Below are 70,075 nucleotides of genomic sequence, written 5' to 3'. Positions count from 1 at the left end.
CTCTCTTCCTTTCTGTGAAAAATCAATAAAAATATATTTTAAAAAGAAAGAAAGAAAGAAAGAAAGAAAGAAAGAAAGAAAGAAAGAAAGAAAGATAGAAAGAAAGAAAGAATGGATGGACGCGTTCCTAGGAAGAATTTTTTCCCAGAAAATACCAGTGAGCATGCAAATGTGTGGCTGGGCAGAGGTGCCCGGAATTGGTTTCCCGATTCCCTCCCAGAGAGCAGCGCTGTAAGGGATGACTGGATAGGACTAGAGATTAAAGGGAGGGGAAGCCCTGGAGTTCAGGAAATGCCCAGGCACAGGGTGAGCCCTGGGGAATTCGGGTGCCGCCTGGGGGCCTGAACACTGTGGAGGAGGGGAGGACGTGGGTACAGTCCCAGGACTGCAGTCCTCGGGGTGCCATCTGCCAACCTCCTGTGGGAGAGTCCATATCTTTTTTTTTTTTTTAATATATATTTTTATTGATTTCAGAGAGGAAGGGAGAAGGAAAGAGAAGCAGAAACATCAATGATAAGAGAGAACCATTGACTGGCTGCCTCCTGCACACACACACCCTCACCCTCTCCTCCAACCTGGGCATGTGCTCCTGGCCAGAATTGAACCTGGGACCCCCGAGTCCACAAGCTGACACTCCATCCACTGAGCCAAACCGGCTAGGGCGAGGCCATGTCTTAAGGCAGGTTCTTCTCAGTCCCAGAAAAGGGGGAAAAACAAGCTTCCTTTCCCATGCTCTCCTACTGAGTCAGCATCTCCTCCCTTTCCCAGGACAGCAAGTGGCAGCACCATTGGACTACCCACCCCCTCCCCGCAAAGTTCACTGGGCAGCTCTGCCCCACCCTGTCACAGGCAGATGTCCCCCAGACCTTTCTCTGTGCATATGGACACACACAGGTGAGCATTCTACACAGACACCGGACCGCTCTCCGCAGGATTCTGTGGCCCATCTTCCCCATTTAAACACGCTGGAGGACTCTCGCCGCCAATTCACGTGGATTGCTATAATCTTTCGTAAACAATCTCATTGCATTTGGTCATATGGCAATCCAGGCAGAATATCATAGTCTAAACTCAAGGAACAATGTTGCCTCCAACGTTTTGCTGTTCCCAACAGCACTACGATGAACAATTCCTCTGCTACCAGAGATTCCACCAACCGCCGTGCCTTCTTGTCATGGCTCTCACTTAAGAAGGGACCAGTCAAGAGGGTGTTACCTTAGAGCGGACCCCAATAGGAGGCGGACATCGGGGGAGGTGTCTATCAGAGCGTGCCACTATCCGGGACTCCCAATCCTAATTATATTACTGAAAATATTAATTAGGATGAAGCTATATCTTTATAAGTCTTAAAGCCCTGAATGGGGTGGTTCAGTTGGTTGAGCATTGCCCCAGGCACTGAAGGGCCACAGGTTCGATTCCCCGTTAGGGCACGGGCTGGAGGTAGCTGATCAATGTTTCTCTCTCACATCAATATTTTCTCTCTCTCTCTCTCTTTCTATCTCTCTCTCTCTCTCTCTCTCTCTCTCTCTCTCTCTCTCTCTCTCTCTCTCTCTAAAAAAAACAAAAAACAAACAAACAAAAAAAACCCGGGACCGGTTTGGCTCAGCTGGAGAAGCCCGGCTTCAGGCTGCCCTCCGGGCAGTGTGGGGCAGTGGGTGAGTCACTGGGCCAGGGTTCCGGCGCCAGCATCACTCACTGGGAATGAGAGTGAGTCTCAGACCCCACAGAGTAACTGCCCCGGCCGACGCCGGCCTCCCACCTCCCGTTCTGGGGCGTGGAGCCACCCGGCATCACTTCCTGTAATGCCAAAGGAAATCCCCCGATAAGCGGACACCCTCTGGCCCCGCAGGAGGCACTCCCCCAGCCCACAGAGATAGCGGAGGAAGCTCTGTGAATCACAGCTCCGCACACCCCCGGAGCTGCCAGAAGTCCTCTCCGCTCAGGGCGGCCGCTGCCTCCACCAGACACCGCGCTTCCTAGAAGATCGTCATTCCTCTGGGTGTTTATTCTAGGGGTGGAAGGCTGTTTCCCAGAAACTCTCCCAGCACGAAAGGTAGTTTTCCAGTAAATCTCATGAGATGTCTGCTGAGAGTGGGAGAGTGCTCTTGATTGCAGGCTTTCTATTTCACTTTAATGTGCCAGAGAAAACGGAAGGAACCAGGCTCTTGTGCTCAGTGACAGAAGCCGGCACTAGGTGACTCCAGTCCTGTTTTAGCCATGACCCCGTCAGTGTCTTGGCTGGGACGTGAGGAGGACAGGGGGCTGTGTGCTAAGTGGTCGTTTACAGTCTTGGTTTTTGTCTCTTCTGTGGACCAATTGTACCTTTAGTTCCTTATGTTTTTTAATGACTTTGAAAATATGTTTTTATTGATTTTTTTAAAATATATTTTTTATTGACTTTTCACAGAGAGGAAGAGAGAGGGATAGAGAGCTAAAAACATCGATGAGAGAGAATCATCGATCAGCTGCCTCTTGCACACCCCCTTCTGGGGATGTGCCCACAACCAAGGTACATGCCCTTGACCAGAATCGAACCCAGGACCTTTAAGTCCGCAGGCCGATGCTCTATCCACTGAGCCAAACCGGTCCCAGCTTTTTTTTTTTTTTTTTTTTTTTTTTGAGAGAGAGAGAGAGATATTGATGTGAGAGAGAAACATCGATCAGCTACCTCCAGCCCGTGCCCTAATGGGGAATCGAACCTGTGGCCCTTCAGTGCATGGGGCAATGCTCAACCAATTGAGCCACCCGAGTCAGGGCTTTAAGACTTATAAAAATATAGCTTCATCCTAATTAATATTTTCAGTAATATAATTAGGTTTGGGAGTCCCGAACAGTGACACACTCTGATAGATACCTCCCCCGCTGTAGCCCTGATGTCCGCCTCCTATTGGGGTCCGCTCTAAGGGTAGCAGAGGCTGCATGCACTCAGACAGGAAGGCAGTGTGTCTTTGCACTTCTGTGCGTTGAATGTGCCACAGAGCCAGAAGATGGGGGTTGGGAGGAACGGAGACGCTGCTGGTGAGAGTCAGAGCAGCTCGTTGGAAAACGCACAAACTTTGGTACAAGTCTTAGTGACATTTGTAAAAAGGACATCGTGACAGCCCCTTTATGTAGGGGAGCAGAGATTAAAATGACATAAATGCAAAGCACCTGGCTGAGGGAAGGCATCCATATACCCAATGGCGGCCAGTGGGACCTTCGGAGCCCGGCCTCGGGGACATTGAGACCTGGCGTGAGTGAGATCCGGGGCCAAGACTGAGCCTCTAGGGATCCTCCCTGCTGCTGGACACTGGGGACACGATGTCTGTCCACAGGCCGCTGACAGTGTTGGAGAGTGGGAATTTTTGAGCATGCTTCCAGAGAGGCCGTGGACTCTGAGTTGTCAGGGCTGACATCAGGCCAGGCCTTGAGATAGAGTCTCATGGCCCCTTCCCAGTGCAGAGTAGGCCTTCTTTCACAGATCACTGTCAGCTTTCTGAAGACCAGGATGACCCTGTGAACAACATGGTCGTTAATGGCATGACCCTGACGTTGCTTGGGAAAAACTGTTTTGTCTGGGGTTACTTGTTCTGCAAAAACAGGATGTGGTTAAGGGGCTTAAAAGTGGACCTACACAAAAGGGTCGCGGCTGCTCTCTGGTCTCCCTGTGTGGAGAAGGGCAGAGCAGTCGCCCGGCTAGTTGCTCGCCCGGCCGGCTAATAAAGGCTCTTTGCTTTTGCGTCGGACTCAGCTCCCTGGTGGTCCTTGGGGATCTTGAAATCTGGGCATAACAACGGGAGCAAACAGGACTGGGAAAGCACACAGTAGGCCCCCACCGATGCAACTCTGCTCTGAGCTGCTGCCAGAATGAGCAGGTGTCTGCGTTAGTGAGGCGGCTTCTTCCCTCCTTGTCTTCCGGCCCCGAGTGCCAGGGAGCTGTGGCAAGGGCACAAAATGAGCATTCTAGATTCAGGACCACACTGCTGGGGTGCCAGGCATTGGGAGGCTCCCCCAATCTGTTGTGAGTTTCACTGCAGTGATGTGTATTCCCTTTGAAGCAGGAGGTGGGAGCATCAAGGAACACTGGGGAAACCCACCAGAGGTCTCAGGCGCCCCCTCACCAGCCTCCGTTACCTCTTGCTCCTCCGTGCTGGTCCTGTGACCTCCTTAAGGCACACCACGTGGTGTGAGGTCTGCCCCCGCCTTCCCGCCTCCCCGGCTGGCCATCCGGGGCGGAGCTGGACCGGCGAGGGGATGGGAGGGCTGCCCACCAGCTGGGCCACCGCAGCGCTCACGGAAGATGCGCTGGGATGTGGTGCTGAGAAAACAACTCCGCTTCCTGCGGAGACTTCAGAAGCCCACGCCCTGTCTACCGCCGCACATGTTTGCAGCTGAAGGAGAAGCTGTTGGAAACAGGAGTGTTTCCCTGATGTCACCGGGATGAGGTCGACTGTGTTGTCCCAGAGACACCAGGGAGTTGGCTCAGGAAGGGCTGGGTGGGAAGTGATGCAACTGCGGACAAAGGCTCTGGGCTCTTCGCCAAGCGAGGTCAGGTGGGGACCCCAGGCTCCCGTTGGCTGAACTTTCACCTGCACTGTGAGGGCAATAGAAGGTTCTGGTCCTGGGAGTAGATGGTGTGGAGAGTCAGAGGCTCTGAGAAAGGGAAGGACGGGGCAGGAAGAGAGGCGGGAGGCCCTCTGACATCTCCCTTCCTCCTCTTATCTTGCCCTCTCCACCCAAGGAGACAATCTTTGTCCTATTGACGCCTCTTGGTGCTTGCCATGTCCTGATCTTATTCACCAAAGGAACCAGCGCTCTCTGGAGAAGCGGCCGGTTTCTGATTGGAGCAGGAAGCGTCCTCCATGAGCCTCGGGGTTGTGTCAAAAAGCAGGGGACCCATCAGAACGGGCCCAGCAGCCGCCCAGAGAGCCTTACTGGCTCAACATGGGACATGTTTGGCATCATAAAGAATAAAGACTGCGCCAAAACCAGTTTGGCTCAGTGGATAGAGCATTGGACTGAAAGGTTCCAAGTTCGATTCCGGTCAAGGACATGTACATTGGTTGTGAGCACATCCCCGGTAGGGGGTGTGCAGGAGGCAGCTGATTGATGTTTCTCTCTCATCGATGTTTCTAACTCTCTATCCCTCTCCCTTCCTCTCTGTAAAAAATTAATAATGATAATAATATATATATATATATATATATATATATATATATATATATATATTTTTAAAGAATAAAGACTTCAAGATTTGCATTGAGCTGAAACCGGTTTGGCTCAGTGGTAGAGCGTCGGTCTGCAGACTGAAAGGTCCCGGGTTCGATTCTGGTCAAGGGCATGTACATTGGTTGTGGGCACATCCCCGGTAGGGGGTGTGCAAGAGGCAGCTGGTCAATGTTTCTCTCTCATTGACATTTCTACTGTAGCTCTCTATCTCTCTCCCTTCCTCCTCTCTGTAAAATATCAATAAAATATATTTTTTTAAAAAAGATTTGCATTGAAAGGTAGCAAATTGGAAACTATACAGTCACAACAATAGAAAGAACCCTTCTCAGTCACCATTAGAAGTCGTTTGGGTATCAACTCATTTCTCTGAACTTGGATAGAAAGAGGAAGCCCTGGTGCCTCTTTCCCCATGTGGTCTACATTGCAGAGTAGCCAAAGAGCTGAGGAGGACAAGCTCATCTTCACGTAAGATTTCTCCCTCATCAATGCAGAGGAATAATAGAATTAGAAAACCAACATTCGCAGCCCTAATAAAATAAGGGGTTTAGACATGATCACCAGGGAATGCTAAAACTACCCGGTGAAAGGTTGACAGGGAATTTGAAAAATAGGAAATCTATAGCAATACGTCCAAAGTATCCTTCACAAAGAAACCATTTAAAACGGAACCTAAACAACCTACTTACGTGTCACCACCTGGCCTCCGTGTGGCCCGAGACCACGTGAGGTGGAGCTACTCTGAACTGAGACGTGCTTAAAGTTCACAACGCACACCCACTTCTGAAGAGGTAGTGGACCAGAGAGTACAAAACAGCTCATGTCTATCGCTGATGCTATGACAGATGTCCCAGTTGCTCATTTATAGCTTTTTATATTAGTAACATTTTGAACTAGTAATAGTTTGGCTGTTTCCTTTTAAATGAATAATTTGATATATTATTAAAACTCATTTTTACCTACCTCTTTGAACTTTGTAAATGTGTCAGGCCCTCTGACATTAAGTGCACCTGTGGCTTGCGTGCTACTTCCATGGCACATGGTTGCTCTAAATCGTGCCTAACAGTTTACACAAAATACCAGAAACTAACCACACAAAGAGGACACGCTCGGCCAAGAATGTCTGGGAATTCTACCAGGTAAATGGCTTACTCTCTTCAACAAATAAATGGTATTAGAACAAATAAGGAGGAAAGATAGTTTAGATTAAAAAAAAAATCATGTGATGTGTGAGCCTGGCTTACTTCCTGGAAAACCAGCAGTTATAATAAGGCGCCGGGCATTTTTAAAACAGCTGACTGTGGGGACTGAGTGTTAGATCATAGGAAGGGTTTAGTGTGTATCTTGTTGAGGTAACACTGGCAGTACGGTTGTATCTTTTAAAATGTGCTTACCTGGGAAGGAAACCTGACTTGGGGGATGAACACACAGCACAATATACAGATGATGGGATACAAAATTGCACCCCTGAAACCTATATAATTTTATTAACCAATGTCACCCCAAATAAATTCAATCAAAAAGGAGGAAACGTGTAAATAAAATGTGGGTGAAATCATATTTTTTCTGGTATTTGCTTTAAGAATGCCCAGAGTAAAAAAAAAAAAAAAAAAAGGTGGGAGACAGATGAAACCAGATGGACAAAATATTGATTATTGTTGAGATTAGGTGATGAGGATGTGGGAGGTCATTACATTCTTCTCTTTGTTTTTCATATGTTGAAAAGTTCTAGAATTTAATTATTAGATAATATTTATAACATATCTCTAAATAATAGACAATACTATATTTAACAATATAGCTATCAATAGGGCATATGTTATATAATAAGAAGTTGTAATGCGGGGAGAGATTCACATATATGCATAGCCCATGGACATGGACACTAGTGCAGTGAAGGCCTGGGAGGGGTGGTTGTGGGGTGGAGGAGAAAAAATGGGGAATATTTGCAATATTTTCAACAATGAAGATAATTTTTTAAAACATTTGTAGCCCTAGCCAGTTTGGCTCAGTGGGTAGAGCGTTGGCCTGTGGACTGAAGGGTCCCATTTGATTCTGGTCAGGGCAGGTACCTAAGCTGCAGGCTCATTCCCTGGCCCTGAGTCAGGGTGTGAGTGGGAGGCAATCTGTTGATGTGTCTCTGTCAGCCTCTCCTCCTCCCTTCCACCCTCTCCAAAAACCAATGGGAAAATATCCTCGGGGGAGGATTAACAACAACCATAAAAGATGGTAATGATTTTTAACGCCTTAGAAACTGTTCTTACTCTCAGCGCCTGGGAAGGGCAGCACACGGTTGGTTTGTCCGGTGAGAGTGCAGGAAACCTGAGGAGACAAAGCCCCAGGGGACGGGAGGGACGTCTGATGAGACAACCACCCACACCTGTGGGTAGCAGCATCCGGGGGTTTTTGGAGAGGAGCACAGGTGGGCCAGGGCCACAGCTCAAAGGCCCGGATGCCTAAGGAGGGAGGCAGGGAGGGCAAGCAGGGCCTGGAACCGTCTAAAGTAGGGGTGTCGAACTCAATCAGAGAAGGGGCCAAAATCTAAAATCCAGCCTAAATCGCGGGCCGAATGGTTTACTGAACAGTCATAAACTGTCATTGTGATGGAAACGCAGCGGAGTGCAGTGATGACAGCGCGGTGCGGGCCACATTGCAAGGCCTGGCGGGACGGATTTGGCCCGCGGGCCTTGTGTTTGACACATGTGGTCTAAAGCAGCAGTCGCCAACCTTTTGGACCTCACGGACCACCTGTCATCTACGGGCCACCAGTTGGCGACCGCTGGTCTAAAGGAGGCCTGGGACAGAGTCTGCCTGGCCAGCCGGCTCAGCATCAGGTCAGGACTCACAGGTAGGTCCCTGGCCCAGGTTCTGGCCTGTGACTGGTCTATAGGAGGCACCAGGCCCTAAGTTCATTGGAGGGGTGACCAATCACAATTCCAATTGGCCATCTTCAGTGAGCTGAGGCGGTCAGGGATCCGCTATCCGTGGCCGCGGGCCGCACTGTGGGAAACCAGCACCCAGTGGGAGAAGCAGCGTCTGGAAGACGGTGGTGCTGGTTTCAGGGGCTGTGGTACTTCCTGGTCCACATCGTCTCCACCGACTACACGGGACTTTCTTTTGGGGATTAAGAAGACAGTATAGACGCGTGTGCCCTAGATGGTTCTTGTTTTAGGATCCCTTCCAACCCTCTAACCCTCTTCCTCTCTCCATACCTTTAATCCGGGTATGGTTGAGCCATTCCGTCTCTGTAGAGAAACTGTTCATTGTTGCAAATCAGCTCTCAGAGGACATACCTAGTTCCCCTCCAAGTTCTCTTAGCCTTCTGGCTAAGGTCAAGGGTAGCCTTGGCTTCTTAAAAATGCATTCCCTGCAAGCAGGCTGTGGAATACAGGCTAATCCCGTAGACAAGGTCTATTGGACACGCCCACTGGGCTTGTGTTTCTGACCTGGCAGCTCCCAGGGCCGCAGGGGTGGGGAGCTGGAAACGGTAAGCTCACCCACGGTGCCTACTCACATCCCGTAAGGCTAACACGTCTTCTCCGGCAACTCTCTGCCCCAGGCCCCATCCACACAGCGGTCCTCTGCCATGGGTCTTCCTGGAAGGATGGCGTTAATGACTAATACTGCTTACTGGGTTACCCTTCGAGGGACATTTTGTTTTGTGGTGTGTGTGTGTGTGTGTGTGTGTTTTAATTTATTGATTTTTTTTTTTACAGAGAGGAAGAGAGAGGGATAGAAAGTTAGAAACATCGATGAGAGACAATCATCTATCAGCTGCCTCTTGCACACCCCCTACTGAGGATGTGCCCGCAACCAAGGTACATGCCCTTGACCGGAATCGAACTTGGGACCTTTCAGTCCACAGGCCGACGCTCTATCCACTGAGCCAAACCGGTTTCAGCCTGTGGTGTGTGTTTTTTAATACGCTTTTATTGATTTCAGAGAGGGAGACAAAGAGAAACATCAGGGATGAGAGAATTATTGATGAGCTGCCTCCTACATGCCCCCCACTGGGCATGTGCCCTGGGCATTACAGTGAGGAAATGACTACAGAGCAGCCGTACAGGGCCGTCCACACCAACCCGGGCATGTGCCCTGACTGGGAATCGAACGGTGACCTCCTGGTTCGTAGGTGGACGCTCAGCCACTGAGCCCCTCAGCCGGGCGGAGGGCCATTTGCTCTCGAGCTCAGCATAAAGCCTGACTTGGCCCAACAGAACAACCCTCTGATGATGCAAGGCAGACTCCCCAAGTGTTTGGCTCTCAGTAGGCGCCCGATAACTATTTGCAAAGTGAGTAATGGAGGGAATTTCAGGCCCTGTAGTGATTGCAAGGGGCATCCATCAGCCCGGGGACTTTCCTGGGACCATTCCAATCACCCCCCGAAGGCGGTTTTCCGTCACTCAGAAGGCCGGCCCTTAGGAAGGACACCAGGCCAGCGTTCCTGTGAGGGCTGAGACTGACTCTGGTCTGGGTTTCAGAAGCTTTCCTCTCCCACAGTTGTCTTAGGTCCTTTTAAACAGTAGTTCTCAACCTGTCCACCCACAGCTGTAGAGCCTAAGACCATCAGAAAACACAGATATTTACATTACGATTCATTAACAGTAGCAACATTATTAAGTAGCAATGAAAATAATTTTATGGTTGGGGGTCACCCCAACATGAGGAGCTGTATTAAAGGGTCGCAGCATTAGGAAGGTTGAGAACCACGGCTTTACAGCATTGCCTCCGAGGCGGGGTGCCCAGTGGGAGTGATAGAACGCTCACCACTTAAGCCATTTAGGCTTTGGCCGCCCAGGCCTGAGGAAAACGCCCTTGGGACTGATGCTGAAGTGCCTGCGGAGAAGTTAAATGGCTTAATAGATCCTGGCAGCGCAGAAAGGGCTAATGGCTCCACGGTAATTGGGTGCAGAGGGTGATGGATCTCTGCAGAGGTGCTCAGATGTTCCCGGCCAGCTCTCCCCGGCTTCAAAGCAGCCATCAGTCGACCCCCACAACCTGATGCTGATTGTGAACGAGGTATGGATGCTGGATGTTTGCATTGGCCTTCAGCGAACATTTATTGAGTACCTACTATTAATATGTGCCCAGCGTTAGAGACAGATGGCACTCCTAGCCCTGTCCCCAGGAACCTCTCTTCCGGAAGGCGGAGGAGGATGAGAACCAGGAGACCGCCACCTTGCTGGAAGCAGGTCCAGGAAGGGGCAGAGAGGAGGAAATATGGCTTCTCAATCACTGCTGCCGGCAGCTGAGCATCTAGGAACTTGTACAAGTCATAGGCCACTATCCCAAGGCCGGCCCTGAGAGGCACATTCATTTCAACTCTTGGATCTCAGATGACTTCTTAAAGAAACTGAGGTTTGAGGGGGAGGGGGGAGGTATCATCGTATTATACAAATAGGATGATATTAAGAATTGATTCAATAACCACTGATTCAATAATGTGCCAGGTGGACATATGTTCCTGCTAATTCCTCCACCAGCTGCACACGGCAGGCATTCTTCTCACCGTTTTGCAGCCGGGGAAAGGAAGGCTTGGTGAGGTTAAACAGCCAGGGCCAGGCTGCGGGGTGGTGCCAGAATGGGGATTTGAACCCAGGTCTGTCAATGTTTGCTGCGTGCAGACGTTGTAGGGTCAACGTGTAGAGAGCTCAGGGTTCCTGGTGGCGCTGGGGAAGGATGACTGGTAGACAGGACAGGGCTGGGCCCCAGAGAGCTGTGAATGAGCTGGCTAGTGCCAATAGTCCCTACTGTCCTGAGTCTAAGTCAGGCACCTCCTCTTTTCCAGGAAGCCCTCCCGGATTTCCTCAGAGGTCCACCCTTTTACCCCTCACTTGTAGGCGTGACCCTGTCCTTCCTTTTCCACGAACTTAATCCCTGTATGCAAACTGCTTACTCGTTGGTTTCTGTCTGGCAGTATGCTCCGTGAGGGTGGGGCCATGTCGGGTTGACCTCGCATTCTCTGTTTGTGAGGCAGAGAGGGCAAGAGACAGTGGGGCCCTGGGTGTGGAAAGGGCAGGATCTGGCAACAAGCGATGGGCCGAGGGCAGGGGAGGAAGAAAGCTCTGAGCACTGAGTCTGCCTGGGAAGAGGGAAGACCTCTGATCCGGCAAAGGTGCGGGAGAAGCAGGGTGCCTGGGAGGGGGCAGCCTCGCCCCTTCCACTGGGTGAGGGGAGGGAGAGAGGAGATGGCACTCTGACCTCATGAGTCTCACGCTGGCAGGACGCTCCAGGAAACTGGCGTGGGCCCGTGGGGAAACTCCTCGGTTCCGGCCTGAGGCTGTCTGGGTCCAAACTCCCCCTTCTCTGCCAGACCTGTGGCCACCTACAGAGCCGTCTGCCTCCGTGTTCCTCGCTGGCAAATGGGGCCACGGACCCCACCGAGCTCGGATCACACGGGGTTATTCCACGGGGAGGCTGGGCCACGTGGTGCTTGTCCTCTCGTTGTTGGACATCCAGGCTGGTTTCACTTCCGGCTCTCGCGAATAGAAGATTTGTGCACAGCCAGCTGTGTGAGTCCCGACGTTCGGTGTCTTGAGGTCCGTGTCTGGAGCTCTTATAGGGCAACTGTACATTTCACTCCTTGGGGACCGCTGGCCTGTTTCTCAATGTGGCTGCACCACGCTCCATTCCCACAAGCAGCGTAGGAGGGGGTTCCGGCGTTCCCACCTCCTCACCAGCACATCCTTGCTGTCCTTTTTAAAGACATGCCATTCCTCTCTTAATGTCTATGCCAGCCACCCTGCGGGTGTGGAGCGGTGTCTCTGTGTGGTTTTGATTTGCATTTCCCGACCAACGAATGCTGCTGAGCATCCTCTCCCTGCTGCGTTGGTTGAACGGGAGGCAGCGCCAGGTGTGACTGCCGGTCTGAGTCACCGGGAAAGGCATCTGGACAATGTGAGTCCTCCCCACGCGGCCCCAGGTGTGGGCTCGGCTCCTGGGGTCCTGTTTAATGTCTACGTGCAGCAGGGGGTGGGGCCCCCTCCTCTGTTACCCAGGGACGTTCGTCCCCGATGCAGAGGGAAGGCACGTGAGAAAGGGGAGAGGCTGAGAGTGTAGGCTCTGAAGCCAGGTTACGGGTTCTGATCCTGGCTCTGACACCGTCTACGTGACCTTGGGCTACATGAGTCGATGTCTCCGCACCCCTGCTGCTTGTCTGTAACTCAGTTTACCCTGAGTGGCCAGATTATGCTGATCTCTGAACCCATAATAACCTGGACACTCAGTGTATAGCCTATATAATAAAAGGCTGATATGCAAATTGTCCCCTCCACCAGGAGTTCCACCAGCAGGCAGGCTGGCCAACTGCCCATGTCCCCTCCCCCTGGCCAGGCTGGCTGGACCCCACCCATGCACAAATTCATGCACCAGGCCGCTAATACACACACACACACACACACACACACACACACACACACACACACACTGAGTGGCCAGATTATTATGCGTTCAGAGATCATAGTAATCTGGCCACTCAATCTAATAATAGTGACGGCCTCACCAGTGTAGTTGCCAAGATTAGATGCCTTAGTATCTGAACACCAGTGCTCAGGAGGTGTCTGTGTTCCGGCTTCAGTGGGATATGCAGTCACTCCTGTTTGTTCTCCTGGGCACCAGCCTCCTCGGAGGTCTTTCTCAACCGCCTTCTGTTTGAACTACACACGCACTCTCATCTGTTGACTGCGCCATCTTTAAAGCAAAAGGAGTGCAGTCTCCGCAAAGACCTCCTTTGTGTCTAAGCAAGACTTCGATGAAACTCGTTAGGAACTGCGCATCTCTGGTCATCAGATGCGGGGGCAGGAGCACAGGGGAAGAAGTAGATGTTGAAAGGCCGGTGAGTCCCCCAGACCACAGCCCCCTGGTCACCGCGGGCGGAAAGAAAACCCGCTTCTCCTCCTGCCTCAGGCTCCCCACGCCGCCTCTGAGTCCTGCCCTGACCCACGGTGAACTTCAGTCCTGTTGGCACCAGGAGTGGCCAAGCCAGCCCCAGCCCTCCAAGAAGACCTACCAGGGAAACCCATCTCAGGCTTTCCTTGAGGGTAGCTTCCGCTGTCACATCCGGGGTTCCTTCAGCACCCGCGGTTCTCTCATGCCCACATGATGAGTCTTTTAAAAAAGCTATCTCCTGCCGAAGCCGGTTTGGCTCAGTGGTAGAACGTCAGTATGCGGACTGAAAGGTCCCAGGTTCGATTCCGGTCAAGGGCATGTACATTGGTTGCGGGGACATCCCCGGTAGGGGGTGTGCAAGAGGCATCTGGCCGATGTTTCTCTCTCATCGACATTTTTAGCTCTCTCTCTCTCTTCCTCTCTGTTAAAAATCAATAAAATATATTAAAAAAAAAAAAAAAAAAAGCTATCTCCCTGTGTGAGTGCACACACAGACAGGTCCTGTGAAGATCCTGGCCAGGTAGCTCAGTTGGTTAGAGCCGTGGTCGGCAAGCTGTGGCTCATGAGCCACATGCGGCTCTTTGGCCCCATGAGTGTGGCTCTTCCACAAAATACCACGGCCTGGGCGAGTCTATTTTGAAGAAGTGGCATTAGAAGAGGTTTAAGTTTAAAAAACTTGGCTCTCAAAAGAAATTTCAGTGGTTGTACTGTTGATATTTGGCTCTGTGGACTAATGAGTTTGCCGACCACTGGGTTAGCGCCTTGGCCCCGTAGCCAAGGTTGCAGGTTTGACCCTAGATCGGAGCATATGTAAGAGCAAGCAATGAATGCATAAATAAGTGAATAATAAATAATTTTATTATCCATTCTCTCTCCCTGCCTCTTTCTAAAATCAACCAATAAATTAAAAATTATTAGAGAGAGAGGAAGGGGGGGAGAGAGAGAAGAAAGAGACGTTGATGTGAGAGAGAAATACCAATTGGTTGCCTCTGGTTCTTGACCTGACCAGGGATTGAACTCCTAACATTTTGGTGTATGGGATGATGCTCCAACCAAATGAGCCACCCAGCCAGGGCTGGAATGTAGTTTTTTGTTTTTAAATATCATTTGGAAAGGCAAAACCCGGAAATGACAACTCATATAACCAGATGAATGGTTATAATAAAATATGATACATAACGTATTACTGCATCACATGACAGAAATGTATAGTGAAAATACCGCAGGAATTAAAGAAACTAGACTCAGACGAAAAAATTCGTTCGACCATAGCTTTGAAAACATCTGACTCTGGACTGGGATTCAGATGGCATTAGGAAGTCCTTGTGGACATCAGCAGGTGTGATGTGATGAGGTGACAGAGAAAACTTTGTAAAAAAGGAGAAGTGAGCGTTCCTACTTTTGGAGGCTTATCCTGAAGCATGTTGAGATAAAGTATTCTGACATCAGCAAGTTACTATGGAATGGCTCTGTAGACGGACAAATAGGTGTAAATAAAGCCAGTATGACAACAGGTTTAGGACCATGGAGTCTAGGAGGTGGGGGTGTGGGTGTTCGTTGTGCTATACATTTTCACTTGTTCGTATGTTTGAACATTGTTATAATAAAAAGGTGGGGGGAGAGTCCATGGAGCTCATGCAGTGGCAGGGCCTGGGGGCAGAGACAACTGGTCCTTGTTCTTCCCACTCATCTCTTCTGCCACTTCTGCAAGGTGAGTGATTTTGTAAGGACCTAGAAGAGACACTGTCTCTGGTTGCTTTAAAAAAAAAATACTCACCTGGTTGGGGTGGCTCAGTGGTTAAGTGTCCACCTATGAACCAAGAGGTCAAGGTTTGATTCCCCAGTCAAGGCACATGCCCCGGTTGTAGGCTCGATCTCCAGTGGGGAGCGTGCAGGAGGCAGCTGATCAATGATTCTCCATCATCATTGATGTTTCTCTCTCTCTCCCTCTCCCTTCCTCTCTGAAATCAATAAAAACATATTTTAAAAAATTTTACTCAATTAATATGTTGGAAACCTCCCCAATTTTGCTTAAGCTTTTAAGTTCAACTGACAACTCTCATGTATATATCTATAGTCAATTTTAACAATCACTCTTAAAGGGGCTTTTCACTTGTTAGTTAAATCCCCTTCTATATCTTCAACAAATTTATACATGAGATATATTTGGTTTTATTTATAAACTTTTCAAATACCTAACAATCAGAACATTCCCAAACACTAAAACATATTTTAAAAAGTCTCAAAAATTAAACAAAAATATAGTGCATCTCGAGGTCTCATAAACATTCCAGTATTGTTTACAAACCTAGTAAAATCACAAATGTGGACAATTACTCAATTACACACTTCACATTGGAATCACGGGACTGATATATGATTCTTTCATGCCAGCTCCTCTTAAACATTACAAACACCCAGGAGGCCCAATATACACAAATTGTTGCAAAACCCAATGCAAACACATTAATATTTTATTGGAATCCTTCCCAAGGTCAAAAGGCGCTTACTCATGGAGGAAGCAGTAAAGTTGGGTCAGCAAATTGTTGTTTCCCCTCCGAGGGCCGAGGTGACAGCCCACAGATTTCCCTGCGGACACGGCTCCTCACAGACAGGTCACGGCACCCAGGCAGGCCTGCAGGGGGCTGGAATCTCGGTGTCTCCCCTCACCGAGTCTCATCTGCCTGGAGTGCGTACATCCTCAGAGTCAGGTTATGTCATTTACATATCGCCCCAGGCTGCGTAGGTTCCCCAGCCCCGTGTGTTCTTCCTGTCTGTCAGTCTGCAGCTCAAGCAGCTGTAAATGCCACCCCGCTGGGATCTGTGTTTCTCTGGAGGCTCGATTCCTAGTCAAGGGCATATGCCTGGTGTGCAGGAGGCAGCCAATGGATGCTGCCCTCTCACATGGATGTTTCTCTCTCTCTCTCTCTCTCTCTCTCTCTCTCTCTCTCTCTCTCTCCCCCCGCCCCTTCCTCTCTCGCTAAAAAAAAATCAGTAAACTATTCTTTAAAAAAATAAAATTATATATATATATATTTCAGCCTTAGCTGGTTTGGCTCAGTGGATAGAGTGTCAGTCTTCGGACTGAAAGGTCCTGGATTCGATTCTGGTCAAGGGTACATGCCCAGATTGTGGGCTGGATCCAAAGTTGGAGGCATGCAGGAGGCAGCCGATCAATGATTCTCGCTCATCATTGATGTTTATATCTCTCCCTTCCTCTCTGAAATCAATACAAATATTTTAAAAAATAATAAAAATAAAAAATTCTATTTCAGCTTCCTAGCCTCCACTGCTGAAGAAAGCAAAGTAGACTGGCCTGGGAAGTCTGCAACTCTTTGCATGTTTCTCTCATCCATATAACCTCATCTTTCCCCCTGCCCCCCTTTTTCTGGGGGGATGCACAAAAGGATTTACCCCCCTCCTCTGTTGCTTCTAAAGGAACTTTAGAGGACAATAGCATTTTCCGTGGCCTAGCAGAGTGGCTCAGTTCACTGATCTTCGAAGTTACCTGACTTCCACCACCTCCACAGCCCGCCGTACATAAAATATGGCTTCTGTCCTCCTAAGATAAATCATTCCACACTGGCATTTCTTCATTGGGAAGAGACCAGAAGTGCCCCGATCACACCCGCTCCAAGTTCTGGGGCTCACCGAGCTAAAACCTCGAAGCGGGAAGGAACCTCGCTCCCCAAAGCTGGGTCCCCGAGAGGAAGCCCGGCCAAGCCCTCTCCTCCGAATGGGCTGAGTCCGGTCACATCTGCAGCAGGTAACGCAGAGGGTTCCTGCCTGTCAGCTGGGGCGTCCGTGGGGACCACTCCGGGGCTGGAACAGGAAGCCGGAGCAGCTGGAGGAGCTGAGGTCTGAGTCCCCGGGGCCGCAGCTTGTGCTCCAGTTCCTTCCGAGACAGCGCGTTCCTTTCCTTCCTCCGTCCCGGCCAGGTTCTGCCGTTCCCAGCCCACGGTCCCCGCAGGAATGCGAGGGCAGCAAGGGGCTCCGGAGGCAATGGGGAGAGCGGCCAGGGCTGGTGCGAAGGCCCCAGCGTCCTGCAGGGAACCCCACGGCCAGCTGTGGATTTTCTCTCCTGACGCTCCAAGACCGATCGGCCAGAGATTCTGAGAGATGGGGAGGACCAGCACCTGTGGGGTGGGGTGCCTCACACTTTTCTGGTCATCAGTGACTTGCCAGCACAGGTGAGGTTGCTGGGAGCAAAGCTCTAAGGGTGTGTGAATAGATAATTCTTTTTATTCTTTTTAAAATTTTTATTGTTTTAATACTCACCGAAGGTCATGCTTAGAGAGAGGAATTGAGAGAGAGAGAGAGAAGCCTTCCTCTGTATACTCCTCAACTAAGGATCAAACTGGAAACTCAGGTATATGTCCCGACCAGGTATCGAACCGGCAACCTATTGGTGCACAAGATTTCACTCAGTCAACTGAGCCACTCTACTAGGCCAAGGAAAGCTCTATTGTCCTCTAAAGTTCCTTTAGAAGCAAAAGAGGAAGTCGGTAAATCTTACAGTGCACACACACAAAAATTCCTTCAGTGCACACACACACAAAATCCTTCAGTGCACAAAAAGCTTAGCAAAGTATGTTTAGGTTTCCCAGGGGAGCCGGCCACAGTGATATGAGAAGGGCACAGAGAGCACTCAGGCTCACATTTATTCAGCATCGACTGTGTGCTTAGCTCTGTGTGAGGAGCTGCTGAGATGACTAAGGACACTGGTCCTCAGATGTAGAGAAGCTGACTGCAGCACAGGAGGTATTTATGGTGTGTGCGTGTTCGTGTGTGTGTGTGTGTGTGTGTGTGTGTGTGTGTATGTGTGTGTGTGTATGTGTGTATGTATGTATTCAGCTTTGACCTCCTTTCCAGCCCAAAGCTCTAAAACCCCGGGGGATTTCTGGAGTGATGGGAGTGCCTTCTGTATTCATAATGAGCCGCTTTCCACCATACCTCACCTGCGTTTATGCTAATGTGGTGACCCTGGTGGGCACTTCCTTTCGAGGGAGAGCTGGCCACTCAGAATTTGTTTTCCTTTTTATTGGATTTATTGGGGTGACACTGGTTAACAAAAATATGCAGGCTGCAGGTGCACAATTCCACAACACATCATCTGTGCACTGTGTTGTGTGCTCACCACCCCAAGCCAAGTCTCCGTCCATCACCATTTACCCACTCCTTACCCTCGTCTACCCTCCCTTCTCCCTCCCCTGCAGTCGCCACGCTATTGTCCATTTTTCTCTCTTGTTTTCTTGTTGGCTCAGTCCCTCCATCCCCCAACACTTCACCCCCACCCTCCAGCAGCTATGGGCCTGCTCTCTGTCTGTAGGTCTGCGAGGATTGGCACCCCTTTCCCAGACTCCAGAGCAGGAGGCAGGGCTGAAGAACGAGCTCAGTCACCTGTGGGCAGTGACTGAGCCAGTCATGCCTCTGTGGGAACACTCCGCTGGGTTGGCCAACACAGGAGATGGGGGAGCTGGTGCGTCTGGAAAGGGCATGGACGCCGCACCACCCTCTTGACCGTTAGGCTGAACCTCATGATTGTAGGTCAAAACCAGTGGGTCCCTGGCCCGGAAGCTCAGTTGGTTGGAGCATTATCCTAATATGCCAAGGTTGCAGGTTCAATCCCGGGTCAGGGCACCTACAAAGATCAACCAATGAACGTATTAATGAGTGGAACTACAAAGGCAATCGCTTCGCCATGTTCGGTTAGGAATGGACCAGCACCACGTGCTCTGTGTGCGTCCTCTCACCCTCCTCGCTGTACTCCGGACAGGCACTTTGCTCCCAGTCCACACACAAGGACACTAAGACTAGCAGAGGTTGTCCACCTAAAAAATGTCCAACCTTGTAGAGAATGTTTGAGTTTATGTGAGTCAGATTGATGATGATTGCTAGGAAACAAAATCTCAACAGGTTGAGAAAATGGAATTTATACCATGGAGCCGAAACCGGTTTGGCTCAGTGGTAGAGCGTCGGTCTGCGGACTGAAAGGTCTCAGGTTCGATTCCGGTCAAGGGCATGTACATTGGTTGCGGGCACATCCCCGGTAGGGGGTCTGCAAGAGGCAGCTGGTGGATGTTTCTCTCTCATTGATGTTTCTAGCTCTCTATCTCTCTCCCTTCCTCTCTGTAAAAAATCAATAAAATATATTAAAAAGGAGAAAAAAGAAAATGGAATTTATACAATGGAATACTATGCATCAGGAAAAAAAGAAGAAGCATCTTTTACCCTTTGAGATAGCATGGAGGGACCTGGAGAGCATTGTGCTAAGTGAAATAAGCCAGTCAGAGAAAGACAAGTATCACATGTCATTCACTCATAGGTGGAATCTAATGAACAAAATAACCGATGAACAGAGGGGAGCCAGAGACATGGAAGCATGGAACAGAGTGCGGAATCTGGGAGGGAAGGTGGGGGAGGGTGGGGGTAGGGAGTGGGAGGTAACCAACCAAAGACCTTGCATGCACATAGGCATGGTCCATGGACACCAGCAATAGGGCAGTGACAGCCTGAGGTGAGGGGCCGGGGGCAGGAGATGACCCTGACATTTCAAAAGTATGTTATCTTCCTTGGGTCAGAACAGTGGGCAGGGATCAGCTAAGGTAGAACTGACCTTTGTCAAGGAAGCGGCAGGCCTAGGCCAGGACTTCCCCCCGTGACGCGCTTTTAGTCGGGAATTTTTATGTTCGGACCACCTTGGGTGGTTTCATCAGGTCTCGGAGTTTGTAAGGCTGCATAGGCCTCTCCTGAGCTTGTGGGGTTGAGTCTGTGGCCCCCTTTCTCGTCCACTCCTCTCATACCCCCCTCATCACAGTCCCGGGGCAGATACCGTTACTTCCCCTTACACACCCAGACACGGCCGGCTAGTGAGGGCCAGGGCTGGCTTCGCGCTCAGGCAGGGACCCTGACTGTGCCAGATCCCTAGGGCTGCCGAAAAGAGCAGCGCACACCGAGGGGCTGGAACAACAGCAATTCATCCCCTCGAAGTTCTAGAGGCCGGAAATCCCCAATCAGGGTGTGCATGGGGCTGATTCCTTCGGCGGCTCTGAAGGGGAGCTCCTTGCCTCTTCCTAGCTGGGCCCTCCCAGGCAGTCCTGGGCTCGTGGCCTCGTCCCCCAGTCTCTGCCTCTGTCGTCTCAGGCATTCTCCCTGCTGTCTTTGTCTCTTTTTTTCCTGCAGAAAACTTGACTGTTACCACTTGGCCCCAGGCATGGGAGAGGGCTCCAGGGGGTTAGAAGGCTGCCTAGTGGTGGCAGGGAGAGGCTCAGGTAAAAGCCAGGCACCAGGGGGACAGGGAGGAGCCCCTGACAGGCCTTGGGGCTCCACAGGCTCCTGGTGGTGCTGGAAGGGGACCCTTTGGAGGAAGCACTGGCCCAGCCCAGCCAGGGGGGCGGCCTGTGGAGGGGAGCAGGTGTTGCCCGTCTTCTTGATGAGTTTTACCCGCTCACCCCGGAAGTGGTTCTCCAGGAAGTCCCAGAGACAAGGGTTCCTTGGGTCAGAACCCAGGGCCTGCGGCTCCAAAGGGCCTGGGCCAGGCTCCTCTCCGAGGCCACGGCGGCTTCCATGGCGTCCTGAGCTTCACCCCACTCGCCTTGGGGAGGCCTCAGCCGGTCCCGAAAGAGGGTGTGGCCTCCATGCTGGTTTTGTGTCTTCAAGAGCCTCTGGGAGCCCTGTCACTTCTCCTCGCCAACGCGAGGAGGAAGTGGCCCCCGCCCTCCAGGGCCACAGGGTCCCCGTGGACATAGAGGCCCAGAGAGAGGTAGGTGTGGGGGCCGCAGATGCAGGCTGGCCGGGCGGGGGAGGAGGCCTCCACCTCGGTGGAACGATTCTGACAAATTTGGGAACTCTGACAAATCTCTCGGCAATAAGGGGCTGAGCTCAAAAAACGGTGTTGGCTGCTCTCGGGTGGAATGTACCCGGAGATGATCCCGGAAAGATGTTGGAGGTGGTCGGAGGCTGCAGGAAGGGGCATCACTGAGTCTGTTGAAGGAAGAGACGGATGGGGGTGGGCATTGCTGCGGGCTCTGCCTATGTGTCATCTCTTAAAGTAGGGGTGTCGAACTCAATCAGAGAAGGGGCCAAAATCTAAAATCCAGCCTAAATCGTGGGCCGAATGGTTTACTGAACAGTCATAAACTGTCATTGTGATGGAAACGCAGCGGAGTGCAGTGATGACAGCGCGGTGCGGGCCACATTGCAAGGCCTGGCGGGACGGATTTGGCCCGCGGGCCTTGTGTTTGACACATGTGTCTTAAAGGATGCCAGTGACTGGATGGAGGGCTCACCAGAAGTCATAGACCTAATTGTGATTGCATCTACAAATACCCTTTTTACAAAATGGTCCCATTTACAGGAACTGAGGGTCAGGACAGCATTATCTTTTGGGGGCACATGAGTCAACCCACAATGCTGTGCTCTTGAATGGCAGCTCTACAGCTGCAGGTCGCTGTGTGCCCGGGGGGCAGGGATCCCACCTGCCCGCTGGCCTCCTGCTCAGAGCCAGCTGGATGGGGAGACGCTCCTGTGGGCAGCGGCCAGGCTGTGGGGGCGGGGAGGCTGCGGGTGGCGTCCAGGTAGACCACCCAGAAGGTGTGGGCGAGGCGAGGGGGCATTTCTCGCGGCCGCTGTGCACACACATCTCTGCCTGCAGCATGGTTTACATCACCCTGACAGGGAAACCCCCAGCTCAGGTCTGGGCTGAAGATGCTTTGTTTTTCTTGCTAATCGATTCCCTGGCTCTTGGCTAGTGGTGAGGAAGGTTGCAACAATTACAGCTAAAAAGCCTGTGAGATGCTCCCGTAAGACAGCGCAGGATGTCTACAGAAGCAGAGCAAGTTAGAGGAGAAATAATACTCAATGAGGAAGAGTCTAGGCTCGTGATGGCACATTCTCGGGGCTTTGCTGGGACGAGAGGCGTAGAAAAGGGTTAGTGTTGTGGGATGGCCATGGTAATGAGGGAACAGAGAGCCTGGTAAGGGTCATAATTAAAAGTGCCTAGGACTGCCCAGCTGGTGTGGCTCAGTGGTTGAGAGGTGACCTATGAACCAGGAGGTCGAGGTTCAATCCCTGGTCAAGGGCACATGCCCAGGTTATGGGCTCGATGCACAATAAGGTGTGTGCAGGAGGCAGTCCATCCATCGAGGATTCTCTCTCAAGGTGATGTTTTTCTCTCTTTCTCCCTCTCCCTTCTTCTCTGAAATCAATAATAATGGTAAACTTAAAAAAAAAAAGTACCTAGGACTGCGGTCCCGCGCTCTGCCTTGCTGTTCCCTGGGCAAGCTGGGAGAGCAGTGATGCCCATCGTGACCCGGGACCGGCCCTCGCCGTCCCCCGCCAGCGGTGAGGTCAGCAGGCCAGGGAACCAGATAGGGGCCTGTCCCGTTGTGCAGACTGATAAGAAGTTTGGCTCATGGAATCGGCGCGTTCGAAGTAACAAGTATCCATCTGGCGACCCTGAACTGCGCTTTGTTCCCCCTCCCCCCCCGCCCCGAGATTCCCATGGAACCGCTAAACTACGGCTCGAGAGCCACAGGCGGCTCTTTGGCCCCTTGAGTGTGGCTCTTCCACGAAATACCACGGCCTGGGCGAGTCTATTGTGAAGAAGTGGCGTTCGAAGAAGTTTAAGTTTAAAAAAATGTGGCTCTCTAAAGGAATGTCAATTGTTGTGCCGTTACTATTTGGCTCTGTGGATTGACACGTTTGCTGACCACTGCCCTGGACCATTCATGGCCCGATGGTCTGAGCGAGGCCTGCTCCCGCAGCCACGCCGACAAAACTGCCAACGGGCAGCAGGGCTCCGTGAGAAGGCCACTTCCCTCTGGTCGCTGGAACAATGGACCCAGTGACGGGGCCCGCGCACCCCCCCTTCCCCCCAAAAAAGGCCCAAAGGCCCATGAGCTATCTGCTAGCACTGCCCTTCACCTTGGGGCCACGGCCCCGGGGCCGCCACGCAGACGCTTCTTCTCGGGTCAGACTGAGGTTCCTTAAGGGTGACTCAGACGGGAGATTAGGTCCCCAGCAGTGGAGATAACTGTTTCTATTCGTCTGGCTTCTCCTCGGGAGGGGAAGTCCCCCTCCTGACTTTGTTCCCGTCACCTTTTGTGGCTTGTCTTTTCTGTGGCATTCCCTCACATTCCCCGCGTTTGGGTCCCTAGACCTTCTCATTCTGAGTTTCCCCCTCCCAGGCTCACTGCAGAGCTTCTCTGCAGGGACTCTAGAATCTTAGCACCAGCTTCTTTCTCGGGCACCGGGATGAGAGGTCCTGCCTGCCTGTTCCTGTCGCCTCCACGCAGAATTTCTGACATCAGATGTATGGTTTGTGCTGCTGCTCCCACTGGCTTAGGCTCCTGGGGAGTGTGCTTGTCAGGAGAGCTACGTCCCTCCCAGCTGCCGTGCTCAGTGCTTGAGCATCGACCTATGAACCAGGAGGTCAGGTTCGATTCCTGACTGGGGCACATGCCCAAGTTTTGGGCTGGATCCCCAGGTTGGGGTGTGTAGGAGGCATGATTCTCTCTCATCATGGATATTTTGATCTCTCTCTCTCCCTCTCTTTTCCTCTCTGAAATCAATAAACACACACACACACACACACACACACACACATATATATGTGTGTGTGTGTGTTTTGTTTTTTTTTTAAAGAGAGAGAGAGGAGAGAGAGAGAAAAGTTAAGTCCCCTGCGCAGCCGTGGTCATTGGTCCACACACTCCCAGGCCATCTCCTTTTCCCTCTCACCACCTCCCTGCGGGACTCCGGCTTCAGCTCCCCTCCCAACTGGTCCCTGGCTTCCATGTCCCCAGACTTTTCACAGCCACCGAATTGATTCTGTTAAACTCACACTGCTCCTGTCGCTGCCAGAAACCCCCCAGGCAGCTCCTCTCCTCTCTGCCGCTCCTTCCCCTGGAGTGAAGGCTGTTTTCAAGGCAGACGGGGCTTCCTCAGGGAGTGCGTGGTGTTCTCCGCCCACGTCCTGTGTGAGGTCTAAGGAGTGTGATCTTGCCATTCACTCTCCGGCCTTTCTGGAGATGCCGTTCCCGGGCTCTCCTCCTCATCGACACTGTCTCCTGCACATCTTCAAGGCTTATTGCACAGCCACCTCCTGCCTCCCCCATGCTGAGACCTCAGCACTGAGAGATGCTCAGATGTGACCTTGTGCGTTCACTGTAAGCTCCTGGAGCCCCCGGGACAGCACTGAGGCTGGTGGTCGGCTCAGTGGCCCAGGGTCCCAGCCCAGTGGGCCCATCCCAGCCTTGCTTGCTTGGTTCCTCTTTTTAAATCAGACACAGGCCATAGATTTGGCACAGAAAGCTCTAACCTGCTTCCCCAGCCCCCACTGATTTTAAATTTTGTCGGAGGCAAAAGCAAATATCCAAGGTTCAGGTCAATGCCAATTTGAGAGCATTTCTGCCAGTTGGAAAAGAAAACTTTGAAAAAGACATTTGACTTTTTTTTTTTTTTAACTTGGGGAAAATTTAAAAGGTATAGTCTTTCAAAGAAACAGGATACTTAAAGAAAAAAAAAAGAAAGAAAGAAAGAAAGAAAAAGAAAAAAACCTCGGCCTGGCTGCACGCGGTTGAGCCCTGTCAAGCTCAGCTAATCTCCTGTGACAGAGCAGCAGACCTAGCAGAGCAGGGGGAACAATGGCTGGAATTTATCTCCACCGGCTTCATAATTCCTGGGTCCCACACAATGTGATTATCATTAAACCGACTGAAAGGAGTGTGTGTGTGTGTGTGTGTGTGTGTGTGTGTGTGAGAGAGAGAGAGAGAGAGAGAGAGAGAGAGAGAGAGAGAACACACTGTCACACAGCTGGGAGACAGAAGTGGTCTCCCTAAGGGGTCAGCCTTGAGTGCAGTGGCCCTGAACAGCGGCCTGAGTAGGCCAGATGACAGCAAAGAGAGCATATTCAAAGTCGGGAGTAATGTCAAAGGTGGGGGTGTAGAGGAACAATCAGCAAGAACAGTCGCCTTGGCTATTGACTAGAGTGAGCAACAGCAGCACGCGGGCTCGACAGGAAGAGAGCTCACGTCACTGGGGAGAACGATGGCGGCGCACCCAGCGTCAGGCCAGGACCCTGATGCTGAGGGAGAGCACTACGGCGAGGCAGGGGCTTGGAGCCCTAACCTTGCATCCACCGTATCCCCTCCCAACGGCGCAGCCGGGGAAGTTGGACAGCGTTCAAAGGAGAGCCGTGGCTGTAATTAAACTAGGCTGCAACGTGGGAATTGAATTCTACACAAAAGGGAAAGGAATTAGGCTTATTGAACTCGGAGATGGACAACCGTACAAGGGCAGCAACAAACAAAAATAGCAGCAGTTTAAGTGACAACATGGGAGAATAAAATTAAACGTGGGGATGTTTCCTTAGTCCTGCGATGGAGAAGTGGGTCATCTGAGTAGAAATGATTTCTCCAGGGTGGTTGGTGGGTGCCGGCTGATGCAGGCAAACCTGAGTTGCTTTGGACATGTCTCCGCCCACGCTGTTATGAGACTACCCTAAAGTACTTCTTTAAACTCAAAATGAAAATGAAGAGGCAACCTGGTGCTTCAGTTGTTTCAATGGCCTGGGGCTTGGTTATACTATCTAATAAAGAGGGAACATGCTGATTGTCATGCACTCATAAGATGGCGGCACCCACAGCCAGAAGATGGCCGTACCCAGTCCCCTCAGCCCCGCCTCGTCCAGCCTCAATCCCCAGACCCCTCAGCCTGGCAAGGGAAGGCAGTTGGGGGCAATCAGGCCAGCAGGGAAGGGCAATTGGGGACAATCATGCCGGCAGGGGAGCAGTTAGGTGCCAATCAGGCTGGCAGGGGAGCGATTAGGAAGCTATCAGGCTGGCAGGCAGAGTGGTTAGGGGCCATCAGGGAGGCAGGTAAGTGGTTAGGAGCCAGCAGTCCCGGATTGTGAGAGGGATGTCCCATTGGAGAGGGTGCAGGTTGGAGGTTGGGCTGAGGGACAACCCTCCACCCCCCACCCCCCAAACACATTGCCCTGTGCACGAATTTTGTGTGCACTGGGCCTCTAGTCACTGATAAAGAGAACTCCCAACATAACATGAAGCTACTTCTCATAAAGACTAGCGATGAGACAAGCGCCCGAGCTAGGATTGTCCTGTGCAGACACAGAGCTGATTTGATCTGTGTGGGGCAGGCTGACTCATAGCGAATGCGCTTCTTTTTCTTTCCCCACTTTTAGTATAAGCAAGCCCCTGATAAGGGATCTAATCTAGGCAAATGGTAACAGTGGAGATTGGGATAAATGGCACCCTTAGCTCTTCATGTCTGTTCCGACACCATCCCATTCAAACATTTTTCTTTAAGGCATCATATGGCAGAGAAAAAACGCACATGGTTTTCCCTACAACAATGCTGACAACTAATAAACCACACACTCAGTTGTATGTAAGTTAATTCTTTAAATTTAATCAGTCCTTTATAAAACTTCCCAATTCATTAGTAAAAGATGGCTTATTTTAATAGCCTTAAACATTGGTTGCTATTTAAACAAGACATTCTAAAAAAAAAAAAAAAAAAGGCAATCACATAATAGTTTATAGTCATTTACAAGTGGATGGTATACATTTAGATACAGAGGTAGAAGTTCACTTTTACAACATCTCACGAATACACATTTACCAAATTCAAGGCACAAAATAGTTTGCTTTACAAAAAAATACTGTAAAAATGTCATTTGCTGTTGTACAAGGTGAATAAAAATTTCAAAAGAATCTTTACAGCCTTCCATCTGTACTCCATAGTGTAAGATTTCCCCCCTCACTCATCGTAGTTGGCACAAAAATGGGGATTTTTAAAAAAATTTAGAATCCCCATTTTTAGAAATGTTGTCTTTGCTGATCTGCTATGTATTCTAGATAAAAGTCCACCCACCCAAAGAAATGAAACATAGCGACTTCCTGAGGAAAGGACACATTCTGGATGCAGAATTCATAAGTAGGAAACGCATGATCTTTTTTTTTTATTTTTTTATTTTTTTGATAATTCGGTCCCCAGTGATAGATACTTAAAGGAAAGGTTTCAGAGTGAAAGTTTAAAAATTCAGCTACCACTTCAGTCATGTGACTTTAAGAATGCTGACAACTAATAAACCACACACTCAGTTGTATGTAAGTTAATTTCTCTGTTGTAGGGAAAAGAGACCCATTATCTTTCCGAAACAAACATCGCTTGATTCAAACTGATGGAGATTTCAAAATTCCTTTTCAAAAGAGCTGAATAAACGCGAGAGGCCGCACAGGCTGTGCAAAACGAAAACCCAGGAAACAGGAGAACACATCGCACTATCGGTCCTTGGAGTTGCAAGGGTGTCGACTGACTCGAGTTTAATGACCAGAATTAATAAACTCTATGGGAACGAAGAAAAACCACACACGTGAAACACACCGTAGTTACCATCTCTAGACTTTCTGCTCGTTAGAAAGCCACGGGAGCCTGGAGACGCCACAGTGCTTGTCTGAGAGAACGAACTGGTTTCAGGGTTCTGCCTACAAAGACCTCACCTTTGCTGATCGCATTTTTCCAAGTACTCTAGTCGGTTAATGTACACTTTATTTTTTTTAAAGTTGATTAATTAAAAAAAAAAAAAGTCCACACGAATTTAGAATCCCGAGAATGTCCGTAATGCTGATGTGGGTGGACGGAAACATCTTGACCATCTTCCTAGAGAAATGGCGCTCCACCCAAAAATGATTCTCAGATGCCGTTTTTCGCCTCGTTATTGTTTGTGGCTTGTTTTCTTTGAGCGATAAAGGGGTACATACACTTGTCCGCTCCTAGGAACCGATACATGCACACCACGGCTTCGAAAGGAAGGATGCTGCAAGGGAAAGCCACAGCGGTTAGCGAATGCGAGGCATGAGCCCAGGCAGGGGCGGGTCCGGCCGGGCGGGGGGGAGGGAGGGACCCCCTCGGTTACCTCTTCATGAACGTCACGATGTACATGAGGCGGGGCGTGCAGATCATGGGCTGGTCGGTGAGGATAGCCCTCATGGCCTGCTGCACGCAGTAGTCGGGCTTCAGAGGGGGTAGGAAAGGCTCGATCTCCTTCCTGGAAGTTAATTAAAAGGCAATGAAGGTGAGCACACAATGGGCAAGACCGCGCTTCATTTCACAACATGAACAGCGATGTTATCTGAGCCACAAGCTTTTGCCTCAGTTTTCACTTCACTTCGCTTCTCTGTATTTTCTAAATTTTCCTACTATGAATAAGGCAGAGTCTGGAAAACAAGTTTTAAAAAGAGGGCAGGACTGGTCTGCTTTTCTCTAAAGTGAGTCAAGTTTAAATACCTTAAGTTATATTTTTCTTTTTTCTTTCAACATAAAAAGGAGAGGGCGTTTAGCATAACCAACACTAAGCCCACACAGATGCCAGGGGGTGTGCGGGGCGGCTCAGGTAGCGGAGAGAGCCCTGCACAGCCTTCCGGACCCAGCCGAAGCCCTTCCCAGGCGCAGGCTGGGAAGCCAGGTGTGTTCTCCAGGGCTCTCTGACATGAGGTGACTTTGACCTTCAGCTGAATTCAGCACGGTGCATACTGAAATGCATTACTCCTTTCTCTTTCCTTTGTCCCAACACCGCTCTGGACACCCACCACAATGCTACATACGAAGGAGGGCTCCTTGGACTCTGAGCAACTGATTCCTAACATAGAAGGAGGGACAACCACACACACACACACACACACACACACACACACACACGGGGAAGGGTCAGCCTGAGACTGCAAGGACTGAAGTCACCTTCCACCTGCCTCCCTGCCTGGTCAGGTTCAGCGTGTGACCAAGAGGGCACATGTTCGGTTATCTTCCTTTGCTTTTCAAATGAATCCAACAGAGTTCTCAAGCCCGTCATCAGAGTACCCTCTTAATGATTCTTGGTGTTTATTCTACTCGGCAAAGTCAGATGAGACTTCGCATTCAGACTCCCACAGGCCTTTCATTCCTAGCAAATGGAGTCGTTTCTTCTCATTCTGGAGGGAATTTGGCTACACTCTCTGCAGAAAGGACTCTCCCAAGCCTGGAGAGGAACTCCCTGACACTGACACTTGCACACGGATGGATACTGAGGAAGTAAAACACCTCCTACAGGGGGGCCTCCAGGGCAATCCCAGGAGCTGCATCTCCTCCACGAAGGCCTGGAGAAGCTACGTCCGTCCGGTCTGGCGCCTCCAGACGAACGTCTGCAGGGTGACACCGTGTGGCACGAGCCCCCGCCTGTCCATCTCATTCACCTCCGTTTTACAAAGTCTCTGCCCAGTGGAAGTTACAGGTTAACTGTCAAGTGAGAGCCCAAGTGCAAGCTGACGTCTAGGATCCAATTTCACGTTTTCCCGATACGGAAAGGTGACTTTTAAAACAGCCTTTTATGAGCAGTAAGAAAAGTTCTCACGGACCTGATGCGGCAGCCTCGGAACATGCCGGTGTCTACCAGGTACGGGCACACCAGTGTTGTCTTAATTCCGTCCTTTTCAGCAGCCTTTAGCTCGTGGCTCAGGGACTCATGGAAACCCACGACTCCAAATTTGCTGGCACAGTAATCCTGTGAGAGGGAGAGAAGAGGGCAAGAGCTGAGCACACAGCAGGCCCCAGACCAAACCCGGCCTTCTCCCGGGTCTGCTACTCTGGTTACGTTTGCTACGAAAGGTTACAGGTGACTAAGCAAAGAAAAGGAAAGCATTTTAAAAGACAGATATCTGATGTGGTTCAGTGCAGAAATAATATTTTCAAAGCAACAGCAAAAACACATGAACACTTTTTGCCACATCAATGCAGTATCAGATTACTTGGGGGGGAAGTTACCACAAAGGAGTCTATGAGAGCCAGCGGACTGGAGTTAAAAATGGAGAGAGGTTCACTTTGAAGTGTCTGGAAAATTTACAAATGGTCTCTTGTTCCCCAGAGGAAACTGAAAAACAGTTAAATTAATGCTGGGAGAACAAAGGTGCGTCTAGCTTAGGTTATAAGTTGTTATGACCTAATTTTCTCTTTCGGGTGAAGTACAAGTAAAAGTGGTAACTCTACCTGTGAGCTTAAACTAGAACTCAGCCTAAGGACTCACAGTTTAAGAAGCAAGTTCTCCATTGCCCAACGTTAAACTTAGGGATGGCCACACAGAACGCAGACGTTGTCTAGTCTGGGCCCGCTGGCATGGGGCGATGCTTTCCGTGTAAACACTGCAGGCAACGTGGGAGCACAGCACGGGGTAAGACACATGCACATGCTTTATGACTTGAATGTGGTGAAGGAGGTCAGTTCCACACACTGACCAGGCAGGACCCCTCCCATCTGCCAGAACCATCCCAATCTGACCAGCTAATACAGACAGCTGGCTCCCTTTGGGCAAGTTGACCAACGCAGAAGGTCAACCTTTGGCCTCACGTATCTGCTCCCCGTGACACTGCCCCTTCCCTCCAAGGCTTTGTTCTTGAACCTGTGCCTTCTACCATCATCAAGCAAGACTGCTAGCGGGCACGGGGCACACAGAGGACTGGCCCGGCGCCTTCTCCTCCCGTCACACTAGCCGGCCCTGGCACACCCAGGTGAGGTGCAGCAGGTACCCTTCTTAGGACCTGGGGGTACCCGTCACCAGAGAATGCAACTGAATGAAGGAAATGCTTCCCGTCTGACAAACCTCGACTCCGGCGGTACTGAACAACCCCAAGGAGCTCGCAACCGTCACGATGTGGCCGTGATTAATCTCCAGCATCGTAGGGAGAAAAGCCTTCGTGGTCTGAAAGAAAAGGGAGACACAGGCTTCAGAACGGACACGAGTGGTTTCATCTAAAACCCAACCCAACAACAACAACAACAACAAAAAACACAAAAAATCCCAACCCAGCATAACGGAGCAGAGTTTACACCGACCACTAAGGAGAAGATCCCTTCGGAGTGGGTTAACCTCGCACCGTGTCACTGGCGTGGCAGGCCTGTTATAAGCCGTGACCAATAAGGCCGTGACCCCGGTCCCTTTGGGGACGACGTCCAGATGAAAAGAAAGCCGTTCCTATAGGGCTCTATCACTTTCAGGTGAGTGTTGTCTGCTGAACGACTCCCAGGTCTTCTTATTGCTCATGACACGTGAGTGTGGCTCTCAGGCCGGGAGGGCCTCCCCCTCCCACAGACAGGTGCCTCGTGTCTGTGTTTACCTAGTGGGCACCTCTAAGCAGTGACAAACCCGTGGAGGGATATCCCAGCCTTCTCTTCCAGCATGCGAAGCTTTATTGTCAAAGGGTGCTAACAGGAGGGAAAGTGTATTCGTATGTTAAGAAGAACCAGGGAAAAGTATAGAGTCATTTTAATGAAAACTGTCATAATGCTAACCCTGCACTGACAAAAACTTCTCACTGACCGCCCTGCACAGGGGTGGGGGGGGTGGCTTTCCCAGGGAGGCAGGTGACCGGCCACTCAGGTAGCAGAGCTCTGGCTCCAGGAAGGGGCCTCCGTAAAATCTCTTCTCCCTCAGGCTCTCATGCCTTTGAGATGCAAGGCTGTATTTTTTTTTTTTTTTTTTTACATTAAATTGCTTAAGATGATCTACGAACTACTCTACCAGGCTCCCAACAGTTTTATAACCTGCTTCTTAAAAGAAAGCAGCAAAGAGCAATCTGTCTACTGTTGAGTTATAGCCCATTGCCAGCACAGCTCCCCGTGATTTATGAAGTTAAAAACCCAAACGCTCACACAATGGACTGTAAGAAGAGCTGCATTCCCTCCTCGGAGGAGTTTCTGGCTAAGTGATCGCTGAATTTCTGCATAAATAGCTAACGTGTTATCAAAGCTTTTGCACATACAAGATCAAAAACAGTCGTTCCATCCGTTTTAAAGTTTTTTCATGTTCCAAACCATGATGCATGCAGTTGGCCAAATGAGTCTTGGTGACATATCTGAAGGTTCTCCCTAGTCTGACTCTGAACCGGCATGTGACACCCCTTGCCTCCCAACTCAGACCGCATTTGTCTGGCCTCTTCGCTGTGGTCACCTATGTCACGCTTATTCTCACCGGCCAGGTTCCACCCACCACCTCTTCTCTGACGCTCTACCTTCCGTGGCTTCCTACCTACTTCAGAGCGTAATGTGCATCACAGCCCCTTCTGCTTCCGGGTGCTCATGTCTCTGGAGCTTCCAAGACCTCTCTATCGGAAGCAGTTGGGGTGTTAAGCCTTTACCTAATATTACTCTGTATGTCTCGCTAGCCCAGACTAAGCGGAAAGATACAGACCCTTTCAGCCATGAAGGGAGATTGCTACGCGGTGACAAGCACTGTGGAAGCAAGTGATGGGACTCCTTGCGTGCTTACAGGCCCGCCGCAGAGCTGTGTGTGTATGACGGGTCCATGCTTCAGCTTGACTTTATTTCTTTGTAGTGGTAAGCGGGAATGGTTAAGGCAATGGTGATAACAGCTCTGATTCTGGTCTGCTTGATAGCCAAAAAAGGGCAAGCTGTGATACTTAGGTCATTACAGGTTCACCTTTAGGCTCTATAGCCGACATAGGGCTATTATACCACAGAACTGCAATCAAGCAACATCACAAAAAGGCTTCTATATTACAACAGAAAGCCTATCCTTAAATAAGCAAGTCTATAAGTGTTCTTGTAAGGATCTGGTTATCATTAATTATCTCCAGATTTATACTCCAAAAATCACAAAGTTTATTCTTGATGTTATCCAGAAACCATTTTTAAGTATTAAAAATTTGCTTCTTCTTGAAAGATGCAAATAGATTTAGTATGAAGGGCCCTGTTTTTAAGTTCTGAGGTATAAGAACTCAATGTTAAATCCCAAGAAATGAAACATGGTATAAAATACCACTAAGATATGCTACTTGGTGGCCTGACAGATCCAAACACTGACTGTGACAGCCACCCGGCCAGTGTCCCCACTGAGTCTCGGTGGTCGGCCGTGACCACAAACACACAGACTCCCTCGTTCATGTGCCACACTGCTGCTTGCAGGTGTTCAATGACTAAGCCAGGTCCCAGCACCATATAGATGTAGGGGATAGAAGATTAACAAACTCCTAATGGTTTTCAAAGATTCATTTGCTCTAAGTTTCTAAAACTGATAAATGTCCCCTCCCCTGAAATTAGTCTGGTGGCATTAACTTATTCAACAAGCATTTCTTGAATGCCTTCGCCATGCAGGTCTGTGTTCCGCCCTGGCCAGGGATGGGACATGACAGCGGGTCGCTTCCTGTCTGTGCATAATTCACACTCGCCAGCGCCTCACGGTGTTAAGTCAGAACACCAAACAGAAAGCGGTTCTGGCCTCTCCTTCACAAGAGCACGGTCTTGGGCTGCATATTCTTAAAAAAAAGGTTTGGGCTTCTTCCCCTGCACCCTCTGCAAAGTAGTTTGGAGGGATGTCGAAGCTGCTGGTTTGTATTTAGGAGAAAAAAGGGAAAAGAGAGACAAAAGAATCCAAACATGGCTAAGTGACAAATTTTTCCCAATTAATTGTGGTTGTAAACCACTATTTTTCAGGGAAGTATGCTTCACTTTAAGTAGCTGGTAGAGTGTGACCTAGGTTTGTTTTAATCCGAAGCTTTCTTTTGAGAGGGAAGGGTCAGATCCATGTTTTGTGGAATGGGAGCATGCAGGTAGGGACCACGCAGGTGTCTTTCTAACCCTGAGTTTGCAGGGCTCACGCTGGAGCCTGATCCACGTGACTGAGCACCAAGGCTGTTAATCATTCTCTTTGCTGCCTGAATGGAGGTGAGCAATTACCGGGTGTGCGTTATTTCCACAACCAAACTCCTGCCTTATGTCTGGAGCACATTACCAAATTAACTTTGATCAGCACGGATTCTACCCCCAACTTTACAAGAAAAATGCGATAAATCAGTGGCTAGCGTGCACCTCACTTTCAGGAATTTCCCAAAGCCCCTGACTAGTCCTCTTTCCTGATGCCTCGTGCCCTCCCTAGCCCGGGAGATGACATCTGAGATAGCACAGCATGTTCCGTCCCTGACACCGTCTGACAGCGCACAGAAAGCTGGCACTTGGCGATGAATTATTAATGCGCGCAAATACTGCAGCATGTATGAGCTGGGGACCAGCGAAAGGTGAAGTGCTAGTTGCTATGAAAGGTGAAGTGCTAGTTGCTATGACACCAGTCGGTTCAAGCGAAGGTTTGCGATCTTTCCCTTTGTCTCAGAGTCGTTAGCAGAACAGAAAGGACAAACCTGGAATATAAACTCGTGGCCGTGCCGCCCTCGGTGCCCCTGGAGGGCGGCCCGGGCCCCACTGGCCACCAGGGCTGCGGCTCTCCGCGGGAAGGACACACCCCTGGGGCAGGCCAGGGCCTGGGGAAGGGGCCTCTGATGGATGCACCGAGTTGGTTGGTGCCAATGGCAGTTGGCAGGGTCGGCTAAACGGTTACCCTAAGTCAGAGGAGTACACTCCATCGCCGTGTCCTCTTACTCAAATGTCTCCGAAGCAGGGAGATACCCAGCTTCTGGTCAGGAAAACCGGGTTGGCTCTTGATCTCGGGTGGGGAGGCAGTTAAAATCAGTCAGCAATGTGCATTGATTGGTCTGTTCCATGAGAGAATGTAGAGGCAGAACAGACCGAGGGGTTATCTTAACTGCAATAGAGAAAACTCTTAATAACGGTGCCTGGCTAACAGGTGTGGAGATACACCTCTGATTCCCTGTGATTACCTTTCCTCACTCCCATCCCACAGCCGGCCGCCAGCTGACAGGCTTGCCATGTGACTTTATACAGAGGGAGCCTAGCAGGTTGGCTCAGGGGTTAGAGCATTGACCCTGGGACTGAAGGGTTGAGGGTTCAATTCCAATCAAGGGTATTAACTTCGGTGGCAGGTTTGCTTCCCAGCCCCGCTTGGGGTGGGAGGCAACCAATCGATGCATCTCTCTTCCCCTCCTTTCTGCTCTCTCTAAAAAAAAAAATCAAAGGAAGAAATGTCCTTGGGTGAGGATTAACCAAAAAAACCCCACAAAAAGACAACAAAAAGCACACACACACACCAGAAGGAAAAGGGACATTCCTATGGACACTGGCATTCCTGTGGAACCTCCTTAACAGTCTAAGATCTCCCTGGCTCCTCAGGGGTCCTCTTCAAAGCACCAGGCGCTTTGAAAGATAACTGTAAAGGTCATATTTACAATGTAAACAAGAACTTGAACAGAAGTATGGCTGGACACAGACGTGACATGTCCCATCTTGAGAAATCTTTGGATGTGAGGTTTACGCCAAATTAACCTCCTACAGTTCCAACCGCCCGGATCATTCCCGGGCTCCTAATGACAGACTGCAGCGGAGCCCGCGGCGGCCCTGTCAGGCCCGATCAGCCCAAAGCTAACAGAGAGCGCGGGGAGGAACGCGGGGCCCGTGAAGCCTGGCCTGGAAACTCCGAGACTGACGTGCGGGTGAGGCGCCTGTGCTGTGCCCGCCGTCCTTGCAGGCAAGCCCAAGTGGACGGGCACGAAGGGGAAAGTGCGGGAGTCCCCCACGGCAGGGAGAGGCCTCGTGGTGTTTTCTGTACATTTTTTTACAGCTGTCCTGTGGTCAATTCAAGAGAAGGAATATTTTCAAAGAATCATTTTTGTGGTGTTTATCTCTCCTTCGAATGTCCAAGAAACAGAGCGGACTTTCTAAAGAGACCCATGACTCATACTACGGCGAAGGGTACTGCCATCGGCACTTATAGTACAGTTTTCTGCTGAACATTGACCGTTTTCAGAATCTACGAAGAACAGCAACATAGACAATTAAAAATGGTACAATCAAGACTCGCTGAACAAAGACCACGTAACCGGAACCCTAAGGGTACCCCTTCCAGTGGGTCAACACCGCTCCCAGGGCCTTCCTTCTCCCGTCTATGCAGCCCCCGGAGAGTCCCGGGGACCGCACGGCTGCTGACAAGGCTCAGGTGACAGCCGGGGGCACTCAGTCCCCGCTCCTGGAAAACTATGGTTCAACAGCACGGACGACGGAAGCACTGAAAATACAGTGAACTGTGCCACAAAGGTTAGCGGGATAAATCACTAGCGTGTTCAAAGTCTGAAAAATGGTGGCACGCCTCCCACCGAAGCCGGGAGGAGCAGCACAGGACTGAATAAATCCTACACTGACCACACTTCAGACACTGCACTTTGACCTAGAAAACGCTACTTGAAATTTTTCACTGCAAAATTACCTTCGACGAGGAAGTAAAGCCCAGATCTATGTTCAATACCAACATGCCAACCTGCAAGTAGTCTGGATGCAGTTGACAGCACACATTCTAAAATTTATGTAACTGGATTCTGGCTTTTTTTTTTTTTTTTTTCTTCTTTCCGAGTTGGGTGTGTTTGCAGACAGAAAGGGACACATTGTGCAACAGAGCCCCGAGATACCGAAGCCTGCAACTACTCTCTCAGTCTTAACACAATGTTCATGGAAGTCTCAGCCTGACACATAATGTTCCGTCTTAGGTACAAAGGAAGCTCAACGTGTCGTCATCGTCGACTGGTACCGTCTACCGTCCTGTCCATGGCTGGGCTGAGGCCGCAGGATCAGCTCACATTTGCAGACATCAGCAGTTAATCCTGAACACATACATACACACACACACACACACGCCCATTCCTACAGCTGCCCTGCAACCAAGAAGCCAATAAAAGAGCGAGGTCTTTCAAAGGAACACCTAGATGATGACACCACGAGTTGTTGAGCAAAAACGAAGTGCGCTCATGAACTTGCCTTCCCCCCCGAGAGGCCTGGAGAGAACCTACTCCGAGGCGGAGACTCAGGCATCCACGTCCCCTTACACCGAGCGTGCGCTACCCAGAAACACTGGACAGGAGGGGACTTAAATCTCACACCTGCCTCTGGAGCCCAGAGACCACGCGGTCCCGACTGCCAATCACGTAGCCTTCCTCGCTACTTGACCTCTCTTGACTTAACTCGTTTGTAAGATGAAAAGGAGATCTCCAAGTTTCTTAGCTCAAAAATGTTATGATGACTTATATCCAATAATTCTTTCTTCGATTCCTGCCACGCTTTCAAAATACAAGTTGTAACACTGAGGTCTTACTTGCATTAAGTCTCATAAATGCCTCAGTAGGTATCTCTCCATTAGTGCCAGCATCTGAGCAGTAAGAATATCTACTCATCACATACAAATAACTGGTCATGCTTGTACCTTAAAATAATCCAAATTGAATACATGCCTCTTCTATGTTAAAAAAAAAAAAAAAAATTACAAGTTATCTGCAAAACAATCACCGCTTTTCCTCCAGCCCATGGAAGCGCAGTGTGATAAAAGAAACCATGAATGCCGAGCCCTGTTTCTGAAAGGCTGTTTTCCCTGACCCTCCCCCTGGCAGAGTCCTAGATGATCAAAGGAATGCTCCGGCAGCTCCCTCAAGCTCCCTCCCCTTGTTTAATAACTCTTTATAGAATAATGAAAATAATCCACAAAATTGCAGCCAAACCATCGGCTGAACAACAGGTTGTCATTAATCCCTTTGCTTTGCCCCGAACTTGAATCACATCTCAGAAATTATAACAAAGACCAATCTTCCCAAGGGCAGAGCCTCCGTTCTGCTCTGGTGACTGTAACCACTTCCACAAGGCATGGCCACGTGCAGCAGGCCCGGCCACGCTCCCACCCCGCCCCGCCCCGCCCCTGCGATGCCCCCGGGATCACCTGCCATCACCCCTGTGTCCCATGTGTGGAAACAGTTCACATTCTTCTGGTTTCTAGCTTTTTACTGGAGTCTTTTTAAAAACTTAAAAACCTTAACCTAAATGAAAGAAATATAATCAAAAGGTTATTCCTGAAAACGTATTGTATCCTCCAGCCTGCTCAAATTCTAAATTATCACAATTTAGAATTTGCTATGTGTGACTGTCAGGTACCTATATTGTATTGGCATGTTGAGAAAATTTAAGGATTGTAGAAACCACCTTTTTTGTAAACCAGTGGTTCCTTTCAAGAAAAGTTCCTTCTCAAACCCTGACGGGCACGGGTCACCTGGGACCTGAATCAAATGCCAATTTTGACCGAGGAGGTCTGGGAGGGGCCTGGACCTGCTTTTCCCACGTGGCCCTCTGAGCGGACCCCAGGCTGGCACCGAGTTCTGCGAGCCAGAGGCTCTGTCTACGCCACACTTGCGGCTTCAGAGCAGTCTCCGCTAGCAATGCAGCACAGGCAGACTACTTCCTCTGCTCTCTATGGAACCAGGATTTTAGGGGCTGGGAAGGCCCATTCTCCACTCTCCACACCCTCCTCCCAACAATGTTTATCAGGTAAAGGCCGGTTCAAGTCAAAGAAGAGCCCAGTGCTCTGGGGGGACCCTGAGTCCGTTTACAGACTGCCTGGGTCCATTGTAGTCGTCTGCAGGCTCCTCGGTTTCATGCTGAAACCTAATCCTCAAGGTGATGTATTAGGAGGGGATTAGGCCACGACGAGGGTGGAGCTCTCATGAATGGGATGAGTGCCCTTTATTTATAAAAGAAACCCGGAGAACTCCCTCCAGCCCTCCATCAGGGAGGTACCAGCAAAGACAGCTGTCTACACACCAGCAAGTGGGTCCTCACCAGACACCCAATCTACTGGAGCCTTGATCTTGGACAAACCTCCAGATTTGTGAGAAATCCACTTATTTCGTTGATAAGCCACCTAGTCTGTGATATTCTGTTACAGCAGCCTGAACAGATTCCCTGTGCACATTAGAACAAGCTCTCAAAACGAGGCGGGGAAGACTTCAAAATCATCCAGAGGCTTTGAAGGCTCAGCTTTCCAGACAGGAAATTCAGACCTTTCGGCCTCAGCATTTCTTTTTCATTTTTCACATTTACCTTTCTAAAGCTGTCATGCTTTGATAAGCCTGGGAGAAAACCTGACCTAGGACAAAGTGACCCCTTTAATAAAGGGCTAAGTTTGGACACAATCAGCCAGTCAGAACTGCACCATTTGGAAAAACCATGATTAGCACTTTCTAAGGCAAAGCTTACAGAGTTATCTGGAATTCTGATCCCATAAGATTATTATGTAACAGAATGAAGGTTTTACATTTTTCAGGAGATAATAAGCTTAACAATGAAACTGTATTAAAATCATGCTGTTAGTGACATTTTGGTCCCAAGTATTTATAGGACTTTGTTCAGACAGCCCTTGTAGAAGAGCCTTTTTATTCACTACTTTCCCCATCCAGTTTGTCAATGTTGACACATGCATGAGGAGGAGGAAGAGGAGGAGGAGGAGGAGGAGGAGAGGAGGGAGGAAGAGAAAGAGGATGGGTAAACAGGGATGCACTATTCTATTCTCAATGAAAATTACAGAAAAAGCAGAAAAACATATGATTGGGCTTTGGTAATAAAATTCTACTGTGGTATTCATTCTTTAGCCTACAATTTTTGCATGCTTGTCTAATTTATGGAGCTATCTTTCCAGGGACATTAAGCTAGAGTTAATTACTACCATTGCTAAACTAACCATAGTAGTTAAAAAAAAAAAAAATCCACGTTTGAAGGTGGATTCTCACATCTACTCAGGACAAAAGTAGAAGTGACTCACAGGCAAGTCCAGATGCTTTGAACATGTAGCCCAGGGAAGTACAGCAGGTCCTGGGGTAACACTGATTCATTCAACGTCAATTCATTAACATTGATGAGATGCCCTGGGAACCCAACTCCTGATTCTATCAATTAGCCTGTGACGACATTGGTCACATCGCGCGCCATTCTGCTTAAAGTCGCAGACCTTACTGACACTGGACTTTGTAGAGGCTGCAAACTAAAGCCCTAGGATGAGGGCCTGGGTCCTGGCTTCTTCCTTTCCCAGGGGTGAGTGACCTTAGGCAAGCCCCACAACCTGTCACACTTTGTTTCCTCAGCCATAAAAATGGGGATAAGTCTACTTCATTCAGAAGAGTGTGCATGAAAGGGCTTTATAAAACTTAAGTGCTATATAAAAGTACAGTAAGTGCACACAAGGCTCATTAAGCATATATTTATTTATAGGCTGGTTTGGTTATAAATGCTATCTATTTTGGGTTATGTTGTCTTATTCAAGTTCCTGCAGCTCCTGGCCCTTACTATGTATGGCTCCCAGGCCTCCCTGCCCTCCACGCAGCAGCAGACCACACTTCCTGCAGAAAGCCCGTCCTGACCCTGAAGCAGCCTCAAAAAACACACTGCTGAATAATTGTGCTGACACCTCTTCTTCCGGAGTCCTAGACGGTGCTGGGAAACACCCACACATGTTCCCATAACACCCCTTTCCAATCCTTTTCTTTAGTCCTGTTTTACTAGGACCAGAAAACAACTGTTTAAAAATATCAACGACTATGCCTGATGGAGAAGAGTCCAGCAAATGTAAAAACATTAACAGCACAGAACTACTTTTTACATCTGCTGTGTCCTCTTTCCCAAGAAATTGTAGAACTATCTTGTTTTTAAAAATCTGTGAGAAATCAGCAGGGGGCAGTACGTTAGTTACAATTTGCAGGTGGGAAAATTCAGGCTTTGAATTTTAAGTTTCATTTGTCCTCAAAATCCCCATGTGCTACACAAGTTACGCCACCAAGTATTTTCCCGGTTACACGGATTCAGGGAGTGTCACTTGGAGGAGCTCCGTTGTTTAGAATGATACTAAGAAGGTGAACCACGTTAATGTTTAAAAATTCCAGCACTGAGCTATGTGAAGGAAAAGCAGGAAATGCAAACTCGGTGCAAGCAGCAAATGGGAAACACTGTGGTTTCCCCAAACCCCAAACCGCCAGGGCCACATGATGTTAGCACCGGCGTCACCGCTCGCAGCTCTGTGTGAACTTTGCAAGTCTCACAGACCAAGTCGTGTTTTGTCTCCAAATGTGAAGTCACTCTAAGTGGCTTGTCAGTTGGGCTAATGTGACAGCACTCAGGGTTGCCGCAGTAATTGCCCTCCCTTGTTAAATGTTCTAGCAGCATTTGCTGAAGTGTTGAAAGTTTTATAACCATTATGAGAGGATATTCCATTTTCACCCCCCTTGGTTCACTTCATTTTACTTTCAGAGCATTTTGGAAAATGGTCTCTGACAGGTGTGAACTTAAGTTTTAAGAGAATTGACAAATAAGGGGCGAAGAAAAAGGGATCCAGGCATGGGCCGTGCTGGGTGAGAGCAAGGAAAGGTGTTAGCGGTCCTGCTGCTGAAAGTATCCCCTCCAAGCGGAGGTGGCTCAGCTCAGGCCTTGTAAACCCAGAGACCCCGGTGACTGGAACTAGCTGGCCCGCTGTCAGGGCGAGGGTGACGAAATCCGAAGGCTGTGCTCAGACAAGCTCCGCTCTGAAGAGGGGTGTCTTACAGAGTGTAGGTCACAGCACAGGCAGGCCCACTCAGGCCCCCCACTGCGGGGACCAGCGGCATGCTTTGACTGTATGTATTCTCAACGAGAGAATGCAAAGCTCCCTTCCTCCGAGTTATTTTCCAGTTATGCTTACAAGGGGTCTGAGCCTAGAAGGAGTTTTTAGGTCAGTTAATGGGAACTATGAGAGGGATTTATTCTTTGAATAGCTAACTGTGACAGTTAACTTCTGAGATAAGAAATCACTAATTAAACCGAGAGATTTAACACATTTTTACCTTATCCGGCTCCAAACATTGGATTTATTAACCCATTCAGTGGAGGCAGGGAATAGTTTCCACTTTTAAAAAATCTATCAGAGTTTATCATGCTTCAAAGATTAGCTACAAAAGGCCCTTTATCTTGGGAAAATAACTGGTTGTGTGTAGAAGGAAATAAGATACAAATCCCCTGCAGTACGCCCCCTAGTGGAATTTCAGCATAGTACAATTTGGGGGGTCCCCCAAATATCCCGGGTATTGAGGACTTAACGCAGGCGCGGAAGGACTATTGCAAGTCCAGGGGTGTACCTGCACCTGGTCACCAGCCTTCTGCATGTCACTCACTGAGCATTCCAGGCCAAGCAGACACACAGGACCACCTACACATCCATCCACATAGGCAGCTCTCTGGGCTAGACAGAGGCAAACTGATGACTTACCGGAATGGAAACAGGCTTAATTGTAGCTTCCAAGAGACAGAAATTACAGATGCACCTGCTATTAACACCCTTTAACTCAAGACAAACTGAAATGAAAAGGGGTTTCCTACTTTAAAAATGCATCCTAGCCGGGACCGGTTTGGCTCAGTGGATAGAGCGTCAGCCTGCAGACTGAAAGGTCCCGGGTTCGATTCCGGTCAAGGGCATGTACCTTGGTTGCGGGCACATCCCCAGTAGGGGGTGTGCAAGAGGCAGCTGATTGATGATTCTCTCTCGTCGATGTTTCTAACTCTCTATCCCTCTCTTCCTCTCTGTGAAAAATCAATAAAATATATTTTTTTAAAAATGCATCCTAACTCCCAAGTGAGGTTAAGACTACTGGAAGGGATTTTCTGATTGCCACATCTTGAGAGATATAGTCAAGATACTAAAGTAAATCGCTTGACAATCTGAAGAATGATTAAGGCAAACACAAACTTAAAGGAAGAGAATAAAATGAGAGAATGTGGGCAGTTAAATACTGGCCATTGGGTATGTTGCTCTTCTGCTGGCCCCAGGGACCAGATCCTGCAGCGAGAGGGTAAGGACTGTGCCAGGCAATGTCCATTCAGTCTTTGGGGAAAAACCATTCAATCCGTGTTAGCATTAGCACAGGCCAAAGAATGCACCCACTCTGACATGTCCTCTACATACACTCTACAGGGATGGATGATGGCTAAAGCTTTGCATGGGGAAAAAGAACAAACATCAGCTTTGCTTCCAGAAATGAGATCAGGAGCATATAATCCAACAAGAGGGCCATTCCCTGAACCAGCAATTGGAGTTGATTCTACAAGGACTGGCCCTTAATATATAAAGATACTAGTTAGTCAACAGGAAAACATCTTGATTGTGTTTGTTTCTTCTTTCCCTGGAGTAGTGATCCATTGTCTGAACTATTTAGCTCTGTCTCCCAGGAAGACAGGACTCAAATGGCAGAGCAGCTGAGTGGCCAGGGCTCTTTCAGGGCACAGCCCCGTTTGACCTCGCTTAGGGCAAACCAGGGGCTAAGGGATGAGCTTGAAGGCAAGAGGAATTCAGCTTGGGGAGGTCTGAGCGGCAGTGTTGATGAGCCTGGACTTTGTGCTGTGAACAAAATGGTCATGCAAGGGTTTGGGGTCGCATAAGCAGACACGCCGCAAACTTAAGTCTGCTTAGAAAACCCCAGGGTGGGGAGCGATGGTTGGAAACAGGGAAAGACATCGGGAGACTCTTTCCAGAAACCAGGCAAGAATGGTGGAAGCAAACAGGTGGAGGCAGAGTGGAAAGGTGGGATCATGGCTCATGGAAGCAACAGAGCAGTCAGGACTGGGTGCCCTGTGCATGCATATAGCACCAGCAAAGAAAGACACTGCTAATGTCTCCAAGCCTGGTCCTGGCCACGCCTGGGAATTGAAGAAGGTGCAAAAAAGGAGTTCAATTTTGAGACTTGCTGATGTTAGGGAACACACGGAGCAGACAAAGCAGTTGTGTGAACGTGGGACCTGCCACAGAAATCACAGTGGAAGCTGCTGAGATAGACAGATGATCCAGCCAGCAGTGCCCAGCGGGAAGAAGTCTGAGCATCTAATACCAGAGTCATTTCAGAGGCAGGGAGTGGATTGACAGGAAGAGAAGCAAGAGAAACTGGGCTTATCATGGAAGCTAAAGCACAGAGTTTCAGAGGGACAGTCAAATGGGTCACATTCTGCAGAAAGACCAAGCTGCACATTGGATTTGGCACAGGGGGAGCACTGCTCTTCCTCCTTTGGCACTGGTTACTTGGTCAGACCTTCTAAATGATCCAGATAACCAGACACATGTGAGAACATATGTCACAGAAATTGGGAAGATTTTTATAGGATGGTTCCCTGCTCACTCAGACCAGTTATGTAAAGTGACATTTTATCATATCATAGATGTTGATTTCTAGTAGCAATAGACACGAGCCCAGCATGTAATGTATCAAATATAGACACTCAAAGTTCAATGAGCATGTGATCTTATTTTGTTTTAGGAAAGAAGGCTATGAAATGACTTGGTCAGGCACAGTCTCAGGTATCCAAGTGGTTGCTATCTAAGGAGAAGTTTTAGTGTGACCACAAGAATTACTAAGGCAAAGTATGCTTACCCCATGCCAATTTTTAGTTCAGGTCAAGACATAAGAAGTCTTTATCTCTACAGCTCAAACATTTGATTTTTATGGATATTTTTATTTAATAACAGAAAGCAGCTAGTTCTAGTACAGACTTTAAAAGGGGCCTTGAATTACAAGGGTTTTTTTTTTTGGGGGGGGGGAGCGCGTTGTGTGTTTTTTTAATCCTCACCCAGGGATATTTTTTCCATTGGCCAGAGTGGTGAGGAGCCTGCAACCAAGGTACGTACCCTTGACCAGAATCGAATCTGGGACCCTTCAGTTCACAGGCTGATCTACTGAGTCAAACTAGCTAGGGCAAGTTTTTAGGAACTATCCTTAGAAAGAAAAACAATGTCTAGAAAATATACTCTATATAATAAAAGCCTAATATGCAAATTGAGCAGTTATTCGACCGGGAGACCGACTGCTCACTATGACATGCGCTGACCACCAGGGGGTGGTGCGGAACATGGCAGGTGTAGGTGAGCTGGCCCCCAGGTGGAGAGCTGTGACCTCTCGCTGGCTACCTGAGGGCGGGGGTGATGGGAATGGAGGTGCGGTAAGAAAGCGGGGTGTCTGCCAAGCTCACTCTCACTCCCTCTGCTTCCCTCCCCCGGGAAGCCCCCACGTTCAGGTACCAAGCACCCACAAGGCCTCTTCCAGGAGAACCGGGCTGCAGCCACCGCTCGGGCTCACCCTGGGTTCACGCAGGAGCCAGTCTTCGAGGCTGGCCAAGAGACAGCGTGCTGGCCCCAGCTTCTGGGCTCACCACATCTGCATAGGGACTCGGGCGCTGTGACTCAGGCGGAGAGGAGCATGCGGGGGACCAGTGGCCCAGGTGCTGCCCAGGGCCCAGAGGTCAGCTGGGACCCGCCCTTCTACGCCAGATGCTCATAGATGCTCATGCTTTGATCGCTGGCCAGGCTTAGGGACAGCACCCGTGTACGAATTTCATGCACTGGGCCTCTAGTAGTCTAATAATTCTCAGTATTATGGGTTGGAGGAGGAAGCATTGACTCTATAGTTTTATATAAATACTTTAGAAATATTTTTAAATCTAAGAAGCCTTAAAGAAAACTAGGTTTCTCTAACTAGAGAACAGAGGATTACAGTCTTTGAGATTAAAAACTAGTAAATCACACACACAAAAAAAACTTGAACATTAATGATTAGGGACCATTCATGAGATATTAGGTACTAATGTCTTTAAGTGCTACATTACTCAGGTCTACTGGTGGGCTTTTACTTTTCCTGGATGGATTTTAACTAAAGAGACTTTAGACATTTGGATATAGATAAAGGACTAATTCAGTAATTAGTATTTTAAAACTGTGAAACCTTTTAAGTTAAGTGGTCTATTAATTAACTACCAATTATCTTGTCTGACTACCGTATCAATAGAAGTAAATTACCAACTAGCTGTGTGACAGATTGAGTCCTTTGCAATGCAAAATCTCTCCCGCACATAAAAGGCCTGTAGCTAAATGCTTCTGCCTCCCCCTTTTGGCTAATCGGGGATCAATGTGCTGCTCACGTGGGAAGGCAAGGCGAGCTGCAGCTCTTTGGTCAAGAAGGACCTACAGATAAACTCGCTTTTAGAAACAGCGAGCTAAGACTCTGCTTAAAAAATAACAAGTGAAGCCATGCTAATGTTTTTTTGGGGGAACACGGGTTTGCAGTTCCTGTATGGAGGCCAACGTTCCATATTTCTCACCAAAATACAGAGAACCTGAGATATTCCTATGATTATGGCAAACAAAGGGCACTGTATTGTGTGCACTCGGCACGGTCTTGCCCTGACCGGGATTGCTGCACAACAGATTATCCTGACTAGAGCCTGCCTCAAATCTATCATTTCTTGACTGGCGACCAAGAGAAGGTTCCTAGGAGGGTTCCTGGGGATGGCAGAATACTGGAGGGTGAAGCATCACAGCAGACGGGAGGGCTGTGCAGACAGTGCCACGTCCGGTAAAAACCGCCATCATGCATGGGAATAGCAAGAAGCAAGGAGTTCCTCTCCTCAAGGCCTGGTCACTGGGAAATAGGAATGGACACCAGGCATTCCACTTGAGCTTGATTCCAATTCCCATATTCACACCAGCCCTCTCAAAGTCGCCAGCCTCGCACCCCCGCGCAGACTTAATGCACTAGAGTGAAGAGGAGCATACAGGTGGGGCAGGGAGAATGAAAAAATGATGCGGGGAAAACGAAGAGAGGTGCGAACGACAAGAACAGGAGGCGGCCCCCACTATGAAATCTCATCGATCGTCCCCAGCTTCAATCAGCCCAGCATAACGCTCACCTTGGGAAGCTGCAAAAGACAGACCCATGTGAGCATCCTCTGAACAGCTGATCTAAATATTTAAGCAGAAGCCTGGCCTTGGTTACCAAACATCTATCGAGTGGCTTAGGAGCAGAGTTCTGTGCCAGCAAGGGGAAAGCAAACAGATGCGTAAATAAGCTGCCTTTGGACTGTGTGCCATCTACTTAGGGGTTCGGAGCACAAGGTAGAAAAGGTTGCACTGAAGAACACAGACTGGGCAGCCCAGGATGGACCTGACAAGGAGGCTGCAGAGACTCCCGGCAGGAAGAGAGGAAGTTCGGACAAGTCCTTTCCCTGCAGCTTCATCAGAAAATTAGAGGCTGGACTAGACGATCTCTAAGGACCATTGCAGCTCTAACATGCAAAAACGCCAGACAAGGAACAGCAAGGACTTGAGCGAGGCCTTCAAAGGCAGACGGAGGAGGGCCGGAGGGCCTTCCAGGCTGGGGAAGCGTGTGAGGAATGGTTTGCAAGTAGCAGCATCCACAGCTTTTTGATGGACGCCCACATGACACCCACGTGGTTTTCTACTTAACTGCATATGACTTTAACTCGGGGTCAGGACTTGCGCGCTCTTGATTATATTATGAAAACCAACAACAACTGCTACTTAAAGGTCTAGCTCAAGACAATCTGTTCAAATGACTGGACAAGTCTTGCTCAACTGATCTACTTTTTAAAAAATGTTCCGGGCAACTTCTCTTCCCCACCCAGATACAGTCAAAAGACACACGGGTGATTTTTTTCTGGAAGGGAACAGCTTATGCCAACACTGGACATCTCTGAACAGCTACCACAAACATCTTCCCCGAAGAGGGTCCACCGGAAGGGGGCTGACTTCAGGTGGCTCTGAATTCATGTAGACGCCCCAACCCCAAGAATCACTGTGAAAATTAACACAGTAGTAAGTCTTCTTTCATATTTTAGCTGCTAGACCTCAACTTCTTAAAAGGTTTCTTGGCAAGAAGTTAAAAATTCTAACTAGAAAGCGAGTTTTCTGACTTCAATATTGAATATAAATTCTTAAGTTTAGATGCTTGGGGGGAAAAAAACAGCTGGAGAACTCAGGAGCCTCCCATGTTTTAATATGAAGTGACATCATACTGCCAAGGCTTCCAAGAACTCCCTTAATTGTGGAGTTAGGCAACATTTCAAAAGGCCTCTGGGAAGGTGATCTGTTCCTGCGTGCTGCGGAGATCCCGCTCCGCGATAACCCCGCTACTGGGGACGTGACTAGGTCTTCTCAGATTAGAAAGTAGCCTAATGTTTGAGGGGCGGCACACTAATTGATGTGTGTTTTCAAAGCTGAAGCTATGGCTTTTCTGTGCTTAACACCCTCCAAATTAGCTCTCATTTCATAGGACGTTTAGAGAAGAAGAGCTGCTTTCCTCTTACAAGTATTTAACTGTAGATCGCAGGGGATTTCTTGAAAAAATCTGGTTGCATTTGAAATTTTAGAATTCAGCAAAATGAGCATACAGAGGAAGGAGGTGTTATCGACTTCAGAGTATTTTGTGTAGGGAAACGTCAGAGTTCAGAAACGAGCATCAGCTCCGTCAAAGGCCATCGGGAAAAACCAGTCCCGGTGCCGGGTTCATAACTGGCCTCCAAGGGCTGAATACCTGGTTAAGGATGAATAGCTGACTGAACTCAAGTTTCTATGGCAGCGTCACCCTTACCATTCTTCAAACAGGAAAACTGTAGTCCACCTGCACTGTATGTACGTCTTTTATTGCTAAAGAGGCTGTTTCCCTCAGAATTACAAACACACGAGATGAGGGATAAGCTGTTGCCCAGTTTGTCCAGTTGCACTGGCCTTCACTCGTCGGCCCCACCTCTCTGGCACCTGCCACTGCTCTGTGGACCCCCCGGCAGCAAGGACTATCCCTCCCCCGACCCCACCGCGCACAGCACACGCTCGCACACTTCCACACACACACAAGCACACTTAATCTCCCCAGACTGTATCTAGTCTTCTCCTTCCTCCTTTAAAACATGACGTGAGTTAACTTGCAATGTTTATATGTTCATTCTAGAGGTTTGGAAATGAGTTAAATAAAGTTCAGGTTTGAAAATAAAATGGGTAAGCTCCTTCCAGGATAAGAGACATGGTTTGTTGTTAAAAGAGCAACATTTGACTTAAGTGCTTCTGAAGCCAGATGAAGTTTTTAAGCAATTGCTAAAAAACTTAGGAGGTTTAAAGTGACCTATTTAGGAGAAACAGTTCTTCATTGTGTTCGATTAGAAGGCTAATCTGCCTATGGAAAACACACACACACACACACTCCTTTCTCCTTACCCTTTCTTTATCGGATCCCTCTTCTCTACAAAAGGGGGAACACCATGGAGGAGGAAAAGCGGAAAGTGGGTCAACCATGTGCAGTTATAGGGGAGGGGTTCACACCTCCCGTTACTGAGTCAGTTTGGCTGAGAAACTGGGTTGGTTCTGTCCCTCGAGCAGTAAAGCCCTCGCTCTCCCCCTCAGGGGCCGGAGGAGCTGGCGCCCTGGTTGGTCTCAGTCCCTGGTCCACCAGACCTCACAACCCTCCTGCCCCTACGTAGGGGCCCTGTGGCCCAATAGGGGTGACTTCTGTCTCCCGAGAGGCCTACCGAAGCCGAGAGGGACTCCAGCAGGACAGTGCCCCGACCCTGCGACGGCCCGCGATGCGAAGTGCCTGCCAGGGTGGCCTGACTGCGCCCAGGGGACCCCAAATGCTGATCTCAGAATCTCCGGCACTTCCCAAAACACAGCCCGGCGGTAATGTGGAAGCCTAAACTCTGACTTTAGGAATTCATAAGAACAGCCGATGTTTTACAAACTCAACGGAAAGTAAAATAAACAATCCCAGGATTTTATGCTTCCTCTTGTTATTTTTATGGCAGTCTTTCAAACTAGTTCAAAATGTTCAGTCCTCTACCCTCTCAAGAAATGCTGGACTGGGGGTGGGGGCGGGAAGCAGGCAGCGATTTAACGGTTAACGGGTGAGCGATGTAATGCACCGCGGGGAATAGGAGCATGCAGGTGGCTCTCAGGCTGGCACTGAGGGCTCTCTCCGTCCCCCCTTCTCACGGCAGAGGGCCCAGAAACGAACAGAGGATGTTTCTATTTACCCAGAAGTGTGCGTGGCAATTGACCATCATGGTTCTCTCAATGAGCTCATCAGGACATTCCAGGAGGTGGTGCCCGGAGACCACGCCGGCATTGTTGACCAGGACAGAGACCTCGCCAACCTCCTTGCGGACCCTTTCTGCCGTCAGGTAGACGTTCTCCCTCTTCCCCACGTCGCAGGTGTAGGTGAAAACCTGCAGGTTACAGTGGGGCAGGATCTCTTCCTCGCCGTTCCCAGCTGTCCTCAGAAGTCCAGATGAGGGGAAAGGGGGGGAATGGAACAGAGAAGGGAGGGGGTTTGCAAAAAACGTGAGTCACATGGCAGTCAGTAGGACAAAGATCATACGAAACAAAAAACTCTACAGTGAGCTTCGGATTTCTAACACGGTGAGGCTTGCCAATGACTGAGCTTACAGCTGCTTCCCTCCCCGAAAAGTCTGGGGGAATTACAGCAATGTGCTGGAGAACTTCGCTTCGGGGGAAATCATGCAACTGTGACAAGCCCAGCGCAAGGCAGGCCTCCTGGGATCAGCTTCCTGGAGCGAAAGACACCTGGAAAGAACTGATCCCGACCCAGGGACCCCCCCCCCCCCCCACACACACACAGTGCACGCTCCTCTTTGGGGGGGCAGTGGCCAGAAGTGGCTTTTACTCTCTAGTATGAGCACCCTCAAAATGGAAACTCACCTCAAGGCTCACATATCAAAACTGTCACTAATCATCTGAATTCATCCAAAGCCAATGATTGATCCTAGAGTTTCTCATGGAAAGTGTACACGAGTGTGTCCTAACTGGCATAGCACCCTTACATAAATCAAGTTCACAGGTAGCCATGCCATTTAATCACACGAGAACTCAATGTGATAACCGCAATCTCTTCCCTGGAAAACGAATAGCTTTATCGCTTAGGTTTTGGCATGGGAGCACAAACATCTGTCTTTGCTGCCCTCCAAACCATCGCTTGAAAAATGTAATGTTTTTAACCTTTTTGATTCTCTGACCTAAAAGGCAGGTGGCCAATAATTTTGGCAACAAATGATCAATATGGGGGAGGGCTGGTGCCCAAGTTAATCTTCCCTGGATAGTTCAATGTTTTCCCTGGAAACAAAAAATTTTGTTAAAAAGCAAAAGTGATTGTCAAGTTTCCTGGACCAACACTTAATGTTTGGTGGTGGTCTGCACATTTTTTTTTTAAGTCTCAAATTCAGGTCCGTTGATACACGTACAAAAATGCAGATTTCCCGAGGTTACCAAAAACGTGGACAACACATTGACAAAGAGGCTTCCGTCATTCAAGCTCGGACTTTAAGAAGCAGCGCAGGCGCAGTTTTTCAATCAGGCTAAGTGTGTAACTAAAGGACTTAGTTATCTCTGGTGACACAATGTAATTATTTCCCAGTGATTAAAGTTACAGAGAAATCAGCGCTGCCCTCCTCTAAGAGGTTCACAGACCACAGGAAGCAGACGTGCTTCTGTCCAGTCCGGGAACAACTTCCCAGACAAGTTTCCCATCGCAGAGGCGATGGAGGCATTTCCTTACGGTTCAAACCTGGGGACACAAGTGCCCTCTGCCTTCCCTGTTCTCGGAGGGCTTAGTCCTCAAAGACACCGGCCGGACCTCGGCTAAGACAAGGGTCTGGCACACGCCCCCCCTTTAAACACGGAGGCGATCCTGCTCCTTTATGGGGAGGGGGCAGCCTGTGTGTATGTATGGAGGGGTGTCTCTTCCAGGACAGCCAGGCTTACCGTGGCAATGGGGTTCGGTGGAAGGTGGGGGCCGGGGGGCGCCCAGGTGGGCGCAAGGGCGGGGAGGGGCTTGATTCAACAATGCCGGGGCCGGGGCCGGGGCGCGGGGCGCGGGGTGCGGGCGCGGGCGCAGGTCGGTCCGCCCGGCTTACCTTGCAGCGCCGCGGCGTCGGCCGCCTCCAGGTCGCGGTAGATGTGGCGCACCATGCCCGCCGTCTCCTCGTTGCTCTGCGTGTTGATGTCCCAGAGCACCAGCAGCGCCCGGCGCCGCGCGAACTCGAGCGCGAAGAGGCGGCCCAGGCCGCTGCCCGCGCCCGTGATGAGGCACACCTGGCCCGCCACGCTCTTCTCCTTGGGCCGCACCAGCCAGCGCGCCGCGGCCAGCACGAACGCCCACAGCACTTTGAACGTGACCACGAAGAACTCCACCACGATGTTCATCGCGGCGCCCGGGGGCCCGCAGCCCGGCTCCCCCGCCCCCCGGGGCGTCTGTCCGAGCGGCCGGGACCAGAAGGCTGCTGCGCCCCGAGGTGCCCGCCGGGGCTGGGGTGCGCGGGGGGCCACTCCCGCCTAAGCTCTGCGCGCGGGGGGTGGGGGGGGAACCCCAAGCGGTGCCCGACGCGGCGGCGGCTGCTGACCCGCCCGGCCGGCCGGTCCCGCTGCGGCGGCGGTGACAGCCGCGAGTCAGGCGGCGCGCGCTGCCCTCATGGCCAAGCCGCCGCCGCCCGAGCGTCTTCGGAGCCGCCGCGCCGGCTGCCTCTCACCCCGGGGGAGGGGCGCGCGGCGGGGACGGCGCGGGCCGGCGGGCCGCCGCCGCGGGACTTGTCAACTTGACCCAAGTTGCGAGCGGGTGGCAGGCGGGCGGGTGGGGTGCGGGGCAGCGGGGAAGCCGGGAAGGGGCTGCTTGCCCGGCCGCTTGCAGCCGCTGCCGCCGTCGCGGGCCCCCCCCCCACGCCCTCTCCTCCGAGGCTGTCACGCCGGCACCCGGCTCCTCCGCGGCGGCGAGACGCCACAAGCACGTCGGAGCGCTCCCGACCCGCCTGTGAGCGGGATCCACGCTCCGCGCTATATAACCCGCGACCGGGAAGAGCCAGAGGCGGCATCGGCCCTCCCTCCGCTCGGCCCACCCCGCCCCCGGGCGCACCCCGCCCCCGGCCCAGCCCCCCGCCCGCCCGCAGTCCGCGGAGCCGCGGCGGGGCAGCCCCTCTCACATGGCCGTGGCCGCAGCCTCCAGCCCGCCTCGCACCTCCCTTCGCGGCGGCTCACGCCCCCTGCCGTGGGGTGTCCGGGCCTCCGCCTGCCAGGCCCGGTGGTCGGCAGCGCCCCGGCCATCCTCCTCCTCCTCCTCCGCGCGTCCGGTCCTCGCGGTGCCCCTCTCGCCACTTTCATGAAGCGGGTCATTCTGGACGGCCCCGCCTGCAATCAGGCGCCGCCGAAGACAGCCCTTCGGGCTGGAGGAACGGAAGGACCTCGGCTGCGCGGCCACGGGGGCGCCGGAGGCTGTGTGACTGGGGTTGGCGGGGAGCCGAAAAGGTGCTTAAAGCCGGTTCTCGGGAGCGACTTGGAATCTCAGCTGGCCCTTTGCATCGTGGGCCAAAAGAGTCTCATTTTCCCTGGCTGGAACCACCACCGTGGTGGCTGCCTGCAGTCCTTGCCAAACGTCGCCCGCCCGCCCGCCGGGCAGGCAGTGGGACTGGTGCATGCTGGGATTTGTAGTTCGCACCCGTGGCGTGTCATTTGCATTCATTACTGGGTGGAATTCGACCCGCACCGAGTTAATGCACCCTAAGGGACTAGTCAAGGTGTCAGCACTCCTTGCTCTCATATGAATTAAAGAGTTTAATCGATACATATTTCCCCCCATACAAATTGTATCCTAAACTTGACCCTACGAGACTGAATCAGGAATGTCTTAATTTTTGCGTTTGCAGGGCGTGTTCTCTCAGTTCTGAGTTCTTTTCTGGCTTATCCTGGGACACCTATGAGTCCTGGGGCTTTTCACGCGTCGTCTTTAAGTGAACAGTGCGCATGCGCCACCTTCCTCTTTTCCGGCTGGAACCATGGAGGGTGTAGAGTAAGTAGCTCTTCCTCTCCTCGAGAATCCCCTTCCATCCCCGAAACCAGAGACCTTTTGCCCCACTTTCCCCCGGCCCACCTGTACCCTGTACCTTTGTCTGCTTACCTGTGCGTTTGTGACGTTTTGTGACATTGGCGGAGGCCGCCGGCCGGCAGGGGATGCAGGCAGCCGTAGGGCGGAGGTTTTGGAGTTGTTGGGAACGGGGCGAAGTGTGGGAGCTGAATATGTGCGGCCTCGGCCGGTTGTCCACCCCTCCGCTTTGTGAGGGAGGCACCGAACCTCTGCATTGGGTTCGTCCTTGTCTGGTACTCGATCTAGGATAGGCGTCCCTGCCGTCAGCCCTTTGCTTTCAGCATGTGGCGCTTGAGGCCTGAGCGGGGTGATGGCATTTTTTTTTCCTGTGGTTATTTGTTGAGGAGCCTAAGCCCTCGTTAACAGTCTAGGGATCCTTGTCTTTTGTTAACTCTGCTGTGGATATTTTTGTTGTGCGAAGCTGGGACCGGGCGTGGATTAGACGTGAATTTCCGTGTTAAAGGTACTAATAGCGTAGACATGGCCTAAGATCTCCGTCTGGGCCCATCGCAGCTGAAGGGACACACGTGAGAGCCAGTGGCGGTAGTTGTGCTAAGTGCTCGGTAATGAGCGCGCGGCGGGGCTGTGAGCTTTAAGAACTGTTCATGCTTGCTAATGCCAGAGAGAAGAAGAAGAAGAAGGTTCCTGCTGTGCCAGAAACCCTCAAGAAAAAGCGAAGGAATTTCGCAGAGCTGAAGATCAAGCGCCTGAGAAAGAAGTTTGCCCAAAAGATGGTAAGTAAACCTTTTTTTTTCTTTTAAGACACCGTGTAAGAAGAGGCTTTGGGGTGGCAAGCTAGGAGGATGTTCTTGGCAAGATTGGTTTACTTGACCTGGCCTACCAGGGAGGGCGAGCTTAGCGCCTCAAAGTGACATCACAGGTGAAGGTGGCATCTGCTTTTGGGAATGTTAATGCAAACTGGCAAGAAAGGGAGGAAAAAGTTTCAAGGGAGGTTTCGGTTTCTTCGGAACTGGTCTTGTCTTGGTCATTTTGTTTGGAGCTAAAAATCGGGTGAATAATTCTTGTTTTTCAGCTTCGGAAGGCAAGAAGGAAGCTCATCTATGAGAAAGCGAAGCACTATCACAAGGAATACAGGCAGATGTACAGGACGGAGATTCGCATGGCTAGGATGGCAAGAAAGGCCGGCAATTTCTACGTACCTGCCGAACCCAAATTGGCGTTTGTCATCAGGATCAGAGGGTAATCAATCAGTTCATGGGTGTTTTGTTTTGTGTTGATTTATTTTTGCTGCAGTCTGATTTTGAAGGGGAAAACTGCGATCTCAGAAAAATGGGACATTACTTCTGGAGGCGTTGTTTCTGGAATAATATTATTTTGGGAGTAGCTTGAACAAGGGATTGTTTTAATGGTTTAGCTGTGAGACCTGTGCCCTAAAGTCCTTATCCATTCTCTAATTGAGCACTGGGCTTGAGTTCAGGGTCCTGGAGATGAAAAGTAGTTCAAGTATAGCCTCCTGAAGTGTTATGACAGATGTTTACAGAATTGGCGAGTGGGGGGAGGGTTGGAGGGAGTTTAAGTGTCAAAGGTATATGTCCAAAGGCAGTTTACTTGTAGAGGGGCCAAGTTGGGAGAGGTGACAAGACAAATTTAGCTAAATAACAGGAGAGGATTCCTGTCTGTCTAGGTGGACTTGTGGCGTCCAAAATTGTAATGGTTTCCTGCCCTTCATTAATAAAAACCTGTGAAAGGCCCAGAGACATTGTCGTTCTTTTCACTGCAGTATCAATGGTGTGAGCCCAAAGGTCCGAAAGGTGCTGCAGCTTCTCCGCCTTCGCCAGATCTTCAACGGCACCTTTGTCAAGCTCAACAAGGCCTCCGTCAACATGCTGAGGATCGTGGAGCCTTACATTGCGTGGGGGTAAGTCTGCCTTCTCCTTTGGTTTCTGTTGGTTATGTTAGCAAGATCGATGTTAGGTGCTTTGACAGCAGTAACCTCATTCTTTGGTCATTTACGTCTGCTTTCATATTTCAGGTACCCAAATCTGAAGTCGGTGAATGAATTGATCTACAAGCGTGGTTATGGCAAAATCAACAAAAAACGAATTGCCCTGACAGATAACGCATTGATTGCTCGATCTCTTGGTAGGTTCTGCTTCTTTGGAGGAAAGTTTGCTATTAGAGTTAGTATTTTCTGGTATCTTGTGGCCCTGCGTTTTCCTCTTTTTCCTCTTAACTATATATTACAGCCTATAATTGTGTTTGTTCAAGTAACAATTGTTATCTTACCCTTAAAATGTTCAGGTAAATATGGCATCATCTGCATGGAAGATCTGATCCATGAGATCTACACTGTTGGAAAGCACTTCAAAGAAGTGAACAACTTCCTGTGGCCCTTCAAGTTATCCTCTCCTCGGGGTGGCATGAAGAAGAAGACCACCCATTTCGTAGAAGGTGGAGATGCTGGCAACAGGGAAGACCAGATCAACAGGCTTATTAGAAGGATGAACTAAGGTGAGCATCTACTCGAGAGGCGTTTACTTAATGCTCGAGTAGATGGATGCAGTCTCATAATTTTCCCACTCAATGTTGATGAGGGTTTGGTTTGAGTTCTAATATATTTAGTGGGGCTACAGTTGGTTTGGTTACTCCCTTTTGAGGATGTTTATGAAGGGGGGGAAGATCTGTTAGTGATTTTTTTTTTTTTCTACTTAAAAACGGACAGTGAATTGGTACTCTAATAACTTACTGGTTTATGTTAATTCCTAGCTATTGAGGTGGTTTCTTTAATGGTTTTTTGTTTCTGTTTTTCCCTTTCAGGTATCTACTATCGTTATTTTTGTAATCTGGTCAGTTAATAAACAGTTCTTCAAAATTGAAGCATATTGTTGTCTTGGTGAGTTTTTTTGTTAGCCTGCCTCACCTCCACTGTCTTTTAGCTATCAGCAAACTTTAGTACTCGATAAAGTTAAGCCAAATCAATAGCCATTGCATCCAAAACTAAGGTTCCATTTGTTACTTGTGAAAAACACTTTTCTGTGCAAAAGAGGCATCTTAATATTTTACTATTGAGTTTGCCAAAACTAGTTTACTGAGAAGGTTTACTACCCAGGCCTTTGTGCATGATTTATAGGTAAGGTGTAATAAAAGCAGTTTATATTAAAATATTGCTGAAATTCCGTTTTCTCAGGCTTTGGCTTGCCTATAAAGTATTCTGTAAATGTTTTCCTTTGTTTTTCTTGTTTTGTATCTTTTCTCCATGTGTCATTAAGTTTTTCATTACATGTATTATGGCTCTAGCCGGTTTGTGTCAGTGGATAGTGTCTGCCTTCGGATTAAAGGGTCTCGGGTTTGATTCTGGTTAAGGACATGTACCTTGGTTGCAGGTTCCTCCCCAACCTGGGCCATGGTCTGGGCTTGTGCAGGAGGCAACCAGTTGATGTGTTTCTCTCACATCAGTGTTTCTTTCCCTCAATTCCACTCTCCCTAGAGTCAATGAGAAAATATCCTCTGGTGAGGATTAACATTAAAGAAATAAAACAGTGTATATATTATGAAGGAACAAATGAAATTAGTGTGTATTGATAACAGTTATTTTGAAGCACCTAAAGCACTGTTAGTGAAACTAGTGAATATAGCTTTAAATGATAAGTGTTGGTATTTTATGTATTTATTTTTTTCTCCAAAATATTTGAGAGAGAAATGTCAATGATGAGAGAATCATTGCCTGGCCGCTTCCTGCAGGCCCCAAGCTGGGGATCGAGGCCACAACCTGGGCATGTGCGCCGACCAGGAACTGGAGCTCAGCCATTGAGCCCGAGAGCTGGGCGGTTTGGGTATTTATAAGAAACAGGTTCTCCTATGATTTATGTATCATCTTACCTGGCTAATGAACTGACAGTTATAAGTGTAGAGTGTAACATGAAATACATATAATAAAAGTTACAGTTTTTGTAATCTCATTGATGTGCCAAGACTATGATGTATATGGAACACATGCCCTGTGGTGACACTTTTGCATCAGAATTGGTACTTTTTAGTATTTGAAAGTTGCTAGATAAATACATTTAAGAATTTCTTTAAATTCTTTGGTCTTGGAAGCTGTATCTCTGGACTAGTGAATTTAGGGTCAATGAGAATAACCAATGTACATTAATCTCTAGGTGATGCCTAAGAGTCTGAGTTTAGAAATGACCATTTTGTTTTGCTGCTTAAGTAGATAGAGTCCCAACCCCCAAGCCTTTGCTCATCCAGTATCCTGAAAGATAGAAAGTGGCTCTGAAGAAAAAAACCACATTATTGAAATAAAGTACAGATGTCATATGCTAACTACTTAGGCATGGGAAAGTAAATGTTGGAGGAACTGGGATAGTAATAAATAGAAGTGGCATTTTATGTATTGGTGATGGCACAGTTTGGTTTTTGTTTTTTTAATCTTCGCCTGAGGATATTTTTAGAGAGAGTAGACGGGGAGAGACATCGACTGGTCACCTCTTGGATGTGCCCCCTTGGGGCTGGGGATTGAACCTGAGACCCTGAAGTCCACAGGCTGATGCCCTCTCTAATCACAGCTGAGCCGGCTAGGGCGCCTTTTTTTAAAATTATTTTTATGGTAAAACTGGTTAGATACGGTAGTTCCCTTGCCACAGGGGATAAGACTCCCAGTGGATGCCTAAAACTGGATAGTACCAAGCCCCATATATACTATTTTTCCTTATACATACATAACATTGATAAAGTTTATTTTATAAATTAGGCACAATGAGAGGTTAACAATAATAAATAGAATAATTAATCACCATATTGTAAGTTATGTGAATGTGGCTTTAAAATAGTGATTACTTGAACACAAGCACTGCAGTACTGGGGCAGTCAATCTGAGAAAACTATTAAATGCCTAACAAGCAAAGAGTGTGTACAGCATGGAGACACTAGACAAAGGGATTATCACCACCAGGCCTGGGCGAGGAATTTCATCACTATTCATGATGCAGTGCAATTTGAAACCTGTTTTAATTCTGGGATTTTCATAAATTTGAACTGAAATCAATAGAAAGCAAAACTAAGGACAAAGGGGCACCACCTTAGGCCCCTGACTGCAAGCACTCAATCTTGCCTGCAGTGGACAGCCATTGGATTGTTAGGATTCCTTAACTTACATGCATCACCACCCAAAGCAGCATAGCTTTTGAAGCTGGTGAGGGCTAGGAAATTCTCAGAGTATCTAGGGTAAAGAAGTGAACTGGGCTGTATCTGTCCTTTGTAGAAACGTTCCCATTTTTAATCCTGTAAATTTCCCAAGTGTGGCCAAAGAATAGGGAAATGTTTGTGAGAGGAGTTGGGGACATCTGGATTAGGATTGCTTCCGAATGAAGGAATCTAGTAGGAGTTTCAGAGGAGATATGGAAAGAAGGTAGACATGCTGCCAGGCGACACTGAAGCTGTCAGTTTCCTGGTGATAAAAACAGGACAGTGGGTCTACCTTCATCACAGAATTGTGAAGACTAATGGGTAGGGAAGTGTTTTGTGAACTATTAAAACCTATTTAATTTCAGGTTAATACCTTATTTTACTTCACCCACCTCTCCTAAAAGGAAGAAAGTCTACTACTAACTCGTGTGCATTTCCATTTGTGCCCTTGGAAGTGCCGGATTCGTCAGGTCTCCAGCTGCCCCTGTATTTAGAAAGTCGTTTTTGCCCTCGCTGACCTTTAGCCGAAGTTACCTCTCATTGCTTACCTCTAGGAGGCTGGATCAAGAGTGCTGGCTTTGGAGCTGAACTGCTTACCAGTTTAATTATTTAACCTTTACTTATCGGCAAAACGGGGAAAGCAGTGGTACCTGGCTTCATAGGATTTTCAGGATTAAATGTGTCGGGTCAAGTAAAATGCTTAGAGCGGTGTCTGGCTTAAAGTGCTAAGTAAACTTTCATTGTAAAATTTGAGTACTTAGGGGCATACAAATGAAAATAAGGCTCTGTTCCCTGTGAATGAAATGGGCAAGAGAGGAAACATGGAGATGTATGTGCTACGGGACCACTAGAAAGTGACAGTTTCTTAGGGTTTTTGAGGACCACTTTCAGGGAGTCCTCAAAATAACCCCTTGACCATTGACAAATTTCGCCCCCCACCGCACCCCCGTTTTCCTTTACAGGTTTGGTATCAAACTGGACAAAATATTATTATACCTGTGCCTCCATTCTCTTGGGAGGCATCCATCCCTCTAAGGCTAGTCTTTTTATTGCACATGTAACATACATAGCATACCTCATTTTAATAGCATTTCACAGATGTGGCAAGGCTCTTTAGCAAAGATTATGACTGGCTTCCTTGTGGCGGTATAGAATTGAACCTGCATGTCTCCATGTAGGCACTGTGTATGTTTACTATTGCTGTGGTAACAGATCACTTAAGTTACTTAAACCATAAATCTGTTGTCTTTAACAATTTTGGAAATCAGAAGTCCAAAATCTGGTTCACTAGGCTAAATCAAATTGTCAACAGGCCTGCTTTCTGGAGGCTCTTCCATCTTCCCATCATCTCTGGCTTTGCTCCTCCTGCCTCCCTCTTAAGGGGCCCTGGTTATTACATTGGGCCACCCAGGTAATCAGGGTAGTCTTCCCATCTCAAATACCTTAATTCTGGAACAACTGCAAAGTCCCTGCATAGGGACATATGACTCCCAGATATATTTTTTTCTTGTTCCTCATAAATGAGAAGCTTCTACTGCAGAGTCTTGGCACTTGCAATCTTGTTTCTGGAACACTGCCCTCAGATCTGTGTACTTGGCTTTTTTCATTTGGGTAAAAGGTCTTCGACACACCTCTTCATATAATTTTTTTCTTCATAGCATCTCTTACTATCTGATAAAACTTTCTCCAGGTCTTTGAGTCATCACCTTCTCTGTTCCAGTACTTAGAACAATGCCTGGTGCATCCCAAGCCGCTTGCAGCTTTGAGTTACTCAACCTTAAAGGCCAATCGCTGTTTGAAATGGTGTATCTCCAGTTGGCACATGTAGTCCTTGGGTGTTCAGATGGGGAAGGTGAAGAGTGGGGGCTGGATTGTGGATGAATGAGTTTTATTGTCTAGGGCAGAGGTTTGCAAACGGCGGCTCTGGTGACTCATGAGTTTGCCGACCACTGACCTAGACTCTTACAATAATCACAGGCTGTTCCTTGTGCTTAAGCCCCTATCCCAGTGGTCTAGGGATAACAGTATGTGCAAACAGAACAACATGTTAGGAGAACATAGAGATGGTTCCACTGTGAGGATTGGGAAGTTTCACACAGGTTGGTAGGATTTGGGTGCCTGGTTATAAAACAGTAGGAGCCAGGCCTGGAGTTGGCACAGAGCTGGGGGGAGGGGTGGTGATAGCCAAGAGGATGTGATAGCAAGACTCAAAAGCAGCCAGTTAAACCTTTGATCGAGAGTTGAGTGTAGTGTCCAATTAATGCACATAACTTTTGCGTGCAGCCCCAGAACTGAGTTATTAATTGGTTTTGGTCCCAGACTTTTCTGTGGAAGTTCTCCATGTGCAGCCTATTCCTCTAGGTCAGTGGTAGGCAAACTGTGGCTCAAGAGCCACATGTGGCTCTTTGGTCCCCTGAGTGTGACTCTTCCACAAAATACCACGGCCTGGGCAAGTCTATTTTGAAGAAGTGGTGTTAGAAGAAGTTTAAGTTTAAAAAACTTGGCTCTCAAAAGAAATTTCAGTGGTTGTACTGTTGATATTTGGCTCTGTTGACTAATGAGTTTGCCGACCACTGCCTTAGGTAAATATACCATTATCCCAATTTTCTGGATGAGTTAACCACCTACCTCTCCCCACCCCCAATCACACAACTACATTCAGTGCTGGGGCTAGTGTTAGGTTCCAGGTCTAATGTGAGTTGGTTTTCTTAACCAGAGGAAGCTCGGAGAGGTTGGTGTCAAGCTTAGTGAAAACGGAAAAGTGGGTTTGAGAGCAGTGTCAGGAATTCTGTGGGACCTGGAACCACATTACCAGGGCTAAATGTGCAGCCTTATAGTGGGGTCAAGAGTATCGCTAAGACCTGGCGCAGGTCAGGGCGCTAGGCTGGCTTCCCTGCAGGGAGAGGACACACCTCCTCCAGGCCTTCACCAAAGAACCCAGACAAAGGAAGCATAGAACACGGAACCCGGCCGAGGGGGGAGGGGAAGCCGCCTGATTCTGCCGCTTACCTAAGACGGGACTGGTCAGGTATTACTGGGATGTTGGAAAGGTCCAGGCTCAGCAGTACTCGGGGACCCTGGTGGTTTGAATCTTAAAAATGCAACTTGGGACTGCACCTCGCCAGCCTTGCCCAGCCGTCCGCCGCCCACCCTGCAGCCGGGTGCACTTTTCCTGCCCCTGTGACCTTGTTTCAGGATTGATCCGTTCACCAGCCTCGTTTCGCCGCCGTCCCCCCACTCTGACCCTTGATCTGTGACCCCGGGGTGGGGTAGGGTTTCTCCTAGCTGCCCAAGCCCCCTCCTGGCTCGGTTTCTTTCCGGAGAGACGGTGGGGATGGCGGCGGGCGACAGCGGGGAGGGCAGCCGGAAGCTCCAGGCGCCTGGCAACCGGGACGCCTGGCGGGCTGGGCCGCAGCCTCCGCCTGGGGGCCGCTGCGGGCGGGGCCGCCGGCAGCCCAGCATGTTTGCCCCGAGACCGGCCATCCAGCTAGCTTGCAGCGGCCCAGGCCGCCCAGCCCCGCAGTGCCCTGCCCGAGCTGCCCGCTGCCCCCAATGCCCGAGACTCAGGTCTGGGTGCCACCACCCTGGGCCCAGCAGGGGAGAACGCCCCTTCACCGCACCACGGAGCTGCTGGGACAGTGAGTGTGGGCTGCCTGAGCCTCCTTCAGGGAAGGGAGAGTCAGCCTGGCAAGGTCACCCCAAGTGTTCTTTTCCTGGGGACCTGGCGGCGGGGAGGCCGGGGAGGCGGGGCTGAGGTGGGAGAGAATCCAGGGAGGACCACCACCCGATCTGAACTTTTGCGCCCCAATCCCCCACCCCCCCCACCCCCCTTTGGAACAGACCAGCACCCTCAGCCATCCTGCCGGCAGACACACGCGATGCAAGGGTGCGTGTCTCCTGCCCACCACCGCACGTGGATGGAGCAGGTTTGGGATTCTGGTTGTGTTCATTAGATAGCTCTGGCCCATTTTCATTGCGGATTTTGCTTGGTACCATTTCCGATTTACTTGTAATTTGAGCTGATGACTATTTTCATGCGGGGCTGAAAATACTGGAAAAGGTTTGTGTGATGCCCGGTCCTTTCCCCTACAACCTCGTTGGGAGGAGACCTGAAAACGAGCCTCTCTAGCCAAACGCAGTTTTGCACCCGTTCCTGGGCATTGTGTGCCCGTCCTCTTCCTGACTTGTACCCTCCTCAGCCCCTGCTCTTCATCTTACTGACTCTCTGTCCACATTGCTAAGGGTGAGGTAAACCTCCAGTTACAGTGGCTTTCCTTCAAAAATACTCTTGACATTTCCTATTTTAAGTTCCTACATTTTTGAAAGTGCATCGTAATACATCAGTGTAGCTAATTTGAACAGCACAGAAGTATATAGAGTTTGTGGTGAAAGCTCTTTCTACTTTCTAACACTTCTTAGAGTTAACTTGGTGTTTAGCCATACTTTTTTTCCCCCATTTTTTTTGTTTTTAATATATCTTATTGATATTTTACAGAGAGGAGGAAGGGAGAGAGATAGAGAGCTAGAAATGTCAATGAGAGAGAAACATCAACTAGCTGCCTCTTGCACGCACCCCCACTGGGGATGTGCCCGCAACCAATGTACATGCCCTTGACTGGAATCGAACCTGGGATCTTTCAGTTCACAGACCAACGCTCTACCACTGAGCCAAACCGGTTTCGGCTCCAATTTTTTTTTTTTTTTATCATCCATGGAATCATGTGTGGATTCCTTTGCGAAATTAACTTTTTTCATTTGAGGAAATGGCAAATGCCTATCATATCATTTATATATGCCTGCATTGAATATTTCATAGATGTATCATATAGCTAGATGTGTGATCATGTGGTATAGATATATTATAATCTATCTTGCATTAAGGTTGGTTCCAACTTTTCCTTATTACAATGAACATTCTTACACTTGGGAATAGTCCTACAAAGATAATTTCTTGAAGCAGAATTGCTGGGTCAGGTATATGTACATTAAAAAATGTTGGTGCGGAAAAAAAAGTTGGTGGAATATTGCCTTAAAAGTCTTCACAGGTTGACATTTCCATCAGCAGGCTGTGTTCAGAAAAGCTGTTTATCATTATTTAAAAGCAAAACAATAGCTTTCACTTGCTGAATGTTTATTACATGTCCAGTGCGGCTTTGAACTCTTTACACGCATTTTAAAGTTAATCCTGGCCGGCGAGGGGCATGAGTCAGGGTGGAGTGTGTGTGTGTGTGTGTGTGTGTGTGTGTGTGTGTGTGTGGCAGTTAATCCTCATTAATACAATGAAAATCACAGGCACTGTTATTCATGATCCTATAGTTACGCAGCTATTAAAGGGCAGAGTCAAGATTAGAATCCAAGTTCATTTTATTCCAATGCTGTGTTCTTTGTTGGGTCAGTAACGGGATTGTCTCATTGAGTTGTTGGAGGATTAAATGAGATTGTGCATTTGATGTTACGGAGTTACTGATAGTTCTTTTATCTACTTCTGTCGAATTGGACATGGTCCACAGCTTCCTGCGATTCTGATTCCTCTGTGTCCTCTGCCTCTCCAGTCACATCTCTGCCTGTTCTTCATCTTCCTGCCTGGTGTATATTTTGAGGGAATCTGGCTTTCTTCTCTCTCTCAAATCTCCTTGGCAACTTTAATCCAGTCTCCGGCCTCAATTCTCACCTGTAAATTATTCATCTCCCAGCCAAACCTATAGTCTTCGACTCCCATAGCTTAGACCCCGGTTAGAGCTTTACCTGGAGGTTCTAACCTCCTGGTCTCTAAAACAGTTCCTTGTCCTCACCCCCCGGGCCAGCTCTTTCTCTTTGAATTTAATTCATGGTTCCATAATTCTTAGTCAACCTCGTTCATAGCCTCCATCACCTTAAACCCCTTTTCTTTGCTGAACCTCCTAAACTCAACCAGCCGTTTAATCGTGTACTCTCACTGCTGCCACTCTAATGTACGCACCTTGGGCTGGTGTATTAACTCTCGCCTCTGCCACTGCTCAGGGCAAGACCCCCTGTGCCCTCCCATTGCTCCAGGAAGAAAGCATAGGTGGCATTTGGGTGTGTCTGTGCTCTCCCTGTCTATCATTCCATTGTTTCTCAGGGTGCCTTTACCTAAACCTCCGTTTCCCATCCATGGCATCTTTTCACGCCTGTATCTTTCCAGGAATGTCACTACCACACTTCTGCCTGTCGGAATTTTACATAAATGCCACTTCCCAGTGTCTCCTAAGTCTTTCTTGAACCTCCTCCTGAAGGTCGTATCTCCTGTCTTTTAATTCTCTAATATGAGGAGTTACATACGTATATATCACCCCTCGGGCTGTGATTTCACACTTCGCCTCATGTTGTAGCTGAATGGATGGCTATTGTTTTTCCTTTAAGGACAGGAAATTCTTGAAGGCAGGATCTCTGTTTAGTTTATCTTTGTATTTGTCAAGTGCCTGGCACACTCATGTGCATGTAGGACATGCTTAGTGAATATATCACACACTGCATGCTTAGTGAATATATTTCACTGAGGTAGGTGAGCTAATACTACATTCATTTGGGAATAAAAGTTTGCATGTATTAGTGTATTGTTAGCTATAGTAACAGACCTCAACATTTTAGCGATTTAACATACAATTTATCTTTGGGATGTGGGAGGAACATGAAAGGCATAGAGAAAACCCAAGCATACATGGGGGAAACATGCAAACCCCAAGCAGACAGTGGCCCCAGCCAGAATTGAGTTGTTTTTTTCATATATGGTATAACAGCCACTTTTTCCCCAAAAAAAGATACAGAACACTTCACAAATTGGGGTGTCATCCTTGTGCAGGGGCCACGCTAATCTTCTCTGTATCATTCCAAATTTGGTAAATATGCCCCTGAAGCGAGCACACAGAACGACGTTAAACAAAATGATGCTCCTAGAGGGCCTGGCGTTACTCATCAGTGGGCTGCTTTCTTCCGATAGGTAACGGCATCCGGGCTCTGCCACTCACCAGCGCTTTGCTCTTGTCTAGTTGCAGCCAGCAGGAAGGGAAGGAAAAGGCGTGGAGAAAGCAGACCTGCTTCCTAAAAGCTTCCTGCCCAAAGGAGGCTCGCATTCTCTCACACCCCCTTCTCAGGGAGGCAGCCGCTTCCCAGGAGCAGTTCTGTTCTCCGGAGGAGCAAGAACTCTGGTAGGCATGCAGCCTGCTCTGCCACGGTTCATTTCTTCTTATCAAACCCTGGGGGGCTTAGCTTGACACCCTTGCTCAAAATCAGAAGCAAAACTCTCCTACGTGCACACGCGGTTAGGTGAGCACAGGCTCTGTGGTACCACAGCTTTACCGTGAATGGTTACCACAACGAGCTGCCATCATTTACTTTGTTCCCCTCCATGCCCTGTAGGCTTTCGCATCTTCATCATTTTTTTATTTCAGCTTCTAGCACAATGACTGACTTTTTTTTAAATTATAAAAATACAGAATTTGACATTCTTGAAGATAAATATTTGTGTGTATCAGTGATTATTTCTTTAGGATAAATTCCTGGGAGTGAGTTGCTGGGCCAAACATACATAAAATTTTAAGGGCATGCATATTGCTATCTGGAAACGCTATAAAAATGCATATACTAGCCTTGGCTGGCATGCTCAGTGGTTAGAGTGTCGTTCTGGGCAGGGTTGTTTCTCATTCAAGGGCACATATCTGGGTTGCAGGTTTGATCCCCACCTCCAGTTGGGCACATGTGGGAGGCAACCAATCAATGTGTCTTTCTCACATTGATGTTTCTCTCCCCTCTTCTTCCCCCCTCCCTTCCACTCTAAAAATCAATGGAAAAAGTATTCTCACTCCTTGGGTGAAGATTTAAAAAATGCATATACTAAAACCTATGAGAGTGCCTAGTTCCTTGAAATCCATCTTACACTGTTAAGTAGTAAAGAAAAATTCTTGCTATTCATTTGGCAAGTTATAGCTCATTATATTGCTTTTATTGGAGTACTAGTGAGGATGAACTTTATTGACCAATTCTTTTTTTTTTTCTGTAACAAGTTATCTGTTCTTTAAAAAATATACTCTCTATAGGGTTCATTTTAATTTTTATTCCTAAGTATCCTTGTACATAAAATAAATTCTTCAGTTCTTTATGTCTTCATTTGAAAAATTATTCTGGGAGCTTCTGGGCAGAGTGAGCTGACATGAAGAAGACTCCATCCCGCCTCCTTATATCTGCAGTGTGGGTAAATATAATGAGGTAACGTATGGATATGTGGCTGGGCTAGGAAGCAAGAGAAAGAATTGCTCAGGTGCCATAGATGAAGGCATGTTCACGTGGGAAGCCACTGCTGAGCATCTGCCGAAAGCTGGAAATCACAAAGGAATGCTGTTCCCGTTACTATGACCGCATCACAAATTCCTCCAGAACGTAGAGGTGGGAAACAGCCACTGCCTATGCTCGTGGGTCAGGAATTCGGACAGTGCACAGCATGGTCAGCATGGCTCTGCCTCCCTCGTCTGGGCCTCGGTGGAGGACTGGAAGACTTGGGGCTCGTTCACTCCCGTGTCTGTGGTTGGCGCTGGCTGTGGGCTGAGACCCTCGCTGGGGCCTCTTCCTGCCTGCTGGCTTCCTCACAGTGTGGTGGCTGGGTTGCAAAGGTGAGGATTCCGAGAGAGAGAGCCACGTTTTATGAACTCGCCTTGGCAATCACACAGGCACTTCGACCACATTGTATTGACCAAGGACGTTAGTTTCAGGGGGAGAGACAGATTTCACCTCTTGAAGGAGGAGTGTCGACATTACCCTAAAGGAAGAACATGTGGGGATGGACGTGTATTAGCGCATTCTTCTTTGAAAACTACAACCGGCCACAAGAACCTTGACGCTGAGATGATAACCAGAAAAATGCCCTCCGTTGGTCTGAGGAGGCCGCAAGGAAGCTGGCCATCCACTTGAACTAGGAAAAGAGTCAGCTACCACACGGAGCTTCACATCCTTTACAGCACAAGTCTGAGGCCTGAATCCATATTCCTTCATGGTTAAGGGATCACAGTCCAAGAAATGGACATGTTAACCGGTCTGGCACCTCTCACACCCGGGTCCAGGCGGAGGCGAGGGGCAAACCTCTCTGCAGCAAAGTTTCTGTGGCTCAGGGAGCATGGAGTCCTGTGGATAGTGGTCTTTCTAAAGATGAGCTCACAACGTTTACTTCATACAAACTACATAAGGAAATGAACCACAAGGAAGGAGACTCGGCAGATGTAGCAAATGGGAGATTTGTATGTCTAAACTAAAAAATGATGGACACCATGGAAAAATATTAGATTTATAATATTCAAGGAGATGAAGGTGTGGAAACCGTAAGGCAAGAACAGGGCAGTATGGGGAAAAATAGGCGACGTCTAGGGCTGCATGTTCTGATTTTGCCGATCACATTCTGTGATGTCAGGTAGTAGGCTCCTTTGTCTCCTATATGTCCTCTAAATCGGTAGTTCAATCTAAAACACGTGGCAGGCTGGATTTGTCCCGGGACACATAGTTTGGATTAAAGCTTGGGGGACCAATAAATAGTTTAGTATTCACTAATTCAGTGTTAACGTCGACTTCATAGACTACCGATCTTGAAAAATGAGAATCGACTTTTATTGTAATCTGTAACAAACTTCTTTCATTTATCTGTTTATTTAACGTCTATCTCTCTCACCTGTTTCAGGAGGACAGGGACCCCATCTGGTTTGGTTCATTTTTACATTCTTGTTGTGTGACATATGATTGTCATTCAACACATTTTTGTTAAGTGAATAAATGAATGGATGGCTAAATAATGACTAGAAAACATTTAGCATTTTCTTCTATTTCTAAACTAGGTGAAAAAGTAACAAAATTTAAAATATTTGGAATATTTTAATTCAAAAATACTGAGATGCACCCTTATTTTGAAATATAGTAATTATTTTATAGCTCTCTGTTTTAAACAGTTTATCACAATACCTGACTTTAATTTGAGAAAGCATTTGTTCTTTTTTTCTTTTTTAAAATATATATATATTTATTGATTTCAGAGAGGAAGGGAGAGAAATAGATAGAAACATCAATAATGAGAGAGAATCATTGATTGGCTCCCTCCTTCATGTTCCCTACTTGGGGGCTCGAGCCTGCAACCCGGGCATATGCCCTTGGGCGGAATCAATCCTGGTAGGTACCCTTTAGTCTGTAGGCTGACACTCTTTCCACCGAGACAAACCAGCTAGGGCTTGAGAAAATATTTGTTTTGAGTTTTTTAATGGCTTGCCTTAGAACATAAGTACTTTGTTCTTTTTATTATCTCTTTCTACATGTGTTTGTTTTTTTTAAGTCTTTTTTTGGTCCTATAAAGTATCCTTAATTTTTCTTTTTCCAACAGAATTAGTTGGGGACCATGTTTTCAGGAAACATCAGATCAAAAACATTTATGTGTTTTTAAATTTTTATTATTTCAGCACATTCCTTAAGTTGTACATTCTTGCAGCTGTGAGCTTACTCCCCCCCCCCCCCTTAACTTTTTATTATGGAAAATTTCAAACATACACAAAAATGTAGAGAAGAGTGTAATGACCCCTCGTGTATTTATTGTGTGAATTTTTTAAAAATTCGATTTTAAGAAACATTTCTCTTGACCTTACTGGCTATATGCCCTGAGGGGATTTATGGCTGGTCCCCAGCAGTTCCCTCTGTCCTGGGGGGAGGCTGCTAAGGAGGGAGGGCCTACCTTGGAGCAAAAGCAAAGCGGTCAGGTCACCGTCACCGTCACCTTCACAAGGAAAATGAAAAGCAGGTTCTTAGCAGGGAGTCTGGGTCGTGATTCTAGTCATCTGTTAAGACTTTGGAGATTTAATTGCTTCCTATTTTAGTTCGGACGTGTTGTCGTTTTTCATTATTGTTGTTGATCTTCTGGTTGTCTTGTTTGCTCATCTTTGGTAATAAACTCTGTGAAATCAAGAGAGTTCGAGAGCATCAAAGAAAGAAGGAGCCGCTCTTCCTCCACAGCGGCTGGGAGGGAGGACAGACCCAGTGTGGAGAGGGAGGTGGCTGCCCTGGAGAGTGGGCAGCAGTGTGAGCCCCTGAGCTTCTGCAGAGGAAACCAGTGGCTCAGAGCACAGGACAGTGGCTCTGAGGAGAGGACGGGGCAGGTCCCGTTGGGGACGCCCATGTGGGCCCGTGGCATGGTGCTGAGGTTGTGACTCTTCTCTTATGGCTGTCCCTGCATTTCCTAATGCTCCTCATGTGCCCCCCTCCCTGCCCTCTCTCCCTCTACCCTCCACCCTCTTCCCCCCCCACCCCCCCGGCCCATAACGATATGGTTTCTACCCTCACCTTTAATTCCAGCACTGCCCAAGATC

At 48.9% G+C, this 70,075-nt stretch overlaps 3 protein-coding genes and 1 non-coding gene across 5 annotated transcripts; 2 read left to right on the top strand and 2 right to left on the bottom strand.

Moving 5' to 3' along the window:
- Positions 1–27,643: 27,643 nt before the first annotated feature.
- Positions 27,644–52,324, bottom strand: RDH10 (retinol dehydrogenase 10). Of its 2 annotated transcripts, XM_036437146.2 has the most exons (7): positions 52,072–52,324; positions 51,586–51,922; positions 49,690–49,925; positions 30,740–30,838; positions 29,502–29,647; positions 28,028–28,159; positions 27,644–27,928 (listed from the first exon to the last, which is right to left on the bottom strand). In XM_036437146.2, exons 2-7 carry the CDS (start codon positions 51,872–51,874, stop codon positions 27,805–27,807), a joined length of 1,026 nt encoding a protein of 341 aa, XP_036293039.1. In that variant the 5' UTR covers positions 51,875–51,922; positions 52,072–52,324; the 3' UTR covers positions 27,644–27,804. The 2 variants fall into 2 exon arrangements, with proteins under 2 accessions (XP_036293039.1, XP_045437441.1); XM_045581485.1 differs by lacking the exon at positions 30,740–30,838.
- LOC123652314 (translation initiation factor IF-2-like) lies at positions 52,140–53,485 on the top strand. The gene is made up of 2 exons (XM_045581484.1): positions 52,140–53,237; positions 53,365–53,485. Exon 1 carries the CDS (start codon positions 52,140–52,142, stop codon positions 53,220–53,222), a length of 1,083 nt encoding a protein of 360 aa, XP_045437440.1. The 3' UTR covers positions 53,223–53,237; positions 53,365–53,485.
- On the top strand, positions 53,365–56,420 carry RPL7 (ribosomal protein L7). The gene is made up of 7 exons (XM_036437147.2): positions 53,365–53,507; positions 54,205–54,316; positions 54,616–54,782; positions 55,324–55,461; positions 55,576–55,685; positions 55,845–56,054; positions 56,361–56,420. The coding sequence occupies exons 1-6, from the start codon at positions 53,494–53,496 to the stop codon at positions 56,051–56,053; spliced, it is 750 nt and encodes a 249-aa protein (XP_036293040.1). The 5' UTR covers positions 53,365–53,493; the 3' UTR covers position 56,054; positions 56,361–56,420.
- A 9,085-nt stretch (positions 56,421–65,505) lies between these two features.
- LOC118718706 lies at positions 65,506–65,612 on the bottom strand. Its single transcript, XR_004987890.1, has one exon. It is a non-coding gene; the product is annotated as a U6 spliceosomal RNA (small nuclear RNA).
- Between the last annotated feature and the right edge of the window lie 4,463 nt (positions 65,613–70,075).

The sequence above is a fragment of the Pipistrellus kuhlii genome, unplaced genomic scaffold, assembly GCF_014108245.1.
Source record: "Pipistrellus kuhlii isolate mPipKuh1 unplaced genomic scaffold, mPipKuh1.p scaffold_m20_p_14, whole genome shotgun sequence".
NCBI classification, from domain to species: domain Eukaryota; kingdom Metazoa; phylum Chordata; class Mammalia; order Chiroptera; family Vespertilionidae; genus Pipistrellus; species Pipistrellus kuhlii.
The sequence above is the reverse complement of the archived record's forward strand: the minus strand, read 5'-3'. Positions and strand labels throughout refer to the sequence as shown.

Bases quoted from the DNA above. Each gene is read 5' to 3' on its own strand.
- RPL7 (XM_036437147.2), top strand. The intron at 55,462-55,575 runs GTAAGTCTGCCT...TTCATATTTCAG, and splicing joins GAGCCTTACATTGCGTGGGG to GTACCCAAATCTGAAGTCGG. The intron at 55,686-55,844 runs GTAGGTTCTGCT...TAAAATGTTCAG, and splicing joins ATTGATTGCTCGATCTCTTG to GTAAATATGGCATCATCTGC.
- RDH10 (XM_036437146.2), bottom strand. From the start codon at position 51,874: ATGAACATCGTGGTGGAGTTCTTCGTGGTCACGTTCAAAGTGCTGTGG. The intron at 49,926-51,585 runs GTAAGCCGGGCG...TTCTGAGGACAG, and splicing joins CGACGCCGCGGCGCTGCAAG to CTGGGAACGGCGAGGAAGAG. The intron at 29,648-30,739 runs GTTTGTCAGACG...TCCCTCTCACAG, and splicing joins TCAGTACCGCCGGAGTCGAG to GATTACTGTGCCAGCAAATT.
- LOC123652314 (XM_045581484.1), top strand. From the start codon at position 52,140: ATGGCCAAGCCGCCGCCGCCCGAGCGTCTTCGGAGCCGCCGCGCCGGC.